The sequence below is a fragment of the Pinus tabuliformis genome, chromosome X (assembly GCF_031772625.1).
Source record: "Pinus tabuliformis cultivar Carrire ecotype Pingquan chromosome X, CPIR1, whole genome shotgun sequence".
Classification (NCBI taxonomy): domain Eukaryota; kingdom Viridiplantae; phylum Streptophyta; class Pinopsida; order Pinales; family Pinaceae; genus Pinus; species Pinus tabuliformis.
In genome coordinates, this window is record NC_142308.1 from 435,230,343 (window position 1) to 435,302,431 (window position 72,089).

Sequence of the window (72,089 nt, forward strand, 5' to 3'; positions counted from 1 at the left end):
TTGCCTCTGTAGTTGAAAGTGCCACTACAAACTGTCTCTTAATCATCCAACTGGTTGCACCTCCAAATAGGTTAAAGACATACCCACTTGTAGATCTTCTCTAATCCATATCTCCAACCCAGCTTACATCAACAAAGCCATGGATGTCCAAAACTTTGTCCAAAGCCATGGATGTCCTCGGTAGCATAGACCATAATAACTAGTGCCACACAAATACCTGAAAACCCACTTCACTGTTGTCCAATGCTCCTTCCCTTGTTTTGACATAAACTTGCTCAATAATCCCACTACATGTGAAATGTCCGGTCTAGTACATACCATTGCATACATCAGGATACCTACTGCACTTGCATATGGACCACGAGACATGTCTTCTTCCTGTTCTTGTGTCTTGGGACATTGTTCAACAGATAACTTTACACCTACAGGAATAGGAACCTTCACTAGTTTACTATCCCGCATATTAAACATATGCAGTATTGTATCAACATACTTCCTCTAGTTTAACCAAAGCTTCCTGTTTTCCCGATATCGTTTAATTTCCATGCCCAAAATATAGTTTTCAACACCAATATCTTTCATGTTGAATTTGGAGGACAATTGGGTATTCAATTCCCAAATAGTTTCTTTTTTATTTACAATCAACAACATATCATCCACATACAAGACCAAATAAATAAAATTGTCACCAATTAATTTAAAATGCACACAATGATATGCTTTTCTTCTGGTGAAGCCAAGTCCCCATATATATGTATCAAATTTCTGATACCATATCCTTGGTGACTGTTTTAACCCATACAAAGACTTTTTTAACCTGCATACCAGTTCTTTCTTACCCTTCACTACAAATCATTCAGGTTGTTTCAAGTAGATATATTCTTCCAGATCCCCATGAAGAAAAGTTGTCTTCAAATCTATCTGTTCTACCTCAAAACCAAAAGAAGCAACAACAAATAAATGTAATCTAATAGAAGTTGGCTTGGCATCAGGAGAAAAAATATCACCAAAATCAATTTCGAGTACCTGGGAATAACCTTTTGCTACCAAACGAGATTTGTAGTTCTCCACCTTTCCTTCTGCATTCATCTTCTTCTTAAACACCGATTTTCTTCCAATGGGTTTCCTTCCAACCAAAAACTCCACCAAAACCAAAGACTCATATTTGTGCAAAATTTGCCATTTCATCAACCATGGTCTCCTTCTAGAGTTTTCCGTCCTCTGAATCTACTGCTTCCCTGATAGTTCTAGGATCATCATCAGTAATAGTTAAAGCAAATTTTGAACAAAAATAAGCTAGACTATACCTTTCTGGATTCCTTCTTTCTTGAACTGTTCTTCTCACACTTGGAGTTTGTGGCTCTTCATCTTCTGATTCCTCTTCTGATGTAGAGTCTGATTCCTTCTCCTTTAGCTCAAAATTTATCTTCTCAAGTTCTTTTGGTAGGAATTCATGTTTAATAACATCTTTCACCTCTCTAAACACCACATCGCAGTTGTAGACAACCTTCCTTGTTTATGGGTTCCAAAGCTTATAACCTTTTAAGCCATCCTTATACCCCCTAAAGATGCACTTTTCAGATTTACTATCTGACTTGGTTCTTTTCTCCTTTGGAACATTTACATATGCATCACATCTAAATACCCTCATATGTGAAAGAGAGGGTTTCTTATGAGTCCATACCTCTTGTGGAGTCTTATCCTCCAACGCTGATGAAGGTGATCTATTGACCAGGTAACATGTAGTCTCCACTGCCTTTGCCCATAATTCTTGTCCTAACCTGGCACCATTGAGCATGATTCTTTCCTTTTCCATCACCATCCTGTTAATTATTTCTGCAACTCCATTTTCTATGGTGTGTATGGAGTAGTCTTCTACCGTGCTATACCGCACTTCTTACAGAACTCTTCAAATTCCTTCTTGAAAAACTCTCCATTGTTATCTGTCCTCAACACCTTTATCTTCTTCTCTGTCTGGTTTTCCACCAAAGCCTTAAATTCTTTAACCTATCTAAAGACTTCATATTTCTTCCTAGGGAAATATATCCATGTATTCCTTGAGAATTCATCTATAAATGATACACATTACGCATACTTACCCAGTGATGGAACCAACATAGGTTTAAACACATCACTGCGCACAAGCTCTAATATTCATTTCACCTTCTTACACAATTTACACAAAAATGAAAATATAGAGAGAAGTTAGACATACCTTCTACCATACCATTACCATGAATTATTCAAAGGCCCTTCTCTCCAATATGTCCAAGCCTTTGATGCCATAGCATGGTCTTTTCTCCAGAGACCACTAGATTTTCTGCCCCACTTTCAGTAACCACATAACTGTTGTACACATCAATAATAGAGCTACCTTGAAGCTTGTACAGAGTTCCAATCTGAACTCCCCGCATCAATACTAGTGCTCCCCAAACCATCTTTTAGGTATCTTTCTCAAACACTATTTTTACACCTGCATCATCCAGCTTGCTTACATAAATCAGATTTCTGGCCAATGCAGAATATGCAGAACACCCGAAAGTGTTCTAATCCTTCCACCTTGCAACTTCAACTTGAGTTTTCCGCAACTGACATTTCTAGCATTCCTGACATCCTCTAAGAAGACATTAGCACCATCATATTTATCATACTCGCAGAACCACTCCCTATGGGGAGTGAAGTGAAAGGATGCACCTGAGTTAATAAACCATGCCTCATGATCTACATGTGTACTTGAAGAAGAAACCAAGTACACATCCCCACCTTCATCTGAGGTGGATTTTTTCTCTGCAGAAGGAGCATCATTAGATCCCTTCCCTTTCTTAGGAAATTTAGATATATAGTCCTTTTTGAAGTTCCCTACCTTTTCGCATTTCCAGCACACCTTTATAGGTTTTCCTGGAGATTTAGATCTCCCACTCGAGGGCTTTTTTTTTTGTTCTGCGACCGTCCTTGTATAAAGGAGGCATCACCATTTTGGCCCTCCATATTTTTCTATCTCATCTCCTCTAACAACAAGGATGATACTATTTCATCAAACTGCAAGTAAGTCACATTGCTACCTATTGCAACAACCAGACTATCCCATGAATTTGATAGAGAACACAACAAACTGATGCACTTATATTCATCTGAAATTTTTATATCAACAAATAACAACTGGCTTACCATAATATTAAAGGCGTTCAGAGGCTCTGTCATCAAATCCCCATCCTTCATCCTCAGGTTATACAATTTTTTCCATAGGAACAAATTATTCACCAAAGACTTAGATTGGTACAAAGTCCCTAACATGTCCCACAAAGCCTTCGCCGAGATTCCCTTGATACATTCAACAATAATGAATCTGAGATACACAACTGTATTGTGTTGTTTTCCTTCCGATCCAACTTCACCTAGTCTTTAGCTGATATTTCCGTTATTTTAGTACCTAGATCTACCGCGATCCACTGAACTTTATCCACTAGAAAATCCTCCATCTTGAGTTTCCACAACTCAAAACTCTAACCATTAAATTTCTCAATCTCTATCTTTCCATTGCTCGACATATTCTTTCACCAAAAGAATTGATCCCATAGATCTCCCATTGAACAGGGTCTACCACAGGTTCGAGCAAAGCCCCTCAACAACAAAGGAATCCCCTTAAAACTGAAACAACTCTGATACCAAATGTAGGTTTTAACCCCGTACAGGAATTACTTGCAGACAAATTCTAAAAATAGAAAATAAACAATGGTGAGAGAATAAAACATAATATAGATATGCACAGAGATTTTCCCCTGGATCCCAAAACCGGGACTACCAGATTGATTTTTCATTATTTTCCTTTCAATGTTACAATACATATATATACATGTTGAAGCATCCATAAACCCTAATCCATTAACCTTGGATTAGAACATATCCGAAGTTCCCTTGAATGTATCTACAAAATACCATGGGAAAAAACCATCATGCCTAAAACCATGTGCGAAAACCATAGGTAGGTTCGCCCATCTAATATAGAGTCCAATTTTTTTTCCCTGGGGTGCTGCCTCGGATGTTATGAAACCAGCTCAAGAAAAGATAGAAAAGATAGATCAACGCCTTAGAATTTAGCCTCTTCGAGGGGACAACCTCCTTTACATTACATAAATGAATAATTCTTGGATGATTCAAATGACAAAACCTCCTTTCTATAAATAGGAGTCTGAGTCACAATACAACCCAGCCGACCTAACAATAATAATATAAAGCCACAAAAATAACAATAGAGGGATTCTATGGGGCATAATAATAACAATATGGGGATAATAGGGGCACAACAATATTAATAAGGGATGCAACTACAATAGTAATGGGGTAATTACTAGTATTATAGGGACCCAACATGCCCCTCTCCTTCAAAAAAGTGTTGTCCTCAACACTTGAGTAGTTCTGGATGCTTCTGTATAAAATTCTCATCCTCCCATGTGGAATCTTCAGTGGATAAGTTTTTCCACTTGATAAGATACTCTAAAATTGATCGATTTCGTAGCTGTCAAGTTCTTGTTTCTATGACTGCTTCCGGTTCCAATATAATTTTTCCTTCCTCGTCAGGTTCTGGAAATATTTTTTGAACTGGGAGCTTGTCGCCTATAACCTTCTTTAAACATAAAACATGGAAAACTGGGTGCAATCGAGAAGCTGCAGGAAGCTCCAATTTGTATGCCATAGTACCAATCTTTTGCAACACCTTGTACGGACCATAATACTTTGGTGATAATTTATTATCCTTATTAGCTTGCTTGAGGGACATTTGCTTATATGGTTGTAGCCGTAGGAATACCCAATCACCTATATCAAAACTTCTTTCGCTGCGATGTTGATCTGCCTATTGTTTCATTCTATTCTGTGCCAACATGAGGTTATCCTTTAAGAGTTGGAGGACTTGTTGTTGATGTTCGATGTGATGTTCCACTGATTGAACCTTAGAATTTTCTCTTAAATATGATGTGATGGATGGTGGCTGATATCCATAAAGTGCCATAAATGGGGTCATTTTTGTTGCTGTATGGAAGGAAGTGTTATACCACCTTTCAGCCAGAGGCAACCACTTGACCCATTGTGTCTGTTTATCAGATACAAAGCAACGAAGATATCCTTCCAAACATTTGCTTACTATCTCAGTTTGCCCATCAGATTGAGGATGATAAGATGAGCTATGAGCTAACTGAGTACCAAGACAAGAAAATAATTATGTCCAAAAAATTTCCAGTGAAAATGGGATCTCTGTCACTTACAATAATCTTTGGGTTTCCATGTAGCTTTTGAATTGTTTCCATAAATGCAGTAGAAACCGTACTGGCTTTAAATGGATGTTATAATGCACAAAAGTGTGCATACTTGGTAAGTCTGTCAACTACCACCATGATGACACTCTTTCCCTCAGACTTGGGTAAACCTGTGATAAAATCCATTGGAACCTCCTCCCAACGTTGGCTTGGAGTGGATAAAGGTTGTAATAGACCCGGTGTCTTAATTGTTTCAACTTTATTTTGTTGGCAAACCAAACATTCCACCACAAATTTTTGAATATCCGATTTAAGGCCATCCCAAAAAAATTCCTTCTTAACCCTGTGGTAAGTTTTTAAAAATCCTGAGTGCCCTCCTAAGGGAGAAGTGTGCAATTCCATAAGAATCTTTTGTTTTAGTTGGGAATTCTTACAGAGGTATAAGCGATCTTTGTACCATAAAGAATCATTTTGCTAGCTAAATGTATCAGGCGTACTGGAATCTTGTTGTAACTTTTGAATAAGTGCCCATACTTCTTCGTCATTCTTCCATTCCTCCCTTGCTTCATTTATCCAATCTGGTTGGATAATAGAAATGGCGCACAACAATGATTCCACATCCTCATCCTTTCTTGAGAGTGCATCTGCCACCACATTTTGCTTCCCTTTTTTTAGATGATTTCAAAGTCATAACCCAACATCTTTGTGACCCACTTGTGTTGCTCTTCAGAGGATAATCTTTGTTCTAAAAATTATTTAAGGCTATCATGATCCTTTTTTACCTTGAAGTGTCTTCCCATTAGGTAGGGTCACCATTTCTTAAGTGCATGGAGTATTGCCAACATTTCCTTCTCATAAATAGCTTTGTGTAAAAACTTTCCCTTGATTGGACGACTTTCAAAAGAAATGGGTCTTTCATCTTGCATTAAAACAACACCAATTCCATTTTCTGAAGCATCGCATTCCACAATAAAGGTTTTTGTGAAGTCCGGTGTAGCTAAGACCGGTGCTTGGCACATTGCCTCTTTAAGATGTTCGAAGGCCTTTGTTTCTTTTGGAGTCCATGAAAATGCATCTTTCTTCAATAATGTTGTTAGAGGTGCTGCCATTCTCCCATAATTCTTAACAAACTTACGATAATACCTTGTCAACCCGAGAAATCCTCATAGATGCTTTATGGATGTGGGGATTTTCCATTCTTTAATGGCTTTAATTTTGCTAGGGTATACCTTAACTCCTTCATGAGATACAATATGACCCAGATATTCCACCTCTTGTACTCCAAAGAAACATTTGGATCTTTTTGCATATAATTGTTTCTGTTGGCATTATGATGCATGTGTTGTACTTGATGGCAACCCCCCCCTCATAGAAGACCATCTCACTTATATACATTCAGAAGAGATATCAGATGTAACATAATACATAGATGCAGGACAGCTCAAAGGAATCAAATGGCAAGTTCTTAGTAAGCTTTGCCATCAAGTCCAAAGGGGGAGATTGTTGGCATTATGGCTAAAGTGTTGTCCTTGATGGCAACCCATTCAGGTGGTAGTTCACTATTCTTCAAGTCAGCAGCAGAAGTTGATGATCAGCTCTCATTTTATTGAAAAATTATGAAGGACGCAGGAAGCCAGTTCAGAAGGTGCGTACCCGCAGGTACACCATGCAGAAACTGCGTCCAGGGACGCGGGCCAGCCGTTCAGGGGGTGCGTCCACCCAGTGCACACATTTCAAGGCAGAGAAAAGCACGTGGGGGTTTCTTGTGTGGTATCTAGCCGACGGTTTTGTGTTTCTATGGTATCGGCTCGTGGTATTGTTCCATGTTTTGAGGAGGAGCTTGCCTATATAAAGCAAAGGAGATCATTTGGATTTGGCAAGTCTTGGGTTGAATATCTTATGAGGGCTAGATCTGGTCTAGATCTAATGAAGGCGAATCTATTAATGGACCGAGATCTCTTGGCGCATGTTCAGATCTGTGGATCTGATTGTCTGGGTTACTTCTAAAGTCTTGAAATCATCTATGCCCGAAAGGACGCAGGTGCAGTAAGGGTTCAGTTGCGTCCGGGACGCAGGAGCGAAGTGTTTCAGGTGCGCCGGACGCAGCCGCAGAAGGGTTCAGGTGCGCCGGGACACAGGCAGTTCAGTAGACTCAGTGCAAGGGACGCAGGCCAGCAGTTGAGCAGGGTGCGTCCAAGGACTCAGGCCAGCAGTTGAGCAGGGTGAGTCCGGGACTCAGGCTAGCAGTTGAGCAGGGTGAGTCCGGACTCAGGCTAGCAGTTGAGCAGGGTGCTTCCTTCTCTTAAAATCTTTGTTTATCATTGTTGTATTCTGGGTTTGGTCCTATTATTGTTGATTTGGTTACTTCAGTTGATTGGGTGTTTCAGAAGGTTGTTTGAGCTTCAATGTTGTTGTTGGGTCCAGTATGAAAATTGGATGAAATGTGGCCTTTCAGTTTATGGGTTGTGCTTCAGTGTATCCAGTATGAAAATTGATGAAACATGGTACTTGAAGGAGAGAAGATTGTAGGCCGGCGCCTACGTACTAGTATCTAAGCTAGTACAAGAGCTAAAGGAAATCTTTGGAGCATTGTAGCAGGTAGTAGCCTGCGTACTAGTAAATGGATCGGCTAGTACAAGAGCAAAGGGGGTTGTAGCTCCCGTACTGGTATAAGGCTGCACCAGTACAAATATTGTAAAAGAATTTTCTTATTAAGAAGAAGATTGAGATGACTTGCAGCAGGTGGTTTTTCTCCCGCATTGGGTTTCCACCTTACATCATTGTGTTCATGTGTGTGCCTTATGTGTGATGATATACTTTATGTTACTGCATCTGTTAACTGATAATATGGTTGATAATGTTCTAATGCACTCATTGAAGATCGATTAACTTAATCATAAGAAGTTGTGGAAGTAGCATATATGAATCTAATTATGGAAATGAAAAAGTTTTATTAATATGATAATACTGATTCACCCCCCCCCTCTCAGTATTATTTCCAACAATTGGTATCAGAGCAGGTCCTTTGATAGAAGCTTGATCGCTTGAAGGAGATCCGTGGAACAATGGGAAAGAAGCTTAAGAAGAAAGCTAATAAGAAAAAGAAGTCATCTCAGAAGAACTATGACAGTGGAAGAATCGATTGGGGATTAGGCATAAGAAGCTCTTCAGATTCAGAATCAGATTCAGAGTCATTATCAGGTATGAATGTGTTATCCTCTGATGTTCCAGCTATATTTCCTTGTGAAAGAGATGAAAGTGATAGCGAAACTACTGAATTTGCTCTTATGGGTGAACAAGAAAGATATCAAATAGAGGCAGAATTTAAAAGGCTGACAGAAAAAATTAGAGATCAACAAGATCTATTGAACAAAAAGGAATGTGATTTCAAAGAAGAAGCTACCAAACTAAGGGCACAACTAGAAGAAGGAAACAAGGTAAGAAAGCTACTCAAGGACAAGGAAGACCAATGTCAAAAATTGCAGCATGAAGTGACATCATTAAGAAAAGAAGTCAACGAAAGAAGCACAACCATCAAGAAACTCAAAGATAGATCCAGCTACTATGAAAATCTTGAAGCTACAATCCTCTCACTAAAAGGAGATCTTGAAGAATCAAAGAAGCAGAATACAGATCTACTCCAAGCTATTGCAAAACAAGAAAACGAAGTCACCAGCTTAAAATCTCAACTGGAATGTGCCTTCCGAGTTCGTCAAATGCAGCAGGATCTGTATGAAGAACAAGAAAAAGAAATTCTCAAACTAAAGGAACAAATGGAAGAAGGAAGGAACGCTGAAGAAGTTTTGAAAGAGAAATTTCTTGAAAAGGAAGAACAGCTTCAGGTTGAGGTAAATATCTTGAAAAGTAAACTAGAAGAAAAGGATAAGCTTTTACGATTTCAAGATAGCTCTAAAGTATTGGATGATATTCTTAGTAGTCAAAGGTCCCCTGCTATAAAGACTGGTCTTGGTTTCCATGAATCTGTTGAAGGTGAATCTAGTTCACAAGGTGAGGCAAGAAACTCTAAAAGGAAATCTAAAGTGATCAACGAAGAAGTGAAAGATCAATCTCATCATCAACCAAGGAAAGAGATTCCTCAAAGAAAATCCTTTACTCCTCCTATGAATAATGTTGAATGTTATGTATGTCATAATCTTGGACATGTTGCAGCTAGATGTAGAAGAAGAAGAGTTCAAGGCCATTATGCAGAAAGGTCATCTCAATCAAGGTACTTTTATGGATATTGATTTGCTTGCAATATGTTTGGTCACAAAGCTACTGATTGTTACAGGAGGAATATGAAACATGTAAGATGTTATGCATGTAACAAGCTTGGACATATAGCTAAGGAATGCAGGAACAAAGTTTGGGCACCATATCAAAAGGAGAAAATGTCATCATCACGCTTGAAGATATGGAGGAAAAAGGAAGTACAGTCAGAAAAGGATGGCACAGTACAATGTACAGACATACCAGAATCAGAGGAAGCTGAAAGTACAGGACGCAGTGCAGTAACAGGAGACCTGCGTGCGGACGCAGGCCAGACCAAGTCCAAGTGCGTACAGGACGCAGTTCAGTAACTGAAGATCTGCGTGGGGACGCAGAGCGACTGAGGATCAGGTGCATCCCTGAAGCAAAAGGACGCGGCGCGATAGTAATTTTTGGTGCGTCCCTGAGTAAAAGTACGCGGCGCGATAGTGTTTTTGGGTGCATCCCTGCAGCAACAGGACGCAGCGCAGCAGAAGATGAAGTGCGTACCTATCTCAAAGCATTTATTGGCTGATTCTTCTTGATATGCATGATCAGATTTAACAGATGGCACTGGTTCAGGGGGAGCATATGTCCTAAATGCATTGTTGGCATTATGGTCCTTGGTGACAATGCTTATGATTCATCTTGCTATTATGAGTTGGTCACATGATCAGATGTATGGTTGACTCTCTAATGATGCTTGCATGAAGTCTTTATTATCCTTGGCACATATATGGATGAGGTTGGCTGATTTCGTGGATGATTATTCAAAGTCGCATTGTTGGAGACATGATGATGATGAGTTACTCGTATGCATTTCATGATGATGTTGACATGAGCATGATGCATGATTTCTTTCTTGGCACAAATGGATGAGGATTGTTGGCTGGATACAGGGATGATTATTCATACATATGTTGATTGATGCTGATGCTTTCATTTGATGGCTCTTGATTCATGTAGATCTGGATGGTTATGAGTTGATGTTGACAGATACTATGGAGCAGATTATACAGTGCTGATCTTTAGATGTTTGGAAGGTCGTAGCAAGACTCATGTTGTAATAGTCTATCTATTATCGTCATCTCTTCAGGTCATGTAACGGCCTATGTCCCCCCACTATGCATGGGATGAAGATGTAATGTATTTGGTTCTCATATTTCTGATGTATTCCCACTTGGTTGGATGGATGATCCTTATTGTGATGGGTGATGGATGTATGTATTGAGTCTTTTGGTAATAGGAAGGTCATTTATGATATATATAGAGTCATGTTCTTCTTGTAGAACACCTTTTTGCAGACCTTGCTTACAGTCAGGGGGAGCTTGAGCATGAACATCACTATATAGCAGAGCAGACATCTCAGCTTGTTCTCAGAAAGACCATTATCAGATTGGAGCACCATGTCATATTCAAAGGGGGAGCTCATTCAGAGATTTCAGCAGATCTGGTTTATAGTCAAAGGGAGCATGTTCTTAGGGGGAGCATACCCCTTTGCCCTTGATGTCAAAGGGGGAGAGTGATCCGGTGTTGTTGCCATCAAGTCCAAAGGGGGAGATTGTTGGCATTATGATGCATGTGTTGTACTTGATGGCAACCCCCCCCTCATAGAAGACCATCTCACTTATATACATTCAGAAGAGATATCAGATGTAACATAATACATAGATGCAGGACAGCTCAAAGGAATCAAATGGCAAGTTCTTAGTAAGCTTTGCCATCAAGTCCAAAGGGGGAGATTGTTGGCATTATGGCTAAAGTGTTGTCCTTGATGGCAACCCATTCAGGTGGTAGTTCACTATTCTTCAAGTCAGCAGTAGAAGTTGATGATCAGCTCTCATTTTATTGAAAAATTATGAAGGACGCAGGAAGCCAGTTCAGAAGGTGCGTACCCGCAGGTACACCATGCAGAAACTGCGTCCAGGGATGCGGGCTAGCCGTTCAGGGGGTGCGTCCACCCAGTGCACACATTTCAAGGCAGAGAAAAGCACGTGGGGGTTTCTTGTGTGGTATCTAGCCGACGGTTTTGTGTTTCTATGGTATCGGCTCGTGGTATTGTTCCGTGTTTTGAGGAGGAGCTTGCCTATATAAAGCAAAGGAGATCATTTGGATTTGGCAAGTCTTGGGTTGAATATCTTATGAGGGCTAGATCTGGTCTAGATCTAATGAAGGCGAATCTATTAATGGACCGAGATCTCTTGGCGCATGTTCAGATCTGTGGATCTGATTGTCTGGGTTACTTCTAAAGTCTTGAAATCATCTATGCCCGGAAGGACGCAGGTGCAGTAAGGGTTCAGTTGCGTCCGGGACGCAGGAGCGAAGTGTTTCAGGTGCGCCGGACGCAGCCGCAGAAGGGTTCAGGTGCGCCGGGACGCAGGCAGTTCAGTAGACTCAGTGCGAGGGACGCAGGCCAGCAGTTGAGCAGGGTGCGTCCAAGGACTCAGGCCAGCAGTTGAGCAGGGTGAGTCCGGGACTCAGGCTAGCAGTTGAGCAGGGTGAGTCCGGACTCAGGCTAGCAGTTGAGCAGGGTGCTTCCTTCTCTTAAAATCTTTGTTTATCATTGTTGTATTCTGGGTTTGGTCCTATTATTGTTGATCTGGTTACTTCAGTTGATTGGGTGTTTCAGAAGGTTGTTTGAGCTTCAATGTTGTTGTTGGGTCCAGTATGAAAATTGGATGAAATGTGGCCTTTCAGTTTATGGGTTGTGCTTCAGTGTATCCAGTATGAAAATTGATGAAACGTGGTACTTGAAGGAGAGAAGATTGTAGGCCGGCGCCTACGTACTAGTATCTAAGCTAGTACAAGAGCTAAAGGAAATCTTTGGAGCATTGTAGCAGGTAGTAGCCTGCGTACTAGTAAATGGATCGGCTAGTACAAGAGCAAAGGGGGTTGTAGCTCCCGTACTGGTATAAGGCTGCACCAGTACAAATATTGTAAAAGAATTTTCTTATTAAGAAGAAGATTGAGATGACTTGCAGCAGGTGGTTTTTCTCCCGCATTGGGTTTCCACCTTACATCATTGTGTTCATGTGTGTGCCTTATGTGTGATGATATACTTTATGTTACTGCATCTGTTAACTGATAATATGGTTGATAATGTTCTAATGCACTCATTGAAGATCGATTAACTTAATCATAAGAAGTTGTGGAAGTAGCATATATGAATCTAATTATGGAAATGAAAAAGTTTTATTAATATGATAATACTGATTCACCCCCCCCCCTCTCAGTATTATTTCCAACAGTTTCTCCTCCAATAGTTGTAGCACCCCGTCAACATGTTCAACATGATCCTTCCAAGACTTGTTGTAGCTTAGTATATCATCAAAAAATACTAACACAAATTTTCTAAGGAATGGTTTGAAAATGGAATTCATCAAACCTTGAAATGTTGAAGGTGCATTGGTAAGGCCAAAAGGCATGACCAAAAATTCATAATGACCCTCATGAGTTCTAAATGTTGTTTTTGGAATGTCTTCAGTCTTCATTCTAATTTGATGATATCTTGAACGAAAATCCAACTTGGTGAAGTAAATTGATCCATGCAATTCATCCAGTAATTCATCAATGATGGGAATGAGAAATTTATCTTTAATAGTGAGCTTGTTGAGCTCCCTATAATCCAGACACATGCACCATGATCCATCCTTCTTGTGCACTAATACTACTGGAGCAGAGAAAGAACTTTGACTTGGTTGAATTATACCAGCCTCTAGCATTTCTGCAACCATACGTTCAATTTCACTCTTTTGGGCATAGGGATATTTGTACGGCCTGATGTTTGGAGGAACACTTCCTGGAATCAAATGAATAGCATGATCATGATCACGAATAGGTGGGAGACCTTTGGGAGTCTCAAATACCTTGGAATGATTGTCCAAGACTTTTTGGAGATCTGGAGAAATAGATGATTGCAATGTGGAAACATCTAGCGAACATAATTGTGCAATTACACCCCTTTGTTCCTTTTTCAGAAGCTTTGTCATACCATTAGAGCTAATTATCTTTCCCGGTTTCCTTGCAATACCCCTTAATTCAACTTCCTTTCCTTCCATAGAAAATTTCATGAAAAGTTCTTGAAAATTGAAAGCTATTGTACCCAAGGATTGTAGCCATTGTACTCCTAGTACAACATCAGCACCTCCCATTGGAATGGAAAGCATTGGGCTAGTCAATACATATTCTCCCATCGATAGCTTGATATTATGGAACTTTCCAGAGAAATTTATTGTTCCTCCATTTGCAACCATCCTTTGACACTCTGGTGCTGGGTATAAGAAGCAATTCAATTCTTCTGCTACCTTACAATGAATAAAATTGTGGGTACTTCCTGAATCAATCAAAACTAGTACCTTTTTTCTCTTGATTTGTCCTTCTATCTTGATGGTTTGAGGAGTGGTAATTCCTGCCAATGCATTACAAGATATGGTCGGATTCATTTCTTCTTCATCTAGGCTTTGTTCCTGGAGTATATCCTCTTCTTTTGACCTTTCTTGCTCCTTTTCTTCTTCCTCTTCACAATCTATGTAGAATAATTTCTTCTCAGCACACTTATGACCTTTAGTGTATTTTCTATCACAACTGTAACAAAGCCCTTTTGCTCTTCTTTCTTCCAATTGTTGTGGTGTCAACCTTATAGGTTGTAGAAGACTAGGAGCAACCACAGTTCCATCTTTATAGTTGTGAGTGGTATGCTTCCTGCTTGCCATAATTTTTCTTTCCATTTTTCTTGCTATCCTGAATGCCTTCTCTAATGAATCAGGTTCCCAAAGGCGAACATCATGTTGGATATTATCCTTTAAAGTCCCTATGAACACATCAATCCTATGCTCCTCTGGAATATCTTTTACCCTTATGTTCAATTTTTTGGAACTCCTCAATGTGCTCCATTATTGAACCCTTTTGTTTGAGACTTATCAATTGGCTAAAAAAAGTGTTTCTTTTTGTATCCTCATAATGTGCTATCAATTCTTCCGTAAAAATTTCCCAAGTGATAAATTGTTTACGAGAGCAAAGCCATTGATACCATACAAACTGATTTGGTTCCAAATATAAAGTTGCAATACGTACCTTTTGTGTGTTTTGCACGTTATTGAGATCGAAAAATTGCTCCATTTGTAATATCCATGTTGCGGGATCCTTGCCATCAAACTTCCTCATATCGATTTTTGGAATATGGTGGGTTTTCGATCCGAAATTAGAGTTTAAGAAATCATGATTAACATTTCTTTTGTTCGCATCATGAGTTTCCTTTACTACCTTTTCACCATTGGTAAGTATTTCTTGTAGAAAATTTGTTAAATTTGAATTCAAATCTACCATTCATGTCTTCAAATTTGTGTTCAAATCTATCTTCAAGTTGTCCATCTTAGCTTCCATGCCATCCATCTTAGCTTCCACGCCATTTATCTTAGCTTCTGTTAGCTTTTGTGACAGTGACATTTGTTGCACTTGTTCTTGTAATTTTGATATATCATGTAGCATTTCTTCCTCTTCTTCATGAGTCATGCTAGAGCTTTCAGGTTCCTTACTAGGTGTTTGCATTTTATTTCCTTGGGGCATCAGTTACCGATAATAATGCTCTACTATGCCCTTTGAATTCCTTCAAAATAAATTTTCAAACCAAGCTTAAGCAAAAATTTAAGAAAATCTACACACCTTTTTTCACTTTGTAGGAGCTCGATATTGCCTTTGATGTATCTCTGTACTTTCCAATCATCTAGTTTTGAATTTGTGACTTACAGTAGCCCTCTGTGTCCTCTTTCCAATGCCATAGTCTGACCCAAATTGGATTCTCCAAGGAATATTTATGCGAAATCTCCCACAGTGACTTGATTATAGACTAGTTTAGTAGAGCGAACTTGTACGACGTGCCACGAGTCACTGTTTCAACCTTTGGATCTGAAAAATGCATACAAGAAACTACAGTCTATCCTCTTTTTGTACCTTCTTACAAAATTTCAATCTGATCCCCACAGAGAAAGTTATGACGATTTTCCCTAGGTCACCTGTTTGGAATGTAATTCAGGAGTCTGGAAAAAGACCAACTTCCTCATATCATATCTCCGCAAATATAGCGCGAAAAGCTCTGAAATTCGGACCCTAGGTTCAGTACGATTTCTTATCAAATGGGTTTTTTTGAAACTTCTGAAACATCACAGAAAAAAAATTTATAGCGAAAATTCCACAATGACCTGTTTGGAGCAGCGAAACCCTAGAATCCAAAGCTCTGATACCAAATGTTATGAAACCAGCTCAAGAAAAGATAGAAAAGATAGATCAACGCCTTAGAATTTAGCCTCTTCAAGGGGGAAACCTCCTTTACATTACATAAATGAACAATTCTTGGATGATTCAAATGACAAAACATCCTTTCTATACATAGGAGTCTAAGGAGTCACAATATGACCCAGTCGACCTAACAATAATAATATAAAGCCACAAAAATAACAATAGAGGGATTCTATGGGGCACAGTAATAACAATATGGGGATAATAGGGGCACAACAATATTAATAAGGGATGAAACTACAATAGTAATGGGGTAATTACTAGTATTATAGGGACCCAACATCGGATCCCATAGAGCGAGGCTATCATCCCCCTCAAACCCCCTGACAGGGGGGGCCGTGGCCCCCCTGTGATCCCCCAGTTGTGCCTCGTTCAACGAAGGGGGAACTGGTCACCCCCCACTCTAACCCCCCCCAACTTCACTACTAGGGTTAGTCGTGGAAATAATATTAAACACACCCAACATGATGAGTACAGGGTAAGAAACCCAAGACGTGTAAGCGATAGGAAGATGAAACCATATGTTTGGAGTTTCTCAATTTCTTGCTTGATCGCTTGCACCTTAGAGGGATGTAGTTGACGTTGTTTCTACCTAATAGGGTGGGTTTCAGGCCAGGTAACAATATGATGTTCCACAATGGTGGGAATGATGCGTGGAATTTTAGAGTAAGACTATGCAAATATATCCCTATATTCTTGGAACATGGTAGTGTATGAGGCCACCTCTTCCCAAGAGAAAGCATCCCCCAGTGAGATCTATTCAACTATCCTTGGTTGGAAAAACAAAAAACCCTCTTAGGTTATCCTAGAAACCTAGGGTAGACCGAATAAGGGAAAGGTTGTTCTAAGGCTCAATATTCAAATAGATCAAGATGTAGAGTAGAGATTAAGAATAAGAGAAGGAGTGCCTATGAGTCCTTGCATGCAATTCATGTTGGAGTTTTCAGTGTAGTTGGGAAGCAATCCTAGCTAGCTCCAAAGGTTGGTCGTGCACATAAGAAAGAGAACAAAGAAACATTCACAACATAAAATCTTGATAATCCAAACTATAATACACATCTAAATATTATTCAATCAATAAACATAAGCCAAATTCCATGCATTCATTAATTAGACACAATAAATGAGCAATGAGAAACAGTAACTCTCCCTCTCAAATCAGATCTCAACAACATAACAATACAATAATTCCCATCCTTATTACAATGGCCTAGCCCCTAATTTATAGATGATGGGAGGCTCAATCCTTGCCATTTTATTCATAAGTTCTATTTAGGAAAAAGCTAGATGCTTCCTCGCTTCAAAGCATTATTTCCCCCCCTTTTTGTGCTCTTATTAGGGTTAGAAATTTCCTTTGACAAGTCTGAGGCGAATATTTCTATCTTTTTGGAGCTAACATTTGAGTGAAAAGTGGAGTGCCAGTAAGTCAACTCGTGCTTTGACCTCTGGAATCTCATAAAACCAAATAACACTTCCCTTTAGTAAAAAAAAAAGTGTTAACCTAGGGATTAATGCCCCTTGATGGGTCATAGGTAGCATTTGATGGCTTCTTGTCTATTTTAGGGGTGCATTACCCTGGAAAATGAACCTGTAACTTAGGGTTTTCTTCCAGTCAAAGTGTTCTTCTCCTCTGAGCTAATGAGGAGGCCTTTTTCTGTATAACAGATGCCCCCTAAAGTGTGAGGTCAGAGAACAAGACGATGGCCAAAATAATTTATAAACTGTAGCTGAAGAGAGAGAGGATTGAAGCTTTGGAACTAGGGGAGACCTGAAAAAAACAACATATGTCAGAAATATAAGAAAATTTCCTAAGTCGGGCATTCCCTTTCTTAGTAGCTGAATCAGAGTGATTCTTAGTAGAGGTATGATTATCATGTCCACTGATAGGAACAATGTGGAAGCTTGGTAATAATATGATAAATATGATGAGATTTCTCTGAAAACAATACACGCAGCCTGGGATAGGAAACAAGGTAGAGTGATGTAATCCTCTACCCAAGGTCTTGGTCACCTCTTATACAAAAAACATATTTATGCACATGTGAATAAAGGAGTTGAAGTCGAACATGTGAGAAATTATCTAATTACTAGTCAGTAATGAAATATGTTGACAGACGTGAGGATGGCCACCGATAAGGGTGATGATCTCCAAGATGCACATTAAAATCTAGCAAGTGTGAATAAGAGGTGTTGATGTCAAACACTTGTAGAATCATTCAACCGGGAGCTAATGATGAAAACCCCTAATCAAACACAAGGTAACTTTCCACTGAGGACTGCAAATTCCAGGGTACTGAGATGTTTATGGACCTACTTCCCAAATAAGATGTTGAATTCAATATGAAGAGATTTGTCAAAGGTAGTCAATAAGGTGTCCTACATCAGTTGACATGAAAAGAGACAAGAATTATTGTTTTGGAGATAGATTGGAGCAATGGGGCAAATAAACTGAGGGAAATATAGGCATATGAGTGCATGGTCATTACGAGAAGTAGAGGGTAGGCAGGTACCTTGAACAATAGAAAGCATGACATCAAAAAGACCAGACAACATAGACTCAAGAACACCAAAGATTGTTAGGATACGAGGGTGCAAGGGCATCAGGGTATCAAGGATAAACTCATAGGATGGTAAGGTTCAATAGGAAGCTGATAAAAGTGGAATTTGATGAGGGGGTGTCATGTTCAAGGGAGTGACAAGAAATTTTTTTCCAATTGTTTTGTTGATTTTTTCCCAACCTGATTAAGTTTAATGAGTCTAGAAAGGTCAAACTCGATGGTTTTTTCATATTTAGAGCGTCTGAAAATATCGTAAAGACAAATCCAAGGGTTACCTTTGTCATAGTTGATAGTCGGGTGCGACAAAGGGTCAATAGTATACCCAACATAGTTCCTTTTCCATAAGTTAGTCCATTGAGTCCGAAAAAGTGATAAATCTATGTTCAATAGATGTTGTCCTCATTTTGTTATGAGTATGTGGAGACAAAGTAAACTCAATATTCTTCGTGAAATTTTAATGAGTTAGTGTGACAAAGGGTCAATAGTATACCCAACACAGTTCCTTTTCCGTAAGTTAGTCCATTGAGTTCGGAAAAGTGATAAATATATGTTCAATAGATGTCATCCTCATTTTGTTACGAGTATGAGGAGACAAAGTAAACTCGATATTCTTTGTGAAATTTTAATGAGTTAGACGAAGGAAACTCTATATTTTATTTATTTGTTTTATTTTATTTATTTATTTATTTATTTTTAATTTATTAATTAATTTATTTTTTCTTTTTTCTTTTCAGTTTAGGGAGCGAGAAAAATAGATAAAATAATTTCTGAAATCTTCTTTATAGAAGTTTTACGAGCCAAAGAAGGTAACTCAAGGATTTTTCATTTGAAGAGAGAGAAAAAAGTCGAAAAAGGAATGTGCTCAGATGGAGTCAAAGATGGTCAAATTTGCATAGAAATGTTATAAAATTCATCAGAGCAGATGTAAAATTCGACAGAATAGTGAGCCGGTGCATGTTAAAAAAGTAGGAAAGAATTGCTCCAAAAAGAAGAGTAGCTGAGATGAGTCATACCTCTAGAATGACTATAATAAGGGAAGAATTCCCTCATTTTCACCATTTGAAGTTTGTGAGAGTGCTCTAGAGAGAAAAATGAGTAGAATTTTCTTGAACAATTGCAAGCACACCATAAAACCATTTCACTTTCCGTTAGTTCCAAGTAAGAGCACTGATCCTTAGCTTGTATTTGATTCCTTAATCAATGTTTGTTGCTGGAAGATTTTTGGTATTTATTAAATCCCTAGGTGGTTTGGCTGGCTAACAAAGTCACCTAGGCCATGGGGCACGTTAGCACACCCTTCCCAAAAAGGAGGGACACATTTAGCACGATATGTGGAGTAAGGAGGGATGCGTTAGCCAGTCAAACGCAAGGAAAACTAAAGTTTCTCAATTCTTAGGGAGAATTTACTGGCTATAAACTGACTAAGGGGTATTGTGATGCTGGGATCAGGTTAATCAAGATGATTCTTTGGAGAGAAATAACTCATGATGATGAGGAACTACAAATTCTAAATGATCCAACATGTTTAACATCTTTGAGATGGTGTGGGTTGTTAAAATATGCCAGAATTGACCTGATGAAAAGTTATGAGGATCTATTGAGTTGGATCATCCAATTGTGGGATGAAAAACAGGGATTTTTCAGGATTGGGGATCATGAGCTCTCAATTGAGTGAGACAATATCAATTTACTCATCGGTTTATCATGCAGAGGTGCACGAGTAAACATGACATGAGGGAGAGCGGATCCCAGAACCACAATGGATTTGATCCGAACACATTGCATAGTAGGCAATCGACAAATGAGTAACAATGTTCCAGTGGGGTGGGTGGCATCAAGACCGTTGAGGTCTACTCTATGGATGATTTTGGGCCTAGTAGGGGCTAAGATTCAACATATGGCTACAAAGGCCCAATTGTTATTGGCGTTGGATTTCTTATAGCCATAAGTGTTCAACTGATGTGAGGGAGTCCTTCGATAGCTGAAAGAAGAGTTGATAGCATGTAAGACTCAGACCCAAAGAGGGTTTGGGTATGGCACCCTGATTTTGTCCTTCATACTAGAGAGAGTTCCTGTGATGAGGCCTCGAGTGATTCTGGCTATAACTGGTCACAGGGAGCCCAAACAGGATTGATGGGAAACCTTAACACTTTGGACATGAGGTGGAATGATTAGGAATTTATTTGAGGATGACTTTTTTTTGTGGCTCAGAGGCCAGATTTGTTATGAAACCAGCTCACAAAAAGATAGAAAAGATATATAAATTCCTTATAATTCAGCCTCTTCGAGGGGGTAACCTCCTTTACATTACATAAATGAACAATTCTTGGATGATACAAATGACAAGACCTCATTTCTATATATAGGAGTCTAAGAGGTCATAATATAATCAGAGCCGACATAATAATAATAATGTAAGGGCACAATAATAACAATAGTGGGCTTCTATGGGGCAAAATAATAACAATATGGGGACTACATGGGTACAACAATATAATAAGGGGGTTGTACTTATAACAATAAGGGGTTACACTAGTAGTGTAGGGGCCTAACATGCCCCTCTCCTTGAAAAAGTGTTGTCCTCAACGCTTGAGTAGATCTTGATGCTTCTGTATAAAATTATTGTCCTCCCATGTGGAATATTCAACGGGTAAGTTCTTCCACTTGATGAGATACTTTGAAATTGATCGATTTCATAGCTGTTGGGTTCTTGTTTCTGTGACTGCTCCAGGTTCCAATTTGATTTTTCCTTCCTCTTCGAGTTCTGGCAATATTGTTTGAATTGGAATATTCTTCAACTTTTGAATGAGTGGCCACACTTCTTTGTCCTTCTTCCATTCATCCCTTGCCTCATTTATCTAATCTAGTTGGATAATAGAAATAGCACAAAACAATGCTTCCACATTCTCATTCTTTCTTGAGAGTGCATCTGCAACAAAAATCTTCACAGGAAACTATAGTCCGTCCTCTTTCTGCAACTTCTTACGAAATTTCAATCTGATTCTCAAAACAAAAGTTATGATGATTTTCCCCAGGTCACTTGTTTGGAATGTAATTCAGGAGTTTGCAGAAAGACCAACTTCCTTAGATCATATCTCCACAAATATAGTGTGAAAAGCTCTGAAATTTGGACCTGAGGTTCATATCGATTTCGGCCCAAATGGGTTTTTTTTTAGCGTCTAAAACATTGCAGAAAAAAAAAAATTATAACGCAAATTCTGTGATGACCTGGTTGGAGCAGCGAAACCCTAGAATTCAAAGCTCTAATACCAAATTTTATGAAACCAGCTCACAAAAAGATAGAAAAAATATATCAACACCTTCTAATTCAGCCTCTTCGATGGGGCAACCTCCTTTACATTACACAAATGAACAATTTGGATGATACAAATGACAAGACCTCCTTTCTATATATAGGAGTCTAAGGGGTCATAATATAATCAGAGCCGACATAACAATAATAATGTAAGGGAACAATAATAACAATAGTGGGCTTCTATGGGGCACAATAATAACAATATGGGGACTACATGGGTACATCAATATAATAAGGTGGTTGTACTAATAACAATAAGGGGTTACACTAGTAGTATAGGGGCCTAACAAGATCCCCATGATTAAGGACTACCTATATGATGGGATGAACTATACAGGGGATCCAAAAATGATATTTCCACTCGACACTCAGTGGGGGAAACTAGGTAAGAGCATGAATAAGGGAGAAAAGTATTTTTTCCTTCTGAAGTTTATGCAATTTTTTTGTTATGGGTGAAAATTTTAGACATGAAGCTTGGCTTGACACAAATGTGGCATTGGTTCATTTTGTGGGTGTTCTCCACCATGCTAGGTGGGATGATCAACTACTTGGGGTTGGATCAGTAGCAGAGGCTGTGACAACTGCCAAAGAGGGAGATGACATAGAGTTTGCACGAGGTTGCTAAGAACCTTGAAGGATTGAGCATGGGTGTGCTACCTCTTCCCATGAGAGAGATACTGATCCATATGCCAATTTAGTACATAATTTTACAATGAATCAGCTAATGCATTGGATTCTCTAGGAATGTGTTCATATGTAAGAGATTCAAAATGGCATTCCAAAAGATGTACCCTTAAAAATTAATGTAACAAGATTTGATTGCGAATATGTTAGTGATTAGTCAAATGCATAACAACAAGATGAGAGTCTAACCTGACCACTAAATTGGAGATGTCACGAATGAATCTTCAGTAAGGAGTTTGATGAATGCAATATAATCAACAATATTGTTGGTGGCATAACCAAGGAAGACTCCCCCATAACTAAGTAGTTCCAAATCAGGTGTGTAAAGAACCCAAGCAACCGATGCAATGTGTTGTGTGTGATGACTGACACCATCTGCATATCCAACAAATGATAAGGGTGACATGGAAATCTGTGTAGAAAAAGAGACGTGCATGAGACAAATAACCATTTAAAAGTGAAAAAATGTCTAGACACACCAAAAGAAACAAAACATATATACATAAAACTACAAAGCACATGCCTAGTAGAACACTAGGAAAATTACTTGTATAGATAGAGCCTATTGCGGGGTTTGACAAGTGGGATTCCATCACAGTCCTAGAGTTCATAGGCTCCTTTAGAAAGAAATTTAGTGACAACATATGGACTGACCCATAGTGGTTGAAGTGTTCCTGCTCCCAAGAGAGCATGTTTCTGATCATAAAGTGGGATGAGGTTTCCCTCTTGGTAAGAATAGGGCTTGACGTGTTTGTCGTATTGCGCTTTGACTCGACGCTTATGTGATTTGAGATCTAGAGGGGCATCTAAACGAGTCTCATCCAAGTGATTAAATGAGAGCAAGCACTCTTCTTCAGCAATAGTATCGAGAAGGAGTTCAATGACAAGTTTAAGGGAGGGAATCTGGTACTCGATAGGAAGAACTGCTTTGAGGTTGTAAGCAAGATGAAAGGGCGTGAAGCCTATATAAGTTTTTACTGACGTTTAGTATGCCCAAAGTGCATAATATAACATTCTATTCCATTGGGTTTTATGATTTCCTACTAGTCGGCGGATCATGGACTTGAGGATGCCATTAAAGGCTTAAACCTAGCCATTAGCTTGTGGGTAGTAGGAAGACCAATGATCTTGACGAAAGAAAAGCATAAAGTTAAATCAGACATCATATGGTTCAGAAAATGGGAGCCATGGTTTGTAATGATCATGCAGGGTACACCAAAGTGAAAAATGACTTAACTGAACAGGAATAAAGCGACGGTTTCTCCATCAGCCCAAAAAGTGGGAATGGCTTCAACCCATTTCGTGAAATATTCCACAACAAAAACAATGTAGTTGTGTTCGTCAGAGGAAGTGGGATTAAAAGTGATGAAGTCGATGCCTCATTTAGAAAAGGGACTGACGGAGACAACTGGATGGAGAGGGGTAGGTGGTGCACACATTTTATTTGTATAGATTTGACAAGGATGACACTACTAGACTGATGTAATACAATCCTTGAATAGAGTTGGCCAATAGTATCTTGTGCGCAGGATTTTTTGGGCAGTAGCCATGTCCGAAAGATTTTTGCCACATGCCCTAGCATGGTAGTCATTAAGAAAGTGTTTTTCCTCAGAAAGGGTAAGAAAACGTCGAAGAACTGAGTCAAAGCCATGATAATATAAAGTATTGTTGAGCACTAAGTAGTGCTTAGTCTGGTGGTGGATGCGACGATGATCGTCTGATGATAGGTCTAGGTGAAAACTGTGTTTGGCGGTATACAAGGATGTATCAATACCAAGGAAAAATAAAGTTGACCAAATATAGAGATTCATCTGGCATACAATCATGAGCTACTTCATCCAGATCGAATCGGGGAAGTTCTAAAAATAACTTTGCTAAAACTAAGGATTTTTCACCTTGGCAGTAGTGAAAACCAAATCGAATTTTTGGAGGATGACGATCCACTTGAAATAATTTCCTCCAATAAATTGATGAGACAAATATGACTCATGGGATTCTCCAGGGAAAAGACAATAGTCTGACGCAACAAGATGTAGTGTCGGAAGCAATTAACAACAAAAAAAACTACCAAGGATAGTTTCTCCACATTTGACTACTGTAATTCAAGCCCAACAAGAAATTTTAAGAGGTAATAAACCACATGCTCACTATGATCATCGTGTGTTTTAACCAAAACCATTCCTATAGAGGATGGTGAGGTTGCCAGGTATAAGAGATATTCGTGTGTATAGTTAGGAGGATTGAGCAGTGGGGATGAAATAAGCACCTTTTTCAAGGTGTCGAATGAACATTGAGCTTGATTGTCCCACAAGAAGGGTACTAATTTCTTTAGTAGGTGCATGAAACCTTTCAATAATTTTGCATAACTGACGATGAAAAGACGTAAGAAGTTTTCCCTCCCTTGCAAACTTTGGAGTTGGAGAATAGATTGTGGTGCGGGAAATTGAGTAATCACCTTGACCTTATCGGGATCAACCTATATCCCATGTTCATAGAAAATGAATCCAAGAAAACACCCATAATCGATAAAACATACACACTTATGCGGATCCAGACAAATGTTATAGAACTTACACCTAAGAAAGATAGCTCGAAGATGAGCTAGGTGTTGGGCTCGTTTCATGGAGTGAGTAGGAAGATCATCCATGTAAGCTTAAACAATGTGTCTGATATCATGAAAGGCATAATCCATATCCCTCTAAAAGGTTGTGCCAGCATTCTTTAGACCAAATGGGAGCTTATGATATGAAAAAGTTCCTCAAGGACAGATGAAGATAGTTTTATGTTGTTCTTCAGGTTTAATTGTAATCTAGTTATATCCCGGGAAGCCATCCATGAAGGAGAAAGATTCACAACAGGTGCAATCATCGATTATCTGGTTAATAAAAAAAGTAGGATAGTCCTCTTTTGGATAGACATTTAAATCATGGTTGTTGACATAGACATGGATGGTACCTTGTTTTTTGTCTACAGGGACCAGATTAGACACCCATTTGGTTAAGGGAATGAGATAGATGAAACCAACACATAACAATTTTTCGACTTCAGTTTTGCTGGTAGTTTTTTTTTAGGGTGGACAGGTCAAAGTATTTTTCATAAAAGCCTAACATTTTCATAAACCTTGATATCATGATCGACAATAGAAGGGTATATGGAAACATTTCCTCGTAAGATCAAGTGAAGACATCACGAAATTCCTTAAAGAGGCAGGTAGAGCGCAATTTCCTCGGGACTGCAGTTAGCTCCAATCTGAATATTTTCCACGATACCTATTTTGACCAAGATATCGATGAGTAAAATTTTGGAAAGGTTACAAATGTTACCTTCTAAATCCATAGTTTGGATAGTCGTATAAGCCGATGGAACAATCTTAGGTTGGCCAAAAGATAGGATTTGTAAAGATGTTGTGTTTGAATTATATATCGAAGTGTGATGATGAGAATCATACCAAGGATGCTCTTCTAAAGACATGATCTCTTGGATAACTTCATCCAAACAAAAGACCTCATTAAGGGGATCCGTAGAAGGAGAGGCAGTGGGAAAGGAAGTGGTACCATCAATCATAACCAAAGTAATAGAAGAGTTAGATGCAGTTTGAATGGCTTGGTAAACCAATTTAGCTGGTGACAACGACATTTGTTATACATACGAGACCATTGAAACCATCTGTGGAACCTTTGGCAGTGGGAGAGAAAAACAACCTAAAAATGAGGAACCCTTCAGAAGACCGATACCAACATTGACATAGGAGTCAGGTATGCCACCCGCTAAGGGCACGTTATCAATGGGTAAAGGGGAGTAATATGCAGTATAGAAGAATAGTTGATCCACTGTGATTATTTTCCCATCCAAAGGGAAGAGGATGAGTCAGAAGACCAAAGAAACAATGGTAGTCATGGCGTAAGTCCAACTGCATCCCAAAAACAAATTATATTCAAGATGGTGATCTACGACTTCAATGTCCACCATTACAGTTTTCCCACTCAGAGTGATGGGGTAGCTAACAAGGTATCCTTTTGGGTTGAAAGTGTGACCATTGAAATCTTTAAGGGAATTCAATGGTGGTAAGAGAGTGGGAGAACCTAAGGCGAGCCAAGAGGAATTAGATTTTACGCAGGTCGAAGCACCTTTGTCAATGACAGTTTGATGGATAGCTTTGGCTTTCTCCATGACCTACACTTGAATTGCAAGTTGATGGGAAAGGTGGAGCTTACTCTTTTCCATGTCGAAAATTGCTAGAAACCAATGGTTGAAAGAAAAGCTTTCAATTGTGCTACAAAAGTTTGTAATACTTTGAGGGCAGACATAGTAGACGGTGCTTGCGCCAAATCTTCTACAATATTGTAGTTTTGGGTAGCACATGCAGAGGTATTGTGTTTTTTGTAGCGAAGTGTCCTTTTGGGGGTACGAATCATAGGTCAACGACAAACCTTTTGATATGCAGATCATTAGGCAATGGTGGAATAGAACTTGAGGAAGTGTCCAAAGCATTAATGACTGGATTTCCATAATTCTTGGCTCATATTTGTAGATCAACCATTTCAAAGGTGTAAACAGTTGACGATCCTTCTCCAGAAGGAGGTGGATGCGAAACATTGTTGTCCCCTTGCAGGGGTTGTGACGGATTTTGTTGGAAATACCGGGGGGGTGAATCAATATTTCTTTTTCAATTATTAATTTTATCAGTTAAAAACATTTATCTTTGGGACACAAAAATAGATAATAGGAATAGATGCTTTTATTAATGTGATCTTTGCAATAAATCAAGTATATATATATATATATATATATATATATAGATATAATTTCAATCAGTTGCCAAGCACCAACTTGGACTCTTTGTGAGGCTCCAACCTCCAGAGCACCAACCCTCTCTTGTCAAGGCACCAACCTTGAATTTAGGAGCACAAACTCCCAGGACACCAATCCTTTCAATTTTGAGGCACCAACCTAAAGGGCTCCAACCCTCTGCTGTAAACTGTCTGGATCTGTTTGGTTGTACTTCTCTGCTCCCAACCCTGCTGGGCCTATGACTTACTTCTGTCCTCCTGTTCCTTCCATTTCTGCTGAGCTTCGGCTTCCTTTATTTTCTTACATTTTTCCAGTCACCCTAAACTTTCCTTGTTCTCTGTTTTATATTCTTGATAACCCTAAACTTTGGCTTCCTTTCTCTGTTGGCTCTTTGGCTTCCTCAATGCTCACTTCATCTTTCAGCTTCCTCTGCACTCACTCTTTGACTTCCTCTGTCTCTTCAAATTCATCAATACACATAGGACATGTTAATGTGGAAGAGGGTGCCGAATTACAATAGTGTTGCATATTAAAAAATATCAGAGAGGCCCTTTTTAATATTCATACAATATACATTAATTGTTCATGGAAACCATATAAGAGAGGCTGTAGTCATATATAGGTCCCACATGCCACGTCATCCTTTTATCACAATCGCCACTTTTGGAGGTTTACACATAACATAGTCAATTCCCAATTGCCAATGGAGTGGATGCGATATGGTATTAAACAATTATTAATAAGTCTGTCGGCTCCACACCCTTATCGCAATCCCTGGATTGACATTCCTTTGTACATTGTGATTACCGCGGATGCGACATTTGATTAAGCCATGCTATATGGTGTAGTCGGGTCCACAATTATATCGAAATCGGCAGATTTCAATGTGGAAAAAACTTTAACCAGGCTTGCGATATTGCAATAGACGCGATATTACAATAGGGCATGTTATAATGTTGCAGTGGGTTTGCATACGTATCACAATCAGCATTTTAATGTGGCAAGGCTTTAAAGAGGCTTGCGATATGGCGGATGCGATGTAACTTTAAAGTGTATTACAATGGAATCCTCGAGCCCGGTTATTATATCACATCTATAATATATATATATATATATATATATATATATATATATATATATATATATATATATATATATATATATATATATATATATATACTCCTCTGCTCTTAAATTTGGTTAATGCGGAACAAAAGTGTTGGGATTTTACCGTTGCGCTAAGCCGGCCCTGCATCGAGCTGTGACTCTCGGCCCTGCGGCCGCCTGAGGGTTCCCGAGTGGTGCAGCGAACCTCAGCTTTCTCGTTGATCTGGCAGGATAGTTCGATCACCATCTGCAGGCTGATCTAAGCGACTATGCCCGGTGAGATCTGGAGGAGATCGATCCATCCAAGCTGAGATCTCCTTCATGGAGTCTTCTTCACCCTCTCTCGCCAAAGCAGAGGCCTTCTCAAATCTGCTGAAATATCTGCCAAAAAAGAAAACTTCAGAGGTTCCGAAATTTGTGAAACGTCTTGATGATATCCCGGAGATCTCACTCCCGCCTGAGAAACCGATCCAGGTTGCCCTTTCTTTGTCTGAACGTGCCTTGGTGGGACAGTTCACTGGTCTCTGGCCCTCGCCCAGATCCACTGAAAGCTGGGTCTCAAGGAACTGGGCGCCCTTGATATCGGGCAAAGTCACTTCTTACTTTCTGGGGAAGGGTTTCTTCCTATTCGAATTTTCAGAAAAGGAAGATAAGGATCTGATCTTCCGAAATGGACCCTATTTCATGGGCCCCCAAGGACTGTATCTCAATAAGTGGACGCCAGACTTTGATCCAGCAGTCGACGTGCCCACTGCCGTGCCTGTGTGGGTTAGATTGCCTAATCTGCCAATGCATTGTTGGAACTGGGAATCCCTCAAGCACATCGGAAATACCCTGGGTAAATTCATAGATCGAGCTAACAAAAAAGATCAATATGACTGTGCCAGAATTTGTGTTGAAGTTGATCTTGAGGTTGGTCTGCCTGAGGCAATAAAGATCAGAGTTGGCAGTTGGACCATCTCCAAAAGCTAGATTATGAGCAGTTGCCGTTCAAATGCAGGAAGTGTCAGGTTTATGGCCACTTCGCCAGAGGATGTCCAAAAAACGCTGAAACAGAGAAAGGAAAAGAGGACGGGTGGATGCAGGTCAAAAGGACAAAAAACAAAGCCCCAAAAACAAGAAATGTCAACGGGAAAACCCTTCAAATGGGGTCACAAAACCCACATAGGGAAGAGCAAGGAAACAAATTTATACAACTCAATTCAACATCAGAGGAAGTCCACAATCTAGAGACACAAAAGAAGGAATCGGCCCAAAAAGAACCCCCCAAGGAACTAGAGCAAACAGATAGCAAAACAGACAGAATGGAGGACTCACCCTCAAAAGAGGCTAAGGAAGTACAAGGCTCAGAAGATTTAGAAGAAGAAGGTGAGATAGGAGAAACACAAACCTCGGCCAGAAGATCTTTGAGGGGCCGAAAATTAGCCCGTGAGAAAAGAGAGCAGGAGACATACAAAGACAAAGTGCAAGGAAGCCAACCCACTCTCGAGAAACTCTTGGTTAAGACTCCAAAGATGAATATAAACCCACCCCAAAGCTCTAAAGGAGCTCCCCACTCAAAAAATAAGTAATGAGAATCGTCTCCTGGAATTGTAGGGGTACTGGGAGCAAAATCAAGGAAGAAGCAGTAAAAAGTTTGATAAGATCGGAATATCCTGACATACTCCTCATCCAAGAGACTAAAATGGAGGACAAGGCCTTCCTCCAAATAGCCAAAAATCTCTGGAAGAAAAGTGAAGGGCAAGCTGTCTCAGCCAGAGGTGCCTCAGGAGGCCTGGGTACCCTTTGGAATCCAAGCAAGCTCACAAAGGTGAAAGAGATCACCAACACCCACTGGTTATTCTCAAAACTAAAGCACGTTGATGCAGATGAGACCCTTTGTCTCTTTAATGTGTATATCCCGGTCAGTGCAGGAGAAGAAAAGAATTGCTGGGAATCTATTAGAGAGCTGGCAGACTCTAAAGACCTAGCAAATATTATCATCGCTGGAGACCTCAACCTCACACTATCTACAGCTGAAAAACGTGGTGGAAGCATAGTAAGGGATCCAGCGCGAGAGTGGGTTGAAGACCTACTCCAGGATTGGGACATGATCGACATCAAACCCTCGTCGGGCAAATATACCTGGTCCAATAAAAGGCTTGGTCCAGGCCACATCGCTGCAAGGTTAGATCGATTTCTTGTTCAAAGTTCTTTTTTACTTCTTGGTCTAGATACTAGAATGCATATTGTTCCATGCAGTGCCTCTGATCACAGGCCCATTAAGCTATAACTCTCGACTCACTGGGATAAAGGCCCCACTCCTTTTAAATTCAATCCTCTCTGGACCAAGGAGCAATCCTTCTTACAATTAGTAAAGGATATGTGGAAGCAACCTGTGAATGGCTCTCCATTCTTTGTGTGGGAGGAAAAACTCAGGAGAGTGAAGGCAGCTCTTAAAGTTTGGGCAAAATCTCTCCCAAATCCTACAGTGGAAAGAAAGAAGTTACAAGAGCAGCTAGAGATTCACCAGCATAATTCAGAAAATGAGGAGATCACAAAAGAAAGTCTCGAAAAAGAAGCAGATCTCCAACAAAAGTTGCTTAAAGCAAGCCTGGCCGAGGAAGAATATTGGAGGACCAAATCTCGCAGGCTCTGGCTCAAGGCAGGTGACAGAAACACATCCTTCTTTCATAAACAATCCCAAGCTCGAAAAAACTCCAACAGCATCATCGAAATCAGGGAAGAGAACACTATTCATAGAGACACTCAAAGCATAAAAAATGTGGCCTTTCAGCATTTTAAAAAGCTGTATAGCGAAAAAGAGGGACAGGCTCAAATTCCATTGACTGTAAATGAGGTTCCCAAGCGGATATCTAACAGAAAGAATCAGTCCTTGGAAGCAGAAGTCACAAATAATGAAATCAAAGCAGCTCTCTTCTCTATGGAGCCGGACAAGGCTCCAGGGCCTGATGCCTTTACAGCCAGATTCTTACAGCACTGGTGGCAGATTATTGAAAAAGATTTGTGCAGGATGGTCCGGAAGTCTCAAAACTGTCAGAAGATAGGGGGAAGCACTAACTCGGCTTTCTTGGCCCTCATCCCCAAGGAAAGAGGTGCAAACTCCTTCTCTAAATTCCGCCCTATCTCTCTTTGTAATATAGGCTATAAGCTGATAACAAAAGTGATAGCGAACAGGTTGAAAAAAATACTCCCGGACATTATCCCTGAGAATCAAGGGGGTTTCATTCAGGGAAGACAGATAGCAGACAACTACACTCTGGTTCAAGAAGCAATCCACTCAATTTTGGCCCGGAAGGAGAAAGGAATGGTTATCAAACTTGATCTTGAAAGTGCCTTTGATAGTGTTAGACACAGATTCTTGCTGGAGGTCCTCCATAAATTCGGGTTCAGGCATAAGTTCATCAATTGGATCAAGGCTTGCATTAGTGAGCCATGGATTGCCCCACTGGTGAACGGGAGAGCCACAGACTTCTTCAAAGCCTCAAGAGGGCTGAGGCAAGGGTGTCCCCTCTCCCCCTTGCTCTTTGTCTTCCAAGCATCAGTATTAAGCTTCCTCTTGAACAGAAAACAGTCAGAGCAAGAAATAATGGGAATAAACATTGCAAGAGGAGTAAAAAGTATAAATCATGCGCTGTTTGCAGATGACACTCTGTTGCTAGGAGCCGCTTCAGTGGTCTTGGCAAACCGATTTAAAGAGGTAGTGGATGACTACTGTGCAGACTCAGGAAGCAAGCTTAACAAAGGCAAATTCCAAGTTTACTGTTGGAACACCTCTGCCATATTGACCCAAGACATTTCTATTTGTCTTGGTTTCACAGCCTCCTCTACTTGGACTTCTTTCAAATACCTGGGGCTCCCTGTCTTCCAAAAAAAGATCCACAACAGAGAATGGATGCCGCTGCTGGATAAATTCAAGCTCAAAATTCAGTCCTGGGGATATAATTGGCTCAACCTAGCAGGCAAGACAGTTCTGATAAAGTCTGTATTGAATAGTTTTCCTATCTTTCAGGCAACAGTTATGATGGTGCCCATGGGTATAATGAGGAAGATGGAGGAGTATATAAAAAAAAAAAAATATTGGAAAGGGGGGAAAGGCAACGAGAGAAAAATCCCATTACTAAACTGGAAAACGATCTCTCTGCCCAGATTAGAAGGCGGCTTAAACTTTAAAAATTTCAGTATCCAAAACACAGCGATGGGTGCCAAATTGGTTTGGAGGATCATCGCTCCAAAACCGGGTTGGGCACAACGGGCTTTGTGGAAAAAATATTTCGGAGGGCAGATAATGCGCTTCCTGAGTAATCCAAAGGGAAGAGCAGGTACGTTGATCCACAAACTATGTCAAAATTCCACAGCTCTGATCAGACAACACGCCCATTGGATCCCAGGGAACAGACAACGAATATGCATTTGGGATGATAACATTATGGGAAGTGATTCGTTGGCAGAAGAACATTCCTTAGCCGCTCTGAGAGAATGGATGAACACAGAAAATATCAAAACTCTATGGGATCTGTCCCTTTGGGATAATGACGATTGGTGGCGGTGGAAGCATCTAGAGGTGCCTGCGAATCTTGCTCAGGATTATGTTGTCCTCCTTTCCCATTTAAAAGGAAAAGCTCTGTTAAACAGAAGGATAGCTGACAGCAGAGGTTGGGGATCGATTCCAGGCAATTACACTGTGTTGAAGGGATATGTCCAGCTTACCCGAATCCCCAGCGCATTGCCTAATCCGAGGCCATGGCAGGGGGTATGGACTTCTGTAACGTTTCCCAAAGTGGATACGTTATGCTGGCTTCTATGTCACCACAGAATTCTGACAGAAGACAGGCTTAAAAAAATAGGGTATCCAAGGCTATCCTGCTGCTCTCTGTGTGAGAATCATGAGGAAAACGCATCTCACATGATTTTATCCTGCAACTTCGCTTCAGAATTGTGGAAGGAGGCTTTAGATGCATGGAACATGAAATTTGGTCCATTCAATCACTGCTCAGAGCTCTTTTCTAATTGGAAACGAATATATCTAGGTGGAGCCGCTCAGAACTCACAATTCAAAGATGCTTGGCTCGCCCTGCCCAAGCTAATTTGTTGGCATATCTGGTTAGAAAGAAACCAAAGGATCTTCAAGAATAAGAAGAGCGTTCCTAAGCTAATCTGGGTTAAAATTAAAAGTCATCTTAAAGAATGTATGGGAGACCAGTTAAGCATAAAGGACCTCACTGAACAAGATATAGCCTGGGGTGCCTCCCTGGATCTTCACTTCTCAGATATTGTAAAGAACCCCCCTCCCCCCTTAAAGTCTTGGAAAATTCGCTTAAATGACATAGAGTTTGCCGAATTCTGCAACAAAAAGGCGAGGAAATCTCTCTTTTTTGACGGTGCAGCTAAAGGAAATCCTGGCAGTTCTGGAGCTAGTGGGGTCATTAAAAGTGCAGAAGGCATAACGGAAGCTAGATATGCTTGGGGAGTAGGCGTCAACACCAGTATTCAAGCTGAAGCACTAGCTCTCCTACAGGGACTCAAGGTGATTAAGAATTTGGGAATCAGAGAGGCAGTAGTGTTTGGGGATTCTCAGATCATTATAAACACCATGGTGAACAAATCCTCTCCCTCTGATTTAAGACTATCTAGATTGTTGAGCAGAATCAACACCCTCACATCCTCCTTCCAGAAGCTGGAATTTCTTCACATAAAGAGGTAAAGCAACAAAGAAGCAGACGCTGAAGCCAATATAGCAGTTCTTCTCCCTCTCGGAAAATATATAAGACACGGAGAAGAAGGTTGGGATCCCATCCCCTAGCAGCCCAATAAGAATGTATTACTGTGTCCTTCTGAAGCAGTTTGTTTGTATTTTTAAATTAGGACAGATTGAAAATTCTGCAAGAAGAACAAAATGTAAAATTAGCAAAATCTTTAAGAGGACAGCTATATGGATATTGGATGAGGAAAAAGCTGAACCTATCCTCCCATTTTGTAATTTGAATTGAGGCATTTCAGCCAAGAAGGAATATATCAGCCTAATCGTTTCTTTAAAAAAAAAAACTTTGGTTAATGTGGACTTAACCCATAACCATTTATCCCCTTTAATTCTATTATAACCCTCATATAATGGGAATATACACAAACACATGGGAAATTGCATTTTCCGCTTTTCCATAGCCTTGACGCATTTATCGATGCTTACCTTTACTAGGCTCATTCTCCACCATAGATTAACTCGCGCTAGATCCAACGGCTATCAGAGATTTTAGGTGGACAAATAGCACAGAGAATACCCACCGGATAAAGTGATTTTCTCTCTCCACCCTCGTGCTACATGTTGCTCGGTTAATGGAATTGAGCGCTCTCCTCTAAATACCACTTACCACCTAGAGTCCGCCCCGAAAACCACTGCCACTATTACAAACCCGCCTTTTGGAATATAACCACGTGCATTCACTCTTCATCTGTCTTCTTGATTTCTGCCGATATTATATACTCCTCTGCTCTTTTGGCTCCTCCTCCGCTCTTTTGGCTCCTCTGTTAACTTCTTTGGCATATATTACATGTGATACTCCCGATATGGCTCCTCCTCAATCTCCCGCTCTTACACTTACTTGGCTTTCCTGTGGCTTTTGATACCGCTCCAATACCTCTTCTCTGCTTTGATAGCTCTGCTCTGATAACTCCTATGACTTCCGATATTCTCTCTAATGGCTTGACTATCTTGGCTTTCCTTTGGTTTCTCCTCATGGCTTCTTGCTCCTGTTCCTTCACGGATTTTCTCTACTTCTCCTTGGCCTCACATCATTGTTTACTCATCCAGAATATTTCCATATTGACATCAATGAAAATCTAGGTCAACAATCTCCCCCTTTGTTATTGATGGCAATATCCTTCTTCTCTCCCCCTTTGACATCAATGGCAAAGGAGTGCTCAGAGACTCCCCCTATCGAACTACTCCCCCTGTCCTACAACATATTTATGAATCAATTTAAATGATGCTAAAGAGATAACTCCCATATTTTGAAGAAGATGTTCAAATGCTTCTCGACGAAGAGGTTTTGTGAAAATATTAGCTATCTGCTCCTTAGTATTGATATATTCCAAGATGATGTTTTGTTCAGCTACTTGTTCATGGAGGAAATGACACTTGATTGGTATATGTTTGGTCTTTGAGTGCATCATTGGATTTTTGCTGAGGCTGATCACACTTGTGTTATCACAATAGATGGTAGTTGGTTGATTTGTACCTATGTTGACATATTTTAGAGCTTCCTTCATCCATAGTATTTGAGTACAACAATCTGTGGCAACTATATACTCAACTTCAGCTATAGATAGTGATATGCATGTCTGTTTTTTGCTGATCCAAGATACTAAACAATCTCCCAGGAAGAATGCATTTCCACTAGTACTTTTCCAATCATCGACACTTCCGACCCAATCAACATCGGTGTATGCAGTCAACGTAAGAGTTGAGCTCTTAGGGTGCCAGAGACTGAAATCAGGAGTTCCTTTAAGGTATCTGAGAATTATTTTCACAGCCAACAAATGGGATTGTTTAGGAGTTGATTGAAATCTTCCCACCATTCCTACACTTGCATAATGTCAGGTCTTGTAGCAGTTCAGTACAAAAGTGCTCCAATTGTTGACTTGTAATGAGTTACATCTACCGAAGGGGAGTCATCATTTTTGCTCAATTTTCAACTTGTGGTCATAGGTGTGCTCATGGGTGCACAGTCTTCCATTCCATATCTTTTAAGCATGTCTTTAATATATTTGGCTTGAGATATAAACATGCCTGCCATGGTTTGAGATACTTGTAGTCCAAGGAAGTGAGATAACTCTCCTATCATTGACATCTCGAACTCTTTTGACATATTTTGAGAAAAGTCATGGCTCATCTCATCATTACTACTAGCAAAAATCAGATCATCAACATAAACGAGTGTGACTAGTAACTTATCCTCATCTGTCTTTATGTAGAGATTACTTCCTGCCACCCCCTTCTTGAAGCCTTGTAGTTGTAGATAGTGATCCAATCTTGCGTACCAAGCTCTAGGAGCTTGTTTCAATCCATATAATGCCTTTTTCAACTTACAAACAAAGTCTTTTCCTTCTGTTAGATTGAACCCTTTTGGTTGCTCCATGTAGACTTCTTCCTTGAGTTCCCCATTCAGAAGTGTTGATTTTACGTCCATTTGATAGATTTTGAATCCTTTTGAGAAACAAAATGACAAGAACATCCTGATAGCTTCCACACGAGCTACTGGTGCAAATGTTTCTTCAAAATCAATTCCTTCAATTTGTGAATAGCCTTTACAAACAAGCCTTGCCTTGTTTCTGATGATTTGTCCATCTTCATTCATTTTGTTCTTAAACACCCACTTGGTTCCTATTATGTTTTTTTCCTTTCGATGAGGTACCATCTCCCATGTCTCATTCTTCTCAATTTGAGATATTTCTTCTTCCATGGCTTTTACCCAATGAGGATCCTTACTTGCTTGAGTAAATGTTTCTGGTTTTATCATGGATAGAAGAGCAATATCATTTTTCTTTGGTGTATTTTTCATCCTTCTTCGGGTTTGAATTCCTTCATCTATATTTCCAATAATTTGCTCTTCCAGGTGATATTTTTGGAGAAGTTTCATCCTTGAAGGAGTTTGAGATGGTTCTTTTTCCTTGGGTATTTCTTGATTTTTTCCTTCTTCTTTAGGTTCTTCTTCTTCAATGAGAGGATCAACTTCATGTTCTTCAATTTCTTTCTCTGGAAGGTCTTCATCAATCTTCACATCAATGCTTTCCACTATTTTCCGTAGTCGGTTATTGTAGCACTTGTAGGCTTTGCTCCGTGTAGAATATCCAAGGAAGATCCCTTCGTCAACCTGAGAATCAAAATTTCCTGGTGACCCATCATTGATTTTTATGAAGCACTTGCTTCCAAAAATCTTGAAATATTTTACTAAAGCAGGTCTTCCTTTCCATAATTCATAAGGAGTCTTTTCATTATTTGGTCTTAATTGAGTTTAATTCATGGTATAGACAGTTGTCCCGATTACTTCTCTCCAAAATTTTGGCTGTAAGTTAGCTGTTATTAACATTGTTCGAGCCATTTCTTGAACTATTCGGTTTCTTCTTTCAACTGCCCCATTTTGCTTGGGTGTTCTGGCAGTAGAGGGTTCTCTTTTAATTCCATGTATTTTACAGAATTCATTAAATTCTTTTGATGTGAAATATCCCCCTCTATCTATTATGAGGAACTTAATCTTTGAATCCTTTTCATTTTCTACAAGAGATTTAAGATTCTTAAAACACTCAAATGCTTCAGATTTATATTTTATAAAATATATCCACATCATTCTAGTAGTGTCATCAACAAATAAAGCAAAGTACCTTTCTCCTTGGAGTGCCGAAGTTCTAGTTGGTCCACATAAATCAGCATGGATGATCTCCAAAGGCTTTGATGTAGAAAACTCCTTGGACTTGTGGTTGGTTCTGGTTTTCTTTCCTTGTTGACATGGACCACATATTCCTTGATTCGGTTTGAATAACATTGGAATGTCTTGTACTAATTTAATCTTGTTGATATTGATCAAGTTATCGAAGCTTGTATGTCCAAGTCGCTTGTGCCACAACCAAATTTCATCTGTTTGACTTAAGTAGCATTTGTCTTCTTGAATATCGTTCAGAATGTAGATGTTGTCTGGTGTTCTAACCCCTTTCGCCACAAGTTCCCCTGAGGAAGAGTTCCTTATTTCACAGTCTTTGGTGCTAAAGACAACATTATGTCCTTGATCACAGATTTGGCTAACATTCAGGAGGTTGAGTTTGAGCCCATTTACTAGCAAATCATTTTGATCTTTTCCTTTTTAATTAGTAAGAGTAACAGTTCCTTTTCCAGCAATTTTGGCAGATCCACTTCCAAAGGATACATTTCCTTCCTTTTTGTTCAATGAGACAAACTTCCTTTTGTCCCCTGTCATGTGTCTGGAGCACCCACTATCCACAAACCAATGATTTTCATCATTTTGAGCACATAGAGCTAGGCCACATTTATCCGTGTTGGGATTCTCACTTCTTGCTTTTCATCTTTTGAGTGGGAAATTTTGTTCATTGTGTCCATTATTGTTACATAATGAGCAAATCAGATCAAATTTGGCCAAGCGATCAAAAGAATTGTAGGTTTTGATTTGTCATTGCCCTTTGGGGCCATATGGTTTGTTTATTTTATCCTTCAGTTTTGATGTGTCATTATTATGAGCCATGCAATGTCTAGCTTGATGACCAAATTTTTTACAATGAAATCCCAAAAAACACAGTTTTGTACTTGTTGTAATAGCCATGATTTGAATCAACATTCTTCCTTGGAGTTACTCCCGCTTTATTCTTTGGATTTGAGATGGGCCTTTAATGAAATGTTGTTTTGTATTTGTTGTAAAATCCACGATTCAAATCAACATTCTTCCTTGGAGTTACTCTCTCTTCATTCTTTGGATCTAGGATGAGCCTTTGATGAAATAATATTTCTTCTTTTGGGTTGCTGGAAAGTACGTCGGCATAGCTTTTTGCATTATTCGTAGCACTTGATGATTCTCCTTTAAAACCTACTCTAGATTTGTCATGTTGAGGATTTTGATTATTTAGGATAGTGTCAAGTATTTGAGAGCTTTTCCAACCCTTTTTAACTTGCTCCAATTCCTTCCTCAGAGATATTATTTCAGCATCACATTCTTCGCAAGCTTCTTCTTTTTCTTTTAGCTTATTTTTCAAGAGACCTTCCCTTCTTTTTATTTCCTCATTTTCTACCTTGAGAGAAATGATTTTATTCCATAATTTCTCATTTTATTCAATGGCACTTATTAACAATTCATCTACATTTCCATCTAGCCCTGAGTCATCATCATTTGTGAATGCAATAAATAATACTTCTTGGCTTCCAACATGATCATTTTCTTCATCTGATTCTTCATTACCTCCTTTGTGGTGAGGGAACTGGTTAGTTGATTTCTTTTTGATGACTACAAATTCATCTTCATCAGACTCATCTTGCTTAGAGAGGAAATTCTTCTTATTGAACCCTTTCTTTTTGTATACCATCCTTTTAGAATTTTCTTCATCATCACTATCATGCTTATGAGGACATTTTGCAGCATAATGACCTATTTTTCCACATTTGAAACAAATAAGAGGGTATTTACCTTTTAGCTTAGATCCTTTCTTCAGTCTTCGTACAAATTGTGCCAATTCGAATTCAACATTGGAGTCATCACTACTGACATTCCTTTCTTTCCCCTTTTTTGATTTTGAGGCCTTGAATGCTGCATCTTTGGAACTTGGGAAACCTTTTCTCATCTCATAGGCAATGAGGATTCCATGGAGTTCATCCATCTTGAGAGTATCTAGATCCTTCACTTCTTCTATGGCACTTACTTTGGAGTCAAATCTGTCTGGGAGAGATCTTAAGACCTTTTGAACAATGGTGCTTTCTTCAATGTTTTCATCCAATCCTTTAAGAGAGTTGACCACTTCAGCTACTCGGAGAAAGTGTGATGCAATATCTTCTTCATCATCCATTTTCAAACTTTCAAATTGCCTTCTATGAGTTTGAAGCTTTTCCTTCCTGACTTTGGAGTCCCCGTTGTATAAGCTAATTAGCTTATCCCATACTTCTTTGGCAGAGTTACAATTCATGACTTTTGTAAATTCAAAATCAGTTATTCCACTATTGATGGAGTTTAAGGCTTTTTCATTTGCAACATATACTTTCCTCTCGTCTTGATCTGTTGGAAGAGTGGAAGGAGCTATGTACTCATTTAAGACTGAATGCCAAACTTCAGGTCCAAGGGACATTAAGTAGTAGGAAATTCTCTTTTTCCAGAAACCAAAATTTGTGCCATCAAATAGAGGAGGTCATCCTGACACTTCTTGATTTCTCATCATGACTAAGAATCCTTCTTCAAGTTGTTAGGCTGATATGAAGAAGTCCGCTCTGATACCAAATGTTGGAAACACTGAGAGGGGGGTGAATCAGCATTTATTTTTCAATTATTAATTTTATCAGTTAAAAACATTTATATTTGGGACACATAAATAGACAACAGGAATAGATGCTTTTATTAATGTGATCTTTGCAATAAATCAAGTACAATATATATATATATATATATATATATATATATATATATATATATATATTATTTCAATCAGTTGCCAAGCACCAACTTGGACTCTATGTGAGGCTCCAACCTCCAGAGCACCAACTCCCAGGACACCAATCCTTTCAGTTCTGAGGCACCAACCTTAAGGGCTCCAACCCTCTGCGGTAAACTGTCTGGATCTATTTGGTTGTAATTCTCTGCTCCCAACCCTGCTGGGTGATGAGCCCCAAAAATGGATAATTATATGGGCTCATTCAACCTCCTAATTCGACTTAATCCACCATTATCATTATTTTATTGCATGTTTTTGATTATATTTATGCTAATAGAGTGAATTTGGTTAGTCATTATGCCAACAAGTCTAATGTGTGCTTTATGCAGTCTTTTTAGTCAATTTAGAGACAAAATCAAAGGTTTAAATGAGCACTTGGCAGCCAAATTCGTGGAGAGGATTTTTAGGAAGGTGTCCCCTTCTTTTATGGGCCCTTACCTCGAATTCTCCACCATCAGCTCGAAGTTCAAGGGCCACCAAATCGATTATCACAAGGGCAACCAAGCAAGTGCTAGTAAAAGTGTTGTTAACTACAAGTTTTGGCAGCCAAGTTCCTAAAGTTTAGGAGGGTTGTTGGGGTCCTCAATTTGTATAAATAAGAGGGCTTAGGGCCTCATTTCAGTTAGTCACTTTGTAGGCAGAAGTTAGCTATTTTGTAGTTCAATTTTAGTCAGTAGAGTAGCTTTGCATTTCAGCACATTTTCAAGCTTTCCCTTGTGGACAGTTTTTAATGTAACTCTTCTTTTCTTGCTCAATAAAGATGAATCCAGCTTTGCACCAGCTCTAAATCTCTCTTAGGAGGATGTATCTCTTGGGGTTGGGCCCATCTCAAGTGCCCGGTACCTCCTTTGTTTACTTTCTTGTGTCTTTGCTGCATTCTTAGAATAAAATCTGCTATTTAGATTTAAATCTTGTTTTGTTATTTAGGTTGTTTTTGATGATTAAGACAGCTTTTCATGTTCGGATTGATTTGATAGGTTCTGAACAGGGAAGATCTTTAGAAAAAGGCCATCAAGCACCTCTGATCTCACCTCTCCCTCAGTGGGATCATGAGCTGGGACAAAGGTGACTTTGCTATCAACAAAAACACTTTCTTTGCTTCGCCATGCAATCATTAGTGTTCGATTTTTATTTGCAGAAGTTGGTTACATGTTCAGATTCTTGATTGCTTCGTTGCATAGTTATTATACATGGTTTCATTGCAAATAAACTGTTGTTCATTTTCCTTGTTGTTATTTAGGTCAAATTAGGTCAAGATAGCTAGATCTTGGGTTTGCATAGTCTTTGTTTGGTCAGTTTTAGAAAATTGTGTGCAGATCACCTGTATTACCTCTCTATATACCTTTCCTCCATCAGATAATCTACTCCAACCCTTAATCCATGATTCCTACCCTTCATTTGCCATACTTTTCTCACTTTGCCCTAAATTCCCATATTCGTGTGCATCATTGCTCCCTCCATCCTTAAACCAAATCCAATCACTCCTTAGCCTCATGCGCCAGGTCCTAAACCCCTTAAAATCATTATCCAAACTCCATTTCCACTTTCCCACCATTTTTCCTCCACCAACCCTCCAAAATCCACTTTTCGGAACATCCTGTAGAAAATTACAGAACATCCTGTAGAAATTCCAGAACATCCTGTAGAACCCCTACAGAAGCTCACGAATGAGGTTTATTGATAGAAAAACTCTGTGAAACTCTTTGGAAGGGTGTTAGGGACCCCTTAGGCCCTCTCTGAACCTTCCCGACCTCCTCCAAGCATTTCCTCTCGCCAATCCACCTCTGCACAGTCAAAAACAGTTAAAACTCATGCACAATAATTCTGCCAACTTACTCAAAAATACAAAAAGATGTTTCTTTTCAGATTTCACTTCAGAAGTAGCTTAGTCACATGCATTTTACCTTTCTAAGAGTCAATGGCATTCCTTTCTGTAGCTTTCATCATTTTTCTTGCACCAGTAGGGTTAGTCGGTAAAACTAGGGTTTGCTAGGGTTTGCATTTCCTTTCCGCTTTCAGTTTCTTTCTGCAAGTAGATTAGCCTCCTTTGAGTTAGCTTTCATCCATCAGTTTAAAAGCTTCTTCTGAGAGCTCATAAAAGTTGGCTTAAGCTCCTAGCGGACTTGTGCCAGCTGATCCAGTGACAACTGTGGCAAGAGCTAGTACTTGTGCATACAGCACCGTCGCTTCCAAGTTTGTTACGAACTACCGGGTTGATAAAATTAAAGAAGGGAGTTCCAGGAGTTGCAGCATGATTGCTGCAATACTGGGGCTCACCACTGGGCCTATGACTTACTTCTGTCCTCCTGTTCCTTCCATTTCTGCCAGATCTTCGAATTCCTTTATTTTCTTATAGTTTGCCAGTCACCCTAAACTTTCCTTGTTCTCTGTTTTATATTCTTGATACCCCTGACCTTTGGCTACCTTTCTCTGTTGGCTCTTCGGCTTCCTCAATGATCGCTTGATCTTTTAGCTTCCTCTGTGCTCACTCTTCAGCTTCCTCTATCTCTTCAAATCCATTAATACACATAGGACACGTTAATGTGGAAGAGGGGCTAAATTACAATAGTGTTGCATATTAAAAAATATCAGAGAGGCCCTTTTTAATAGTCATACAATATACATTAATTGTTCACAAAAACCATATAAGAGAGACTATAGTCATATAGAGGTACCACATGCCACGTCATCCTTTTATCGCAATCACCGCTTACGGAGGTTGGCACATAACATAATCGATTCCCAACTGTCGATGAAGCGGATGCAATATGGTATTAAATAGTTATTAATAAGTCTGTCGGGTCCATACCCTTATCACAATCCTCAGATTGACATTCCTTTGTACATTGTGATTACCACGGATGCGACATTTAATTAAGCCATGCTATAATGGTGTAGTCGGGTCCATAATTATATCGCAATCGGTGGATTTCAATGTGGCAAAAACTTTAACCAGGCTTCCAATATTGTGACGGACACGCTATTACAATAGGGCATGTTATAATGTTGTAGCGGGTCCGCATACGTATCGCAATCAGCATTTTAATGTGGCAAGGCTTTAAAGAGGCTTGCGATATGGCAGATGCGATGTAACTTTAAAGTGTATTACAATGGAATCCTTGGGCCCATGTATTATATCGCATCTATATAATATATATATACTCCTCTATTCTTAACTTTGGTTAATGCAGACTTAACCCATAACCCTTTATACCCTTTAATTCTATTATAACCCTCGTGTAATGGGAATATACACAAACACATGAGAACTTTCATTTTCTGCTTTTCCATAGCCTTGGCGTGTTTATCGATTCTTACCTTTATTAGGTTCATTCTCCACCGTAGATTAACTCGCACTAGATCCAACAGCTATTAGAGATTTCGGGTGGACAAATAGCATGAAGAATACCTGCCCGATAAAGTGGTTTTCTATCTCCACCCTCGTGCTACATGTCGCTTGGTTAATGGAATCAGGTGCTCTCCTCTAAATACCACTTACCGCCTAACGTCCGCCCGAAAACCACTTCCACTATTACAAACCGGCCTTTTGGAATATAACCACGTGCATTCACTCTTCATCCGTCTTCTTGATTTCTGCCAATATTATATAATCCTCCGCTCTTTTGGCTCCTCTATTAACTTCTTTGGCATATATTACATGCGATACTCCTGATATGGCTCCTCCTCAATCTCCCGCTCTTACACTTACTTAGATTTCCTGTGGCTTCCGATACTGCTCCAATACCTCTTCTCTGGTAGCTCCTATGACTTCCGATATTCTCTCTAATGGCTTGATTGTCTTGGCTTTCCTTTGGTTTCTCCTCATGGATTCTTGCTCCTGTTTCTTCACGAATCTTCTCTACTTCTCCTTGGCCTCACATCATTGTTTACTCATCTAGAATATTGCCATATTGACATCAATGACAATCTAGGTCAACATATTTGATATAATATGTTGTTGTTGCTGAGAAGGGAATGGGTTTTTTAGGACCACAAGGGTTCAACTAGTGTCCTTTTGCACAAGTGGGTATGTGGATTCTTGAAGGCGAGGAAATTTATAAGTCATATCATCCTCAACACATATCTTGCAAGGGAACTTGACAAATTTTTCCTTCCTTTTCTTAGATTTAGCGACAAATTTCTGATTGGGATTGTTATGGGTAATGGGTTGCTCCTTAGAAGGAGAGGTATTTTTCTTATTCTTCTTGTTCTTACCACCGGGTTTTTGTATAGATTGAACAAAGTTTATCACAATGGTTGGAGGAGAAGAAAATTGGGTAGTAGGAGCGGTAGTAATAACAAAAGATAACTAAGCAGCTTGTCCTCTCAATTGTTTTACAACAACCCCAGAGGTAGCGCCGACGATGTCGTCAATGTGTGCACTAGGTTCTTGAGTAGCGGGAGCATTGGAATTTCGAGGGGAATTAGGGAGAATATCTTAAATTATTCCAAAAAATGAATAGATCAAATCTAAATTTTGGGCACGACATATAGATTAGTCTTCTGTAACCACACCAGCCATGGGAACACACTTGGAAATGGTGGGGAGAAGAGACTTGCAGAACTAGTTTGTGAAGAGGTAATCCAAAATTGGATATTTGATAAGCCTATGCCTACGTCTCCATTCATTGATGTGATCAAAGATGTGGGTGGAAGTGTCTTGGTAAAGTAGTAAGGAGTTCCATTCTGGTTTAACAAGAGTTAGGAAGCTGGAAGTGCTTTAGAAATTCCATTGCCAGGGCACCAAAGGTATTGAATGACATGTGGTAATTCAATGTACCAATTGGCAACATTTCCAGTAAGGGTGTAGGGGACGAGTCTGAGTTGGATATTATCATGAACCATGGAGTTCGATACACACCATAAACGGAAAGTAGTGACATGCATATCTGGGTCATCTCGTTGTTTTCCCTCTAACTTCAGGATGTTTGTAGGTATCTTATGCGATATCAGAGGCCAAAGTAAGTTGTGATTTTTGGGGTCATTTGTTAGCTTATAAAGATTCGAGATGTCTAGAGTTTCCAAGAAAGGAAAAGGCGTAGGTGCCCACAAATTCGACCAAGGAGGTGGAGGATGACCTGAAGGATCGAAAAGTCCCCCCATAAAATGGTTTTCTAGGAGGATACGTATCATGCAGCGAATAATATCTTCCTAGGGGTGGCAGTGTGGTCTATTGGAAACAATGATAATACTCAGAGGGGTGGGGTGGGGGGGAGTGAATCAGTATTAAGGTTAATTTTAAAATTTTATTCCTATTTACTTTTCTTATTCAAGCTTGTCACCCATCCATATAATCAACAACAAAATGTAATATGGAAGCAACATGAAATCAACATACAAGCATACAAACCATGAGTATCATACACCTTAGACACAATTCTTTTATGTGGAAACCATTTTGGGAAAAAACCACCAAATATTGTTGTTGTTATTGATGTAAATAAGAGCACCTACTCTATTACATCAATCTGTTTTGTGAGTACCCACTCACATGAAGCACCAACTCCCTCTTTTATATACACCTATCCATCTTACCAAAAGCACCATGTGAGGCACCGAACTCACGTATTTTTTGCAAGCACTAACTTGCAACTCAGATTTTTGCAAACCAACTTGCAGGAGGCACCAACTCCCAAGCTTTCTTAAGCACCCACTAGATATGGAAGCACCAAATTCCTATATGCAGGCACCAACCCACACTCAAATAGGAACTGAATGTTCTTTGTAATTTGGTAGCCACTCTACTTGATAACAACTTTGTTCTCTCTGCTCACACTGCTCACTCTACAACAACCATTTGATCTACTCAACAACAATCACTCATCGCAGTCCACGCAACTCTATTCTCTACTCTTCATCAACAGTCACTCAGATCTCGACCTTTTTCTCTCCACAACACATACACAACTCTCTGCCTTCTTTCTCTGCATAGGCACCTTCGACCTTTCTTGCAACACATGAACTTTTAGCCTTTCTCACACAACATAAGAAACTTCAGACTTTCTCACACAACACAGGAAACTTTGGCCTTGCTCACACAACACAAGAAACTTCGGCCTTGCTCACACAACACATGAAACTTCGGCCTTGCTCATAGAGCGCAGAGGAAACTTCCGCCTTTACTCACACAAACACAACTCTTGGGGTCTCTTACCTCTGCATAGGAATTCTGGACCTTTCTCTTCAGAACTGGCTCTCTCTCTCAACCTTGCACAATAGTGCACACACTAAGAGATTTTCCACTTAGCTCACTTGCAACTATGCTGATTTCCCCCACATTGCTCATTTGGCTCATGGGTTTTGTTCCTTTGTTGACCCTCGATCGATGTTGCCACTCCGTCCTGTATTCACACTGCACGAGTGTACATTGGCATGGATCTTCCATTTTGTGGTTGCATCTAAATTGGTCTCTGCCACTGCATTAACCATGAGAATGGGCACCTGATTGTTTCTCCACACTAAGAATGAATTCTTAGTCCACCTGCACACTCCAACTAGGCACAATCCTCTCTATGAACAATACTCCTATCACTAAGGCTCTCCATGCTTATTCATGGTTTCTCATGACTTGGACGTACTTCAGTATGGCTTCGCTATGGACCATTGTCCTTGTTTCCTTGTCTCAAAGTTTTTTGCTGATCCATTTGACTCCATGAATAAAATCCATCGACTGCATTTTTTCTATATTAGTTGACCCATTCATCCACTTAAATCACTGAGATGTGTATCAGAGCATAGGAATAGCTTGTCTCACCTCAAGGTAGACCCAACAATCTTTCCTGAAGATAATGGTCCTTTCCACCTTGACCCAATGATCTTTGACAGTTGCCATTAATCCTGATACCAACTCCTCTGCCTATACATTCAACTTCTTAGTTGCCGACCCAGACGCTCTTTAAAGCCCGGTACTTCCTTATCAGAGTGATTCCATATCACAATAATCACAATGGTGCAATATTCTAATCTTGCGATTGCCGACCTCCAATATGACGAGCTCCTTCCACTTAGCCCTTCCCATATTTCTCACCATAGGACCAAGGCTCATGACCTGCCACTTAGCCTTGAGGTGCTAAAGTGTTTTTGATTTTGTTGGGGGTTATTTTTCCTTTGTTAAGTGCTTAACGCCCTTGGTTATTTAAGTTCTTCTTAACCATGTGCTAGCAAAATATCAGATCCCCTCTCTTTAGAATTTTTGAATTGAGGATTTAACTTTGGAGTTGCGATATTCCCACTTCTTATATAGCCCATAGCTCTCGGTTCTCGGACCCATCTCCATTCCTTTGATTCTTTGAGTCTTTGTGACCGTGGTGCCAACCCAATATCGGAGCCCCCTTATCATAAAATTTTCAAGCATTAAGTGTTACAAAGTGCCAACATCCTCAACCTCCGATATGCGATCTTCGATATGATGTCATCACTCCACATGGCACCTCATGAGTGGTGACATGTGTCACTCAGATTTGTCCACTTAGGCCCCCTCAAAATGCCAAAATTTCCTACCACATGTCCTTCAGTACCGCCACATCATGTTGACGTCAAATGCCACTGTATCTTATTGGAGCCAACCAGATGTTGCCATGTGTCCTTATTAGAGCCAATCACATGTGGCCATGTGTCCTACTAGAGGAGAGAGAAAAGGGCTCGCCCACCTTTGGTTTTGCGATGGAATCCTTTATCGATGTTCTTGGTGGATTTTAATGATATTGGCACTTTACCAATGTCGCAACTTTTAAAATGTTCTCACATTTAGAAGTTTTGATTCTCTGATTACCGATCTCTAATGTCTCTGGACCTCCGATATGTGATGTGTCGATATGCTTGATGCTCTGATGTTGCGATGCATTGGTATGCCCGACCTCTGATATGGGTGATGCTCTGATGTTGCGATCGCTGATATGGTTGATGCTCTGATGTTGTGATCGCCGATATCTATGGACCTCCGATATGTGACCGTTGATATGTTGATATGCCAATGTGGAGCCCAGACCTCCTATATTCCACTCTTCTTTAGGAATTCAAGTCTCTAATCATTGACAAGCCATAACTTTTGATCTAGGAGTCCTTTTTTGGACTTCCACATATCATTGGAAAGATCTTCTAGAGAAATTTCCAATGGAGAGGGTTTGATGTAGGCTTTGAGACCATCTTCTACCTCTAATATAGCTCCAAACTCTATACCATTATTTTTCTCCTTGACTCTCCAAACAGAGGAACTCACAACCACCATGATGATCCTCTTCATGAAGCTTACAACTATCATGGACTTCCATATGTTCCATCACTGTAATCATAATTTTATGGCTTCTCTAATAAGCATGATACTCTGATTATTTTCTACATGAATCCTGTAGCCACCATGAGATTCCTCCTAGGCCATTACTGCTAACATCTGCTGCGACAAGAATCCAAGCTAGTCTGGTTGACATTAATGCCAACACTCATGCCAACAGTTAGGCAATGCCAACTACCCAACACATATCCCTAGCATGAATATTGACATCAATTTCGACACACTTGCAGATGCCTTCACTAGGCCACTTCCCATCTAGACAATGCCAACTTTCCAACAATCTCCCCCTTTGGCATTGATGGCAACACTCCATCCTTCTCTTCATGTGATGTCCAAACCTTATGCTGCTTCCACACATCTAATTGCATGAGACACCAATGGCCTGCTTTATTTTGCATAGGCCATCACAAATTCTCCACAAATTATCTCCCCCTTTGACATCAATGGAAAGGGGCTACAAGTTGTCTTTATCTCCCCATGCAATCACTTGGCTATGAAGACCAGAGTCTAGCTTTTGAGATGTGAATTCTTCTTCACGTACATATCTTCTAGGACTGTCACTGCTACTACTCCATAAAATGGGAATATTTGATATGCTCCCCTTGAAAATATATTGCCTCTTCTTTGTCCTTCATGTTTTGGACACCTTATGGTTGCTTGCTGAGCACTCTCTCCACTAATGCATCTTTTGTATCAAAAATATTGATACCCATTAAACTGCTCATGGTATTGTTGTTGCTGCAAATACCAATTAATGATGATGTATTTAGGCTCGCACTTATTCACTGTTGCTGCTGCTTCCGAGACTATGCTCACATTTTTGAGCATCTCCACTTCTTGCCCTAAGATCATTCTCATACAATAGGGATTGCTTCTTATACCAATTGCACCAAAGGAAATGATACAAATGGAGTATTGTACCAAGCAAACTCTAATATTTATTTTGTCAAAAGGAAATTTCCATTTACACACAAGGTCACTCATCATGAGCCTAGCACAACCAATTGACATAGAAATACCAATTTAGGGTTAAGGGACATGAAAATCTTGCGCCAATTGTGTTATATGAACACGAGACTGCTATGCATAATCAAACTCACAACTTAAATGAAATAAGTGTATTTCACTAAAGATGCAACCCTTTCATTTTCTCAGCAATCTCCCTTGTTTAGGCTTTCCCATTGTTGGCTGCTACTTCTTATCAAAGAAACTACCCCTCAGTCAATGCTCTTTGATCTCCTACAACAAATTTCTCACCTCTGCGTGGGGACTGATCCTATGGACCTGACTTGACTATGAGCTTCCTGACATTTTACACTTCCATTGCAACCCATATTCTTCCCACAACATAAGATATTGTTGTGTACTCTTCATGTTGGCTGCACTTCTCCTTTTCAATGCCAATACATTCAAGATAGACCAATTTATTCTTGAAATCAGCAAGAAAACACAACCATACCTTCATCAATGAGATGCACCTTTCTGTTTATTCCTTTGGTTTCCTGCATCTAACTTATTCGACCTCCCTTGAGGATATTCTCTTGCTTCACTGAAGAGAAACATAGGATCTACTCCCCCTGAGAAAATAATCCTCTTTCTTGCTCCATACCTTCAATGGTTGAGTCCTAAAAGAAGCATTACCATCTTGCTTCTTCTTTACCCCTATTTGGGTCTTCTCTCGGCTACACATGGGTAGAGGAAATTTATCTTTAGCCTCCTCTTTCTTTACCCAAATATTTTGACACAAAGCAATGAAGAAAATTTTGTATTTCTCAAATCCATTCTTTCTCCTTGTCTTCAAATCCCAAGCTACTGCATTCACATGCATATGCTAAGAAGCATTCCATTTCTTCTCATTTTTGTAACTATCTCTCTTATGCCTGATATTACCACAGTTGTAGTATTCAACATGGCTTAAGGCCGGGGACAAAGGAGTTATATTTCCTTATAACATTCTTTCCAAAACTCCTATCATGGCCAACACACCTTCTCCTAGCCTTTTTGTGAATTCTTGGGCTGCTTCTACCCAACACATCTTGTTTCCTTATATGCCATCTATGGTCTATAGCTTTATGTCCAAAATTATTGGAAGAGAAACAAAACCCATAAATAGGATTTTGTTTATAGAGGTTACCTTTTCTCTGAAGGCTCTGTCATTGAGAAGGAAAGGTCCTCTGTTGGCTCTTCATGTTACTTCTATGAAAGTTTTCATTACTTTCATGCACTCTTTCTTTCAGCTGCCTAGCTCTCTTTTGCTTCTTTTCTTGTTGTTGCATCTTAGCCTTCTGTTGTTGCCTTTCCTTCTCTTGTTGTTGTTGCTTTCTGTGCCAATGTTGCCTTTCCTTCTCTTGTTGTTGTTGCTTTCCATGTTGTTGCTGCTGTCCGACAACCTTTATTTCTTTGTTGTTGTTGGAACCTTGGACTCCCTTTACTTGGGAAGTTGACCTTTCAACCCTTGGATTATTGGAGCTAGGTTTTTCCTTGAAACCCAAACCAATCTTGATGAGAGGGGATATTTTCTTGCCAAGCATCTCATCCAAGACTTTCTTTCTCCCCTCAAGCTCCTGATAATGAGACAACTCTTTAATTGAATTTTATAAGTCATGTCTCAATGAGACTACCTCATTTTTTCGTCTCCCACAATAAGCTTTCTTCTCACCCAACTAAATGGCTAACTTTCCATTCAGTCTGGTAGCCTCTTCTTGTTGAGCATTTAGATCAACTAATGTTTTGCTCAACCTTCCATTCTTAAGCTCATAAATTTTTAGTTGCTCCTCTTGCTTGAGATTTGTTAATCAAGGTAGTCATTGATGTCAATATGGCATTGGCCAAGATGGAAAATATTCTTGTAGATGCTAGATGATGATGATGAAGATGTCAAAATTACTCTTGATGGAAGAAGTGGCAATCATGTACCTAATTATCTAGAAGCACTCGATGACCATTCTTGATGTACATAATTAGAAGACTGCCATTGTATCCCTATGACATACACTATCTTACCTCCAACACTCGTAATGAAAGAATGCATGATGACATGTCCTACCTCCAATGATGTGAAGCCACAATCCTTGTTGTCCTTACCTCTGGTGATGAAAGATGACATGATGCTGCATTTGATTGATGACATATCTCTGCACTATCTTGAGGAAATGGTGACATGTTGACCCTATGAAGTAGAAGAAAAAAAAATGAATAAATCCATTCATGAAGGAGAAGCCCATCTATGAAAAAATATTGATGTCATCCATTTCTGCACCAATAAATGACCAAACACATTAAAAAGTATTTTTTACTACCTTAGAGGCATAATTTCTCTATGAGACCTTCACCATCCTTTAGATCATATTTTTAGCTTTCCAATGAGCTCTTACTTGGCCCGAAATCCCAAATAATTTGGGAGATATAAAATTTTTCAGTTAAGGATATTATTCTAGACATTGAGCCAACCTATGCTCAAGGACACAAGTCGACCTCCAAATAGGGATGTGTATTTTCATTTTGTTGTGGGAAAAACACTATATATAAGGATTTCAGACCTCATTTTAACCATCTAATTTCGGTGAAAGACACAGAATTCAGTGGCCATTTCAGAGATAAAAACACAGGACAACAAGGAGGTTGCGGAGGACAAGGAATATTTCAGTTTGGGTATTTTTTGATTGGCTACCTATGGAGTAATATATTGCAGCTCGCTTACACCTCAAAAACTGTGGATAGGGGCAGGAGGCTCAAAAACTCAACTACGAACAGTTTCTTGAAATAATTCTTGTGACAGCCACCTATTGGAGAAGTTCAAAGGCAACAACCTATGGTGACTAACATCTTGGACCAGTAAACAGGAATTACTAAAGTTTATGTGGATTACTCTTACCCCTCCATACCTTGGATCACTATTTTGACAGTCCTGTAGGAGGCTCAGACTTATTAAAACTTGGAGTGGTCACCTACAGCAACTCAGACTTTGAGACATGACTGGCAAAAGTTATAAACTAGGACTTACTGTAGTGTTTGACTTTATGACAACCTTTTGAAGGCTTGAGCTCAAATCTGTTGGGTGCCTAGAATTCACCACAGAACAATTTGAAGGCTGAATTTAGGGGCTCAAATAGTCAACATTTTGGAGCTTAGTTTGGATAACAGATTGTTGTTCAGTCAAGGCTCGGACTATGGCTACAAGAGGACCTCACCACAGATTTTTGGACCTAGACAGCAGTGGGCTTGTAGAGCAGACCAGTGGCTTTTTGTTGAATAATTGGAAGTCTGGTTTTTGTATTTGTGACCTAGGAATATTGTGGAAGACCTCCTTGAAGACTTGTCCAAAGAACTATTAGAGCAGTGAATTGTACAATGTCTTAACAAAGATACTCCTTAGAATCCTTTGTTGCAGACCTTGGTTGAAACAATATTGGAGATTGGATTTTTTGTGTTTGGGCAAGTACTTCTTGATCTATTGAAACCCTTGTTGAGGATAATTTGAAGCAAGATTAAGCAACTTCGTTGAATATTGTAGAAAGCAGAATTGTGAAGCACTTGAAGGATCCTTGAAGACTTGGTAAAGAAACTTGTTGAAGGACATTGTGTGCAGACCTATTGAAGCCTATTGGAGACAGACTTGAAGACCCATGATGAAGTCTTCATGAGGTGACCTTGAAGAGTTTTGTTTGGGTAACATGAAGAGCAATGGTGACACCTTCATGTGAAGAGCAAGGTTGTCATTGATGACGTGACATGGAGACTAATTGAAGGCATTGTTGAAGATTGATAGGGCTCGGTGAAGAAGACATTGGGAGCCATGAAGTATAAATAAACACATGTTCATGAAGTAAAGCAAGGGTTGGAGCCCAAGAGGTTGGAGCCTAGAAAATACAAGGTTGGTGCCTTGGAAGGTAGGGTTGTAGCCCTAGAGGATTGTTGAAGATTGATAGGGCTCGGTGAAGAAGACATTGGGATCCATGAAGTATAAATAAACACATGTTCATGAAGTAAAGCAAGGGTTGGAGCCTAGAAAATACAAGGTTGGTGCCTTGGAAGGTAGGGTTGTAGCCCTAGAGGATCATAATCCTCAAGAAACCAAGTTGGAGCCTGAACTGGATATAGGGTTGGAACCCTTGAGGTTGGTGCCCAAAAATTGACAAGGTTGGTGCCTTGGAGGATAGGGTTGGAGCCCTAGAGGAATAGAGTCCTCAAAAATCTAGGTCGGTTCCTACAGAAGAAGATATCGAATTGGAGTCCTTGGCATCGGTGCCTCAAAATTGACAAGGTCAGTTCCTTGGAAAGTCAAATTACGTGCTAGGTACATCCCAGGTTGGAGCTTGGGTGTCTTCATCCAGGGTTGGAGCCCTATCTATATTGTACTTGATTCATTGTAAAGATTATATTAATAAAATCATTTATTCCTATTGTTCATTTTGTGTTCTAAATATAAGTGATCTAACTCGTAAAAGTAACAATTGAAAAGAAATATTGATTCACCCCCCCTCAGTATCTCCAACAATTGGTATCAGAGCCAGTACCTTCACTAAAAGCCTGACAGCTTGAAGTTTGATCATTAGAACACAAATGGTGAATCCGAGGAAGAAAGTCTCCAATCCTCCTAAAGATGTGTCTCCCTCAACCATCGAAATTGAAGTCAATCAATTTGTGAAGGCACCATTGTTCAATGGAAACTTTGATATATGGGAGGCAAGAATGAGGAATTTCTTAAAGACGCAAGGCATTGAAGTCTGAAAAGCAGTGATTACTGATAGCATGATGGATGGAGAATCCAAGGAACGTAATACAAGAGCAATGAAAGCAATCTTGAATGGGCTACCTGATTCTATGAAGGCCATTTTGAAAAATGTTTGCAGCAAAAGGCATATGGGATAAACTTCATGATATTCACTTAAAAGGAGCATTGACAATGATATCTAGTCAAGAAAATGATGGAAAACAAGAAGGAAATCCAGACCCCATCAAGGAAGGTGAAGATAAGAGTGATAACATCAACACTAAAGAACACCTAGAAGATGAAGAGAATTAAAAAGATTTTGAAGAAGATCTCCTCACTAAACTTATGGCTACGATGGAAGAGATTAACAATTTGAAAAAGGAAAATGAGGAACTTAAGAAGAAAGTGAAAGTTGGTGACCAGGACAAGACAAGGAAGGAAGTTGACCTTGTCAAGCTTCAAGTACAAGAAAGAGATGAGGAGCTCACCAAGATTAAGGAAGAATTTCATCAAAACAAGAGAAATCATCATGAAGAAGTCATATCCATGACAAATCAATTGGATAAGGCAAAGAAACGGGAAGATACCTTGTCAAGCCACCTTGAACAAAGGCCCATGAGCTTGAACAAACTTGAAGAAGAGATTGGTCAATACAGGGAAGAGGTCTCCTCCCTTAGATCACAACTAGAAGAAGCAAGGAAACAAGCACAAGGAGCTAAGAAGGAAATGGAAGCATTCTCATTCATAGAAGGACAAGTTGATAAAATAGAAAAGGACAGAAACACCATGACATTCCAACTAGAAGAGAAGGATGATGACATCATCAGCTTAAGAGCAGAAATCATCTCACTTAAGGCCCAATCATTTGAAGCAACCAAGATGAAGGAATAAATGAAGATCATACTCTCAAAGAAGGATGAAGAAAGCAAGAAAATGAAGGAAGAAATTGTATTTCTTAAAGAGGAATTTGACGTGCTGAATAAGAACTTGAAAAGTTCTCAAACCCTAGATGACACCCTAAGTCATCTGTCAAGCTAGGAGGTAACTCCTCAAATGAGATTCTTTTTATTCATTATGGTTGTTCATAGTTATATACATGAGAGAGTGATTGTTGAGTTTCATCTCCGGATGACTCTTCATTTTCTCTTATTAATTATTTACATTATTTACAATTGTTCACCCAATCCCTATGATTAGGTGTTAACATTCCCTCCCTTAATTTGAAGGGATGTTGGTGAGTCCAAGCATCATTATGGATCTTTCAAGCTTTTCTCTTCCAAGCGCTCTGGTGAAGATGTCTACAATATGCTCCTTAGTGGAACAATGGAGAAGATGGATTGTTTTGGCCTCAACATGATGTCGAATCAGATGATATTTTGTATTGATGTGCTTCGTTTTATCATGGAACTTTGGGTTCTTGGTCAACTTTATTGTAGAGGTATTATCAATCATGAGTGGAGTCAAATGTACTTGTTTTACCTGCAAATCTTCCAGAATTTTCCTAAGCCACACAATTTCTTTTGTTGCCTCAGTTGTTGCCACATATTCTGCCTCTGTTGTGGAATCTACTGGAACTGATTGTTTGCGTGATCTCCAGGAGACAACTCCTAATCCAAGACTCATATCATAACCAGAAGTAGATACCCTAGTTTCTTTGTCTCCGTCGAAGTATGAATCAGAATATCCAATCAAGTTGAAGTCGCCCACCTGTGTATACTTGAGTCCAAAGTCTTGAGTTCCCTTCAAGTAGTTTAGAACTCTTTTTGCAGCAGACCGATGTCCATTACAAGGCTTTTGCATAAACTTGGAGGATTCCAACAAAAAACGAAATGTCTGGTTTGGTAGTAGTCATGTAGTTGAGACTTCCTACAAGCTATCTATACTTTTTTGCATCCTCAAATTCTTTTCCTTCAATGGATGTGAGATTTAAGTTTTGTTCCATTGGAGTAGTTAGAGGATTGCATTCATCCATGCCAAACCTATTCAACAGATCTCCAATGTACTTCTTTTGAGAAAGGAATATGGACTTCTGATGTTGAGTTGCTTCAATACCAAGATAGTAATGAACATAGCCCAAATCAATCATTTCAAAACCTTTCATCAATTCCTTCTTTATGGATGCAGTGTAGCTCTCATTGTTCACTGTCATCAGAAGATCATCTACATATACCACAAGATATGCAATTTTTTTTCCAACTTTCTTGAGAAACAAAGTTGCATCATCAAGATCATAATGTTTGAAATTGAGTTTCGGAAGATGCTCAATTAGTTTTTCATACCAGACTCGTGGTTCTTATTTGAGGCCATACAAGAATTTCACAAGTTTGCATACTTTATGTTCATGTCCTTTCACAGTAAATCCTTCAAGATGGAACATAAAAACATTCTCTTTTATATCTCCATTCAAGAAAGCCGTTTTTACATCCATTTGATGGATTTTCCAACCATTCTGAGCTGCTAGGGAAAAGAGTGTTCGGATGGTACCCCATTTTGTTGTGGGGGAAAAAGTCTCCTCATAATCGACCCCTTCCTTTTGTGCAAAACCTTTTGCCACAAGCCTGGCTTTGTGCTTGTCAAGTTAGCCATCAACTTTATACTTGTTCTGGTAGACCCACTTGCAACCAATTGGTTTGGTTCCCAATGGAGGATCAACCAACTTCCAAGTGCCATTATTTATCAAGGCATCATACTCCTTTTGCATCGCTTCTTTCCATTCAGCATGAGAAGCCACTTCTTTGAAGGAAGTTGGTTCAAAATCTATAGATAAATTCAATTCAAAATCATAAGAAACATCCATATCAGCAGGTGAATCAGAGTCATCTACATCACCTCCATTTTGCCGGGTTGAATTTCTAGTTCATGTCTTTCCAACCTCATCAGGATGAACACTTTCAAGTGTCTTTGTTAGCCACTTTGGGGGACATTTCTAAGATGGTCCAGGCTTATCATTTGATTGAGTTTGGATTGAATCAAGATTGAGTCTCCCAATTCTGTCAATCACATCACTCAAAGTATCATCAGTTGTTGGAGTTTCATGCGAGGGAGAGAGTGCTTCAGAAGAAGATTCCACAGGTTGATCCAGTATAGGAATCCCCCCCTTCAAGATGTGGAATTTGATTATCAAATTCATGAAATGATTTTGCATTTGCGAATCTATCCAAGCGATCAAGTTACCACTCAACAACATTGTTAGCTTTGGATGATTCAAGAAAGATTACATCTCTAGATTCAATAAACTTTTTATTGACTTCATTATAAAGACGGTATGCTTTGGATGTGTTTGAATACCCCAAGAAGATACACTTATGACTCCTTGCGCCAAGTTGTTTCTATGTACCTTTGGTATCAAGGCATAACATGTGGAACCAAATACCCTAAGATGCTTTACCGAAGGAATGTGCCCATACCACATTTCATGAGTCTTGTTTCTAATAGCATTATATGGAAATCTATTCTTTACATATACAACACATAGAACTGCATAAGGCCAAAACAACAATTTTGCATTCTTAAAAAACATCATGGAGCGCACCATATATAAGATTGTCCTATTCATTATTTTAGCTACTCTGTTTTGTTGGGGATTATAAGGCACAATTGTTTGATGTTTGATCCCATGTTGGCGAAGATAGTTTTCAAATTCATTTGAAGTGTATTATTTTCCATTATCAGTGAGAATAGAGCCAATATGAGATTGTGCATCATTTTCAATCCATGTATGAAAGTTCTTGAATGTTTGAAAAGCATTAGATTTGTTCTTCAATAAATAAACCCAACACATTCTAGTGTAGTCATCAATAAATGTCATCATATATTTATTTCCATTTGCAGAAGGAACAGGCATTGGACCACATAAATCTAAATGAATGAGTTCAAGTTTTCTATGTGCTCTGGAATGTGGATCATGAAAATACTGTTTGCTATTCTTTCCTAGAATGCAAGCATCACATTGCTTAAGTTTCCTAGGAATTGTAGGCAAATCGTAACACCATTTTTCTTCAACAAGAGGAGGCTGTCATAGTTCAAGTGTCCAAATCTAGCATTTCATAATAAACTTGATGGAAATGTACCTTCATCATAATGATAATTGTATGAGAAATTTTGTGCATGAGAAGAGGTACCCTGTAGCTTGAGAAGACTTTCTTCTTTTATCCCCGTCATGACAAGTGAGTGGCCTGATTCTTTTCTCACCTCAACCTTGCCATCAAACATGTGAATGGAGTGTCCTTGCTGGCAGATGTGGACCAAGGACAACAAGTTTCTCATCAGCTATGGGAGATATAAAACATGATGCAAAAGAAATTCTGGAAAACCAGGCAATTTAAGCCTGATTGTGCCTAGCCCTGATGGCTTGAGTTTTGCTTTGTCTGTAAAGTATACTGCTCCATCAATATTGTTAGTAAATTATTCAAAAAAATATCTTCTAAAGATCATGTCGCAAGTAGCTTCTGTATCAAGAAACCAGTCATTTTTCCAAGAAGCAAGTGAAGCATTAAATAAGTCTTCATTTACTCCAATATTACAATGTGACACAACATAGTGAGCGGATTCAGGTGCTTTACCTTTCTCTTTGTAATTAGTTTTACATTGGGTTGGTTTCTTTCCTGCTCAATTCTGTCCTAAGACAACTTGCATGTAGATGCATCATGTGATCCATCTCTTTTGCAATGTATGCAATGAAAATTTGACTTTTCTCCTTGAGAGTGTCTGCCCCCCCCCCGCCTCTGAAATTTCTTCTTCCTCTTCCTCTTCAACACCTCTTCCTTTGGAAGAATCTTGAGCAATATTCTTCTCTCTATGTGCAAGGCACATAGTCTCTTCAGAAAATTCAGGAACTGTATTCTTCCCAAAATCTTTCTCTCTTTCAGCAAAGTTTTTCACAAGGGAGTCAAAGGTAATTTATTTGAGGTTTCCATTTTCTTGCAATGACTCAAGATAATTTGAGTAAGTGGGATAAAGTGCCTTGAAAAAATCTATCAGAGGAATGTCTAGTTCAACATTAGTGACTTTGATATCATGCATAATCGATTTTACTTTTGATGCAAGAGCAAGAGGATCATCATTTTTTAATTCAAGGCTAAACAATTTAATCATGAGTTGAACAACTTCAAGTGCAGAGTGCGAATCATAGAGTTCCTTCAGTTTTTGTAAGGCTTCGAAAGAATTTGAAAATGGCGAAATGTGGCGACTCACCTCTTCATTTACTGATGCTACAATCAAGGCATAAGACTTGCTGTTCTTATTTTCCCAAATGGAAAATTCCTTATCTAAGGTAGGTTATTCTGGTTTTTTGTCTCCGTATCCAACACACACTCCTTTACACAACTCATTAAAAATGAGAGTGTGTTTGATTTTCTGCGATCATTCTGGATAGTTCTCCTTGTTGGTGATAACCACTCCTAAAATAGATATCAATGAATTCATTTTAAAAATTTGTGTATTGTACAAAAAAATATACTTCTGCTGCCAATATAGAAAAGGAAAATTCACCTCTAGTGTTAAAAAAATGTAGTTTTGGTGTGAAACTGCAAAAAAAAATCACTTTAATATATGGACAGAGATATTTTATGGGGGAGGTGATATATCTGGCAGAGGGTGTATCCAGATGAGAGTCAACACATTTGTATGAGTGGTGGGAACAACTAGGGGAGCATAATATAGCAGTGCAACATTTACAGGCAGCGTAGCGTATTGGAGCAACCTATGTATGTATGGGAGGGAGCAGCATACTGATACCACTTACTGGAGAAATGTATTTCAAATCTGGGCTTTATTGGTTTGTTATTGTTTATTAAAATAAACAATAACAAATGGATCTAATACATACAAAGTTTTGATGTGGAATCTGGGTGTTATTGGTTTGAAAACAGGGATAAACGTTGCAAACATGGCTGATATATAGTGAGAAATGTAAGCAGAGTGGTATGAGAAACCAGAACACTGGCATCGCTTAAAAATACATATCAACTGAATGCATAATGAAATCGTTGTAAGAAATTACTCGAATCATTTAATTCATACAGGATCAATGATTATACACCCTTGAATACCAAACTAAACCCCCTAAACTGCCAAAAGAACAAAAATACATGCAGCGATGAAAAATTTTTACTTGTTTAAGGGATGCAATGGAACATTGGGTTCTAAGATGCAATACAGCCAAGAGAGGCAATAGAGGTTGTTTTCTGGTATGGGAGATGCAAGGGGAGGTATGAAGCTGCAAGAGACATTGTAAACAGTGAGAGCACCTGTTTGGTAAGCAAGAGACACTGGTTGGGAGTGTTATACCAAATTATCACCCAGAGGGTAGAGAACTGATATGATGAATATGGCAGACTGCAGGAAATGTAGGACAAATTTATGAAAAATGGCAGAAGGGAGTTACAATGGTAGACTGCAATGCCAAAAATGGAGTTGGCTCTGATACCATGTCAGGCCAGGAGGTAACTCCTCAAATGAGATTTTGTTTATTCATTGTGGTTGTTCATAGTTATATACATGAGGGAGTGACTGTTGAGTTTCATCTCTCGATGACTCTTCATTTTCTCTTATTAATTATTTACATTATTGACAATTGTTCACCCAATCCCTATGATTAGGTGTCAACGTCATCAAAGGTCTCCCCTCGATAAATTAGGTCTTGGCTATGTAGGTGAATCCTCAAGAAAGAATGATGCAAAACCTAATGCTTCAAACAACAAGGATGCGAGGAAGCCTAGAAGAAATGTTGATGGTCCCAGTTCCAGCAAAGGCAAGGAGAAGAGTCAAGACAACTATGGAAGACACCCTCCTCCAAGAAGAAATTCAGATGGTGTCAAGGATGCAAGAAGCGATAAATATTATCAAGGAATCCCAAGGTAGAAATGCTTAAGAAATATATCAAGAAAATATCCATCTCCCAGGTACCAAAGTATATTTCTTGGTTATTGTTATTCTTGTACAAACTTTGGACACATGGAAAAATATTGTAGGGCATATCACAAAGATAAATATAATGGTCCTCGTCAATCTCTGAGAAGCAATTTTGCAAGAAGTTATGAGTTCTTATTCATGAAAAACATAGAGTGCTTCAAGTTTCATAACATTGGACATATGGAACGTAATTGTAGCTTGACTTGGGCCCCTACACAATCTAGAACCATGTCAGAGAAGAAAGTTACACAAGTATGGAGAAAGAAGCAAATTGAATTCGGAAGTTCCTTGAACACTCTAGACAACAACACACGTTGTTGACTTGATGAAGTCATCCTTGATATTTCAAGTATTTTATGAGGAGACTCTACCAAAAGGAAGACCATGCAAACAGTTAGGGGGAGCTTATGATGATTAAGTATTCTTGCAAAAGCCATTAGTGAATGGGCTTTATGAAATCCTTGATGAGATATATTGACAATCATTCTTTTGATAGATCATTTCAAAGGAACACTCCATTGAATAACATGATCTCTTATCTATCCAATGGACTATTGTTGAAGATGTCTTCCACTTGATCACTAAGCAAGTAATCTTTCCTAAGATAGAGGAGGTCATGCAGACAAGGGGAATTGGTTCATCACGTGAATAAATGTAGACACATCTATCATGGACCACATTTCCAGAAGGAAGAACACCATGATAGGGGGATTAACATACTGGTGAAGAAAAGAAGCAGCTTGACAAGGGGAGTACTTGGGCACCCCATTTTCCATTAATGTCAAAGGGGGAGAGAATGTTGGAAGGACAAGAATATTGGCATCAATGACAAAGGGGGAGATTGTTAATCAAGGTTGTCATTGATGTCAATATGGCATTGGCCGGGATGGAAAATATTCTTGTAGATGCCAGATGATGATGATGAAGATGTCAAAATTACTCTTGATGGAAGAAGTGCCAATCATGTACCTAATTATCTAGAAGCACTTGATGACCATTCTTGATTTACATAATTAGAAGACTGCCATTGTATCCCTATGACATACACAATCTTACCTCCAACACTCGTAATGAAATAATACATGATGACATGTCCTACCTCCAATGATGTGAAGCCACAATCCTTGATGTCCTTACCTCCAGTGATGAAAGATGTTATGATGATGCATTTGATTGATGACATAACTCTGCACTATATTGAGGACATAGTGGCATTAATGGTGACATGTTGACCCTATGATGTAGAAGAAAAAAAACAACGAAGAAATCCATTCATGAAGGAGAAGCCCATCTATGAAAAAATATTGATGTCCTCCATTTCTGCACCAATAAATTACCAGTCACATTAAAAAATATTGTTTACTACCTTAGAGGAATAATTTCTCTATGAGACCTTCACCATCCTTTAGAGCATATTTTTAGCTTTCCAATGAGCTCTTACTTGGACCAAAAATCCAAATAATTTGGGAGATATAAATATTTTAAGTTAAGGATATTATTCTGGACATTGAGCCGACCTATGCTCAAGGACACAAGTCGGCCTCGAAATAGGGACATGTCTTTTCGTTTTGTTGTGCGAAAAACACTATATATAAGGATTTCAGACCTCATTTTAACCATCTAATTTCAGTGAAAAACACATAATTCGAGGGTCATTTTAGAGATAAAAACACAAGATAGCAAGGAGGTTGTAGAGGACAAGGAATATTTCAGTTTGGCTATTTTTTGATTGGCTGCATGTGGAGTAATATATTGCAGCTTGCTTACACCTCAAAAATTGTGGATAGGGGCAGGAGGCTCAAAAACACAACTATGGAAAGTTTCCTGAAATAATTCTTGTGACAACCACCTATTGGAGAAGTTCAAAGGCAACAACCTATGATGACTAACATCTTGGACTAGTAAACAGGAATTGTTGAAGTTTCTGTGGATTACTCTTACCCCTACATACCTCAGATCACTGTTTTGACAGTCCTGTAGGAGGCTCAGGCTTATTAAAACTTGGATTGGTCACCTACAGTAGCTCGAACTTTGAGAAAAAAAAAAACTAGAAAAAGTAATAAACTAGGACTTGTTTCAGTCTTTGACTTGGTGACAGCCTTTTGAAGGCTTGAGCTCAGACCTGTTGGGTGCCCAGAATTCACCAAGAACAATTTTAAGGCTGAATTTAGGGGCTTGGACAATCAACATTTTGGAGCTTAGTTCGGGTAACAGATTGTTGTTTAGTCAAGGCTTGGACTAGGGCTACAAGAGGACCTCACCACAGACTTTCGGACCTAGACACCAGTGGGCTTGTAGAGCAGACCAATGACTTTTGGTTGAATGATTGGAAGTCTGTTTTTTGCATTTGTGACCTAGGAATATTGTGGAAGACCTCCTTGAAGACTTGTCCAAAGAACTATTGGAGTAGTGAACTGTACAGTGTCTTAACAAAGATACTCCTTGGACGCCTTTGTTGCTGACCTTGGTTGAAACAATATTGGAGATTAGATTTGTTGTCTTTGGACAAGGAATTCTTGATCTATTGAAACCCTTGTTGAGGATAATATGAAGCAAGATTAAGCAACTTTGTTGAAGATTGTAGAAAGCAGAATTGTGAAGTACTCGAAGGATCCTTGAAGACTTGATACAACAACTTGTTGAAGGACAATGTGTGCAAACCTATTGAAGCCTATTGGAGAAAATCTTCAAGACCCATGATGAAGTCTTCACAAGGTGACCTTGAAGAAGTTTTTCTTGGGTAACATGAAGAGAAATGGTGACACCTTTATGTGAAGAACAAGGTTGTCATTGATGACATGACGTGGAGACTAAGTGAAGGCATTTTTGAAGATTGATAGGGCTTGGTGAAGAAGACATTGCGAGCCATGAAGTACAACTAAACGCATCTTGATGAAGTAAAGCAAGGGTTGGAGCCCAAGAGGTTGGAGCCTCGAAAATACAAGGTTGGTGCCTTGGAAGGTAGGGTTGGAGCCTTAGAGGATCAAAATCCTCAAGAAACTAGATCGGAGCCTAAACTAGATATAGGGTTGGAGCCCTTGAGGTTGGTGCCTTGGAGGATAGGGTTGGAGCCCTAGAGGATAGGAGTTCTCAAGAATCCAGGCCAGTCCCTACAGAAGAAGATATAGGATTGGAGTCCTTGGGTTGGTGCCTTAGAATTGAAAAGGTCGGTGCTTTGGAATGTCCAAGTAGGTGCTTGGTACATCCCAGGTTGGAGCCTAGGTGTCTTCATCTAGGGTTGGAGCCCTATCTATATTGTACTTGATTCATTGTAAAGATTATATTAATAAAAGAATTTATTCCTATTTTTCATTTTGTGTTCTAAATATAAGTGATCTAACTTTTAAAAGTAGCAATTGAAAAGAAATACTAATTCACCCCCCCCCCCCCCACCCTTAGTATTTCCAACAAGATTTTCCTCTGATAGGTCCTTGATATCCTTTAGAGAAGAGATCAACTTCTTTATAATAAAGATAATTTCATTTAGATCATTTTCTTCACTATCAATGGTGCTAGATGAGTTACCATAGAGATTTAAGCCAATCTCTGTGTCCATGTAGTCTTCCATGGGTCTAAGGGTTGTCCCTTCTTCATCACTTTCAGTGATACCCCTATTCTCTCCATGGGATGTACTCTCCTCTCCTTCAGATGATCCCTTGATCCCTTATTTTCTATTGCTACTAAAATGAGTCTATCTTCATTAAAACTACTAGATGCATGGCTCTCTCTATCTTCAAGTGATTCACATGAAAATATAGATAATGAATGACCTATTTATTTACATTTATCACAAAGAAATAGAATACCTTCTAAGCAACTTGGTCTCTCCTCTGAGACATATTCATCATCAACACAAGTGTGATGAGCAACAACTTCTCCATGTTTTGGTTCATTGCTATAGCACCAGGGCTCCTCAGCCTTTTCTTGAGTTACATGGATATCTCAACCATACAAACATTGCAGTCTGTGCAACACTTTTGTTGATGACACACAATGCCTTACTTTATTGACATCTAGCTTAGATAGCCCTCTCATGGTGGCCTCCTTGGATTTTACATTCAACTCATTCTTATATACGTGTATTATGGAACGCCACATGTCAACATTCAAGGCTAGTAAATATTCCAACATTAAAACCTCCCAAACTTCATAATCGAGGCCATGATCTGATTCATTTAAGAATGGAACTTCGTCTGTTGTTAGCCAAGGTTGCTTATCCATTGTTTCCATTTTATCTACCTTTTAGCGATTAATCTATTTATGAAGGAACGTGTCTCTAATACCAATTGTTGGAAATAATGATAATACTAAGAGGGGGGGTGAATCAATATTAAGGCTAATTTTAAAATTTTAAGCCTATTTAATTTTCTTATTCAAGCTTGGCACCCATCTATATAATCACCATCAATATGTAATATGGTAGCAAAAGGAAATCAACATACAAGCATACACACCATGAGTATCATACACATGAGACATGTTGTGGCTATTTCTAGCACCTATAGCATGAGTGCTTCAAGGGACCTAGAAAGCCTCCTAGAGACAGCCTTTGGGTTGATTGTAGACTAGTGCCTAGGACATCTTAAATAGAGGAGTGCATGGAAGATTATGAGTGGGGTTTTTGTTTCACTCCAATTGTCACGTAGTTAAAAAGGTTATAAAGGGGGGCTTGGTTCAATAGGCCTTCATTAAGGTAGACTCAAGCCAACACATGGATCCAAATTTGGGGGGTATATTGGGGTAATCTCAAAGAGAAACGTCTTCTTCTGGTGGCCGACACACAACAATGAGACATCTTAATACTGAAGTTGTAGAGATGTGGAGAGGATGCAAGGAAGGAGGGAAATATATTGCGTAGGGTAGTAGACAAACATAATCCTCAACAACAATGTTCCAAAAGAAATATGGAAGAGGAAGGAGGTAAAATGATAGAAACACTGGTCGGCTAATCAAGGTTTCATGCCAAATATAACATGGGTATCATTGGCACTAAACAACATGAGTAAATCTGGTCTCACACAGGTACTGTAGGTTAATCCAATAACGCAAATAAATCTGCAATTACTACAGGTATTGTATGCTATTAAATAACACAAGTAAATATGTAATATAACATAGGTATTGTTCTCTATTTAGTAGCCTAGAAAAATCCATCAATCAGGGAGAAACCACATCTTCATTACACTATTTCATAGAAGGGAAAACACAAATGAAATGAAATTTACCAATGTTAGCGTTCGAATTTGCCTCAGGCTGAGGAAGGCAAAACTCGAGGCCACATCAAACCACGCTCAGCCTCGTAGCTAGCCCTACGAGGACAGGAGAGGGCTCTCTCCGGTCGATCTCGGAAAAAGGTAATCAAAGAGGCTCGAGATGACTGAATTGATGACTAATTTTAGGCTAGGTATGAAGTACAAGGATTATGGAATTTATTTTTTGAATTTTTGTTGAATTCAAGGGAAAGGCAATTTTGGGTGCGGGGATGAGCCACAGCTTTTGCAGAGGTCTACTTGGGGCAAGATAGGCGATTGTTTTGATGCCTTTAAAGTGGGTGAATGAGTAGTCCTGACAGGTGAGGAGCTAAGGAGAGCAAGGAAGTCTCAAGGATTCTCCTTAAACTGAAGAAAACATTTAAAATTAAACAAACTTAAAGGCAGAGCATAGCAAATTTATGGATTCTACCTTAACACTTCATTTGTTTAATTGCAGAAGATTAAATAAGGAAAGTGGTACACATACACAACTTACAAATACTGAGAGAAACACACCATCAACGCATAAGGCCACATGAATCCCAAATAGTGCTGCAAAAGCCTGGTCTATCCTTTGCCAAAATTGCAGATAAAATATGTACAATAGTGTATCAAGCTATTCCCAAGAGTCCAACCTCTCCAACCCCTTAAAATGATTAAGAAAATACATAATATAGGCAAGCTAACACATTCCCTTGCCTCTAGGGGTCAAGCTCATCATCCTAGGAGCTGTTTCAACCAATTCTAAACAAAGCACTACAATCTAGGCAGTCAAAACAACTTGCCTCTATAAGCTAGGAAACCAATTCATTCATTAAATTTTTTCTATTTTATGAATGAATTATCTAGAATAGGTAAATAAGTATCAAGTCAACATAAAGTTCCATTAATTACATCAAGAAGGGTGAAAAATCCCATCACAAGTCAAAACTGGTCAAAACTGGCCGAATTCCTGAGCTGGAAGGTGAAAACTGTACAAAAAATCCTGATGCGTAGCGCGCCTGAGCCCTACGCGTAGCACGCTTTTCCACCTACTTTTGGGGCACTTCCCAGCATCCAAATTGAGCTAAGGTTGGCTTGTTGGAAAGCTCTGGATGTCTACTTTCCAACCCAAGTGGAATTTTCCAATTTGATGTTCATTTTCTCCTCCAAAAGTGCATTCTCCCAAGGCTGCTACCTGTGTGTCCAAAAAGGGGCAGCGAGGTCATTTTTTGCGTGTTTTTTGACCTTTTGGGGACCCAAACCTTGATGAAATGCCTTGGAAGTGGCTGAGCAGGTGTATTTCATCATGAAAAATCCAAAAATGCAAACCTTTCGTGATTTGGACCTCCCAATTTTAAGGGTATCGCGCGGCGCGCTACGCGTTGAGCCCAAAAAACAAATTGTGCCAAAAAACCCTGATGCGTAGCGCGCGTGAGCCCTATGCGTAGCGCACCTTTCCACCTACTTTTGGGGAACTTACCGGTGTCCAAATCAGGTGCAGGATAACTTGTTGGAAAGGTCTCTGAGTCTACTTTCCAACCCAAGTATAATTTTTCAATTTAGAGTTCATTTACTCTGTCAAAATTCAAATCTCCCAAGATTGGTCAAAATGTGCCAAATGAGGCTGCCTCAAGGCAGAGTGCTGTTGCAGTCAACTTTTGAATGCCTTCCTCAACTGCAAATTGAGATCATGATAGCTAATTGGAAAGATATTTGTGTCTAGTTATCATTTGACTCATCAAGAAAGTCATTTGGCCAACCAAGCTAGGAGAAAACTTGATTTTCCCAAGGTCACTTCAGAGGTGCATTCGATTCTCCTGAGGCAACGGTATTTTTGACATTTCTCTAAAACCATGACACCTGTGTAAAAAGTGAAGGATTTTTTTCTTCCTTGGCCTTTTTTTAACAAAAACCTCTCTCAGTTTTCCAAAATTCATCTTTTATTGCTCTGAAACATCTTTTGAGTGAAACTTATCCCGATGTGTGAAACAAGGAATTTTGTGGAAATGAAGCAAAATGAAGGGGATGAGGGGCTTCTAAATTCTTGGGGAAATTTTTGGAAGTAGGGAGGGATGTTAGGAAGCAGGGGAAAGTTGAATCTCAGATATTGAGTGAGGGGAAGGGGTCCAAAAGGGCAAAACAAAGGCCCAACCTAAAAAATTGCCAGGTTGTAGCAAGAAACTAGGGTTTGTGGAAAAATGAGGAATTTGGGGAATCTCAGTGATGGGAAGTGTTTGATAAGGTACTTTAAAGATAGGGGAAGGTGTATGAACATCAGGATATAAGTTTTGCTGATGATTTGACCGTCGAAGAGAAATTGCCTTCAAAACCCTGGGAGAGGGAAATGACCTTACCTAGGCTCAACTGAAGCATGAACAAGGTGTAAAATGACCCAATGGAACTTGAAATGATGATAAAAACCATATGAATGATGATAGGCTCAGCTGAATAGTGACATAGACTGACATTTGGGCAACTTTGAAAAGAGTGAAAGCAAACCCTAGACCTAATGCCTAGTGACCAAATTTTGCTTGAAGACTCTTGAAATGACAAAATTTGACCTTGACACTCTGAGACCACTTTGTAAGAGCATATTTGATCACTGTAGGAAGGTTGGAAAGACTGACACTAACATTGGCTCCAATGGGGATGGTAGCTCCTTGGAGGTGCCAAGAACGACAGATCTCTGGAAGAGCTAGACAGTGCCTTCATCCATTGGGCAATGGAGTCAAAAACTCAAGCTGAAATGCATGACTGAAAAATGATGACTTGACAACACAAATTGACTCTCACTCAACTAAAAACTGACATGATACTTCAACACAACCGACAAACTAAAATGATGCTCAAATTTGAGCTTATTCATCAAAACCTACTCTAACAGTTTCATTCATCACCTGATCAAGTGAAATGAAACAACCAGTGCAACCAAGTAAGTATTCCATCTGCTGTTCGAATTTTCTGCAAGTGCTCACTTATGAACAACAAGAGAGAACTACTGAAAGGCAACTCCCATGATAACTTAGAAACAGATCCGTTGAATGATATGAATTTTCTATCCGCCTCCAAAAACACTCCATAAGGATCTTGAAATTCAAGCACACTGGAACTTAGCTCATCCAATGGATTACTTCTCTTTTCCTCATACCATGAATACAAACTTTGATCTGAGCCTTGTGATGAGACCTCTGCTGAAAATGACAAAGAAACCAGCTGCCGGATCAAGTTTGTATCAATACACATTTCAAGCTCACATACAGTCAATGGAGGAAGACTTTGACTGCAAACCTCATCCAAAACATCAACTATTGGATCATGAAAAACTTGAAAAGACTGCTGCAAACCATTTTCTATTGGTTCCAATGTGATTACATGATTGCCTACATGCTGCTCATTCTTTACTGAAGATGTACTATGCAAATTTCCCTTCAAAAGCTGAAATGATTCAAAACAGAAAGTTAGGGAACCTTCTTGTATTATTTGATCATATGTGTCAGTTTCCATGCCTTCATCTGCAACTTGACAATCAAAGGCATTCGGGGGCTGCAATTCTGGATATGACAAGTCTTGAACAAGGTTTTCATTGCTCTCAAGATGGTCCAAATCAAAACTTGCTGACAGCTGATTTCTGATTGCATGGAAGTTGTCTCTGATGAACTGACATGAATCAAAGCAAAAAGGCAAAGATCCTTCACTTACTTCAAAATTTGCTGCACTTTCCTCATCACTGTCGTAGCTGATATGTGATGGCTGAACATTATATTCGAGCTGCTGAAAATGAACTTCTTCCTCCCACAAACTAGCTACTTGTTTGATTGCAAGATTAGCTTCTGTTTGGAGAACATAATCATCATCATACTGATCAAACTGAGGAAAATCATCGGTATAAAACATATCATCAAGCATGCAGGTCATATCAACAGTTCTTTCTTCGCCAAGGTGATCTACAAAACAATCATTATCAGATCTATGACAACTAGGATAAGAAACAAAATGTTTTGGATCAGCAACTTGTTCTTCTTCAATCAGCGAGCCATGAGCTTGAACATCATAATCATTCCTTACGTTGATCTTGTCCATCATCTTTTCTACTGCACTTACCAAAATGTCAAGCTTCACCTCTAGAGATGTTGATTCGGCTGGATCTATGTTTTTCATCTCTTCTTCTTTCAACCTTGCCTGTCGGATCAGCAGATGCACCTCTACATTTACTGCACTATTTTGCATCTCGTGAAGTGTTGCAATATCCCTTTCTCTCAGCTGAAACTCCATCTCCGGATCAAAGGCACCCGGATAGTACAAGAGAGCAGATCTAGGAGTAGGCCTTATCTCAACTGGCATTGAATAATATACTTGATTAAATCTGGCCGAAAACTGTTGTACTGTCTCCCCTGGTAGTCTTTTCAGCTGGTTATACTCTTCTACAATCAAGAAAAGGTTCTGCCCGATCATCCACCTGTCAAGAAAAACTTTGACGAACTGCCAGAAATCTAAGATGCTCACCTCAGGCAGGGTTTTGAACCAACTCTTCACTTTGCCTTGCAAAGAAAGAGAAAAAAGCCTTATACTGACATCTTCTTCATCAACTTCAAAAAGATCTAGAAAAGACTCAAAATTATGCACATGTTGCTCAGCGTTGACATTCTTACTTTCACCATCGAACCTCGGCAAGTATAGATCATAGTTTTTGGGGAAAGCATGGAGAACAGAAGGTAAAACAAGAGGTTTATACCGATCTGGAATTTTACAAGGTGTATGGGTATGTATAGCAGGTATATAATCGGTCTTGGTCTTTTGAGGTTCATCAATCTGAAGATGGTCATCACAAAATTTAGAAGAAAGGTCTTGATCAAGCTCAAAGGTATGCAAATCGTTGGTATTCACAATCTTCAAAGGGAAAGAATCAACTACAGGCCGAGGATCTCTTCTCAAATACAATATACTTTGCAAAGCCTTCTTGACATTCTTGGGAAAAGAGAAGAAATAATTTATGACAAAGAACAAAATATCTTGGATGAAATTACAACTTGAATACCTGATCTGCCCATGTTGTCCTTTCATGTTTTTGCTGGTCGGGATCATCCTCCAGTGGAGTCTTTGGATCTGATCTCAAAAATGATTTAGAGTCACCAGGTGAATGATTTCAGCCTTTCCAGTGTCTGATCATTGTCCACCATCAACAATCAGATCTGAACTTGATACATGTACTGGGGTAATCAACAAGTTAGATGTCACGATTACAAGCTAGACCGGAGATTGACTGAAGCAGTGTTTATCTACTTCCGCTAATGCAAAGCAAAAGCGTTTCGAAGGCTACCTGGCATAACTTCAGGCTCCGTCTGTAGCTTATAAAACAAATGACATAAACAAGCAAACCATTTTCGTTCCCCAGTATGGTCGCCACTATGTTAGCGTTCGAATTTGCCTCAGGCTGAGGAAGGCAAAACTCGAGGCCACATCAAACCACGCTCAACCTCGTAGCTAGCCATACGAGG

The 72,089-nt window shown here is 39.3% G+C and overlaps 2 protein-coding genes across 2 annotated transcripts; both read left to right on the forward strand.

The window, feature by feature from the left end:
• The first annotated feature begins 28,571 nt into the window (after positions 1–28,571).
• LOC149140436 (uncharacterized) lies at positions 28,572–29,222 on the forward strand. The gene has a single exon (XM_089450985.1). It carries the CDS (start codon positions 28,572–28,574, stop codon positions 29,220–29,222), a length of 651 nt encoding a protein of 216 aa, XP_089307111.1.
• Positions 29,223–30,612: 1,390 nt separating this feature from the next.
• On the forward strand, positions 30,613–33,954 carry LOC149140437 (uncharacterized). The gene has a single exon (XM_089450987.1). It carries the CDS (start codon positions 30,613–30,615, stop codon positions 33,952–33,954), a length of 3,342 nt encoding a protein of 1,113 aa, XP_089307113.1.
• Positions 33,955–72,089: the final 38,135 nt, after the last annotated feature.

Bases quoted from the DNA above. Each gene is read 5' to 3' on its own strand.
- LOC149140437 (XM_089450987.1), top strand. From the start codon at position 30,613: ATGTGGAAGCAACCTGTGAATGGCTCTCCATTCTTTGTGTGGGAGGAA.
- LOC149140436 (XM_089450985.1), top strand. From the start codon at position 28,572: ATGGAGTCTTCTTCACCCTCTCTCGCCAAAGCAGAGGCCTTCTCAAAT.